General features: G+C 43.1%; 1 protein-coding gene across 6 annotated transcripts; it reads right to left on the reverse strand.

The window, feature by feature from the left end:
- Positions 1-17717: 17717 nt before the first annotated feature.
- Positions 17718-53606, reverse strand: LOC112252250 (kelch-like protein 25). 6 transcript variants are annotated; one of them, XR_002953821.2, is made up of 4 exons: positions 53297-53604; positions 47418-49272; positions 24428-24526; positions 17718-19191 (listed from the first exon to the last, which is right to left on the reverse strand). XR_002953821.2 is itself a non-coding variant. In XM_024423324.2 (3 exons), exon 2 carries the CDS (start codon positions 49223-49225, stop codon positions 47456-47458), a length of 1770 nt encoding a protein of 589 aa, XP_024279092.1. In that variant the 5' UTR covers positions 49226-49272; positions 53297-53603; the 3' UTR covers positions 17718-19191; positions 47418-47455. The 6 variants fall into 6 exon arrangements, 5 of the variants coding, with proteins under 5 accessions (XP_024279092.1, XP_024279095.1, XP_024279097.1 ...); XM_024423324.2 differs by lacking the exon at positions 24428-24526 and having other exon boundaries at positions 53297-53603; XM_024423327.2 differs by lacking the exon at positions 17718-19191 and having other exon boundaries at positions 24064-24526; positions 53301-53606.
- Positions 53607-72089: the final 18483 nt, after the last annotated feature.

A 72089-nucleotide genomic window follows, 5' to 3' on the forward strand; every position in this document is an offset into this window, starting at 1 on the left:
GGAATGTGATGAAAGAAATAAAATCTGAAATAAATCATTCTCAACTGTTATTCTGACATTTCACATTCTTAAAATATTGGTGATCCTGAATTGGCATGTAAACTTCCGACTTCGACTGTATAATTTAATATGGTCAATGTAATTTATTAAACATACTGTTGACACGTAGGCTATGGTGTAATGGAATGTTTTGCCTCGTGTGGTAGGCTTTGTGGGTTTTGAGACTCTTACGTAGGAGTCATAACCGGCCTTAAAATAACGCAATATGTCACAACAGGTCTAAATATGTGTCATGACAATGTTATGACCATATTACAGTTAATGACAAGTTATGTCAGCGGTTATGACATATTATGATGTGTTGTGACACTGAGTGTCAAGTAAAGTGTTACCATTCATTCTACTATTACAACTTTCAAGAGTGGGACCAAAATTACAGCTTGGACAGCTTCAGGCGAGTACTATCGCAGACATTCCGGTGGTTACCCCTCTAAACACTGGGTTTATACCCTGTCCCACCCCCTCCTCAGGACAGTTATAATACCTAGTCACAGTGTCATACGACTGTTATACAAACACACAGCTACTAGGACTGGACAGACTGACGCCCTGAGCCCATCTCCCCCTCGGCCCCAGCAGTTGGCTCGGTCTGGCCATATAACCTACTGCTGGAGGGAGAGGGATGGAGAGGAGGAGGGAGGGAGCAGCAGCTGTATTTACCCTGAACACCGCAGTAGACAATGTGACAGGGTGGTTACGTGAGCCATAGTAATGTGTTCCACTGAATTACAGTCAGGGGAAACCAGGGAGAGAGGAGAGGTCACTCAGAGAAGAAGGGGAGAGGAGACTAAAGAATAACAGCAGTATGGCTGCTCTGATGCCTGAGGTTTCAGGATACTGTTCTCCAGCTATTATGGCAAATAGATTACTGTGCACCAACAGTGACCTCTTGACGATTATTGTCACAACACCTGAACACCATACTTTATACATTACTTTATTATTGACCTTATAATTTGCTAGTGTCCTTTGCACTGTGTCCTTTGCAGTGACATGCTATATATGACACATTTACCGTAAAGAGCTTACATTATGCTATGATGTATTATGACAGCATTCCTACAGTATTCTTGAAAGGCACCGTGCCCTTTAATCATCTGTATAGCGTAGTGATTCAGCATATAGCAGGGTTGGGTTCTAAAGTGCAGAGTGATCTGATAAAGGACAGGAATGCCAGGTAAGGTCCATTAGGGTGGATGTGTAATGCTGCATATCCTGTCTTTGACACACTGGCTCTGCTCTACTCTACTCTGGCACCAAGGCTGGCTGCTGTTGATTTCCAGAGGTAGAACAACTCCTCTCAGAGATTGAGAGAGAGGCAGCAGCTTCTCTCCTCTTTTCCTCTCGTCTCCTCTCTTCACTGCTCCGTACCCCAGAGATCTCCCTCCAACAGGCCGGGTATCCCACCTCTTCAAAGGCTGTTAATTGCATTAAAAATGCGTTAAAAATGTGTGGGATGACTCATCTGTCCAGGGGACCACACCTCTCTTGTCTCCTGTCATGTCCTGACCAGGCCTGTCCATCGGGCCCCTGGGAGCCGCGGTGCTCTGGCTGGTGCATGGCCATGTTCACTGCAGACTGTACTACACCTACCTTGACTAACAAGAGGCCATGTCCTGTCACACAACTGTTAGCAGGAGGGGAGGGATGGGAGACCTTTGAGATTCCATCCACATTAGAGTATACAGTCCACAGAGTCCTGAAATCTGGAAGTGGAATCCCTGCATAGCGCACAGAGCACTGTAAGTATAGTGCTCTTCCAGTGACATATTTACCATATTTGGGGAGTCTATAGAGCAAGACTACAAAATAGAAAGGAAGAATACTGCCCAATGGGCACACCACACCATTTAAACTTGGATAATTGGGTATTACATTTTATATATATCTATATATATATATATACAAAAGCATTTGAACACCCCTTCAAATAAGTGGATTCGGCTTATTTCAACCACACCCGTTGCTGACAGGTGTATAAAATCGAGCACACAGGCATGCAATCTCCAAAAACAAACATTGGCATTAGAATTGCCTTACTGAAGAGCTCAGTGACTTTCAACGTGGCACCATCATAGGATGTCACCTTTCCAACAAGTCAGTTTGTCAAATTTCTGCCCTGCTAGAGCTACCCCGGTCAACTGTAAGTGCTGTTATTGTGAAGTGGAAACATCTAGGAGCAACAACAGCTCAGCCGTGTAGTGGTAGGCCACACAAGCTCACAGAACGGGACTGAGTGCTGAAGCTCATAGCACGTAAAAAATTGACAACAAACAAAGTGTCCTACTTTGAAAGGCAGTGCAGCAAAGAGTGACTAAACCCTGTGCTCAGATTCATTCTTCTGTGTGCTGTAGACGTGTGAACACTGTTCTCCCCTGGCATGCTGTTCCTCTACTCAGCTGCAGGAGATGTGTACTTGAAGATAATCTCTCAAGGATTAGCAAAAATGAAAGAGTTTTATATTGTACTTTGTTGTGTGTGAGTGTGCGTGCATGGGATTGTGCGCATGCGAGTGTGTGCATGCATGCATGTGTGTGAGAGAGAGCGTGTATATGCATTTTTGTGAGAGAGAGCATGTGTAAGACAGTGTGAGCTTGTGCGGCTGTGGCATCCAGCACAAGCTTTGTTGTTTCAGCACTGCTCTGGGAGGTCGCCTCTGATTTTACAGCTTCATTTCACGCATAGTTCCTTCCCACACTTGGCACGTTTACTGCCAGACAGACAGACAGATGACATTACCCCAGAGTAATGCACAGACAGAGATTCTGGGCTGTCGAGCCCTGGAGCTGCCGGGTATAGGTAAGCCCAGACTCCTGTTATGTAAATTTGACAATCTTAAGGAGCCATGCTTCCCATTGAACCTGGGTGGAGCGTGTCACAGCATGTTTCTGTGGAAATGCTATGTTCGCTCCTACATTCCCCTCTCTCAAGCTGTCATTACACAGTAGGCTATACAGTAAGTAATGTTGAGAATTTTCTCAGCAGGTTTACATAAAATGATTCACTTAACCGTAACAAATTATGAAAGAAAATATAAAATATGAAATGATCCACTGAACATGTAGCTATGTAACTATACTGTTATATGGGATTAGATTAGGAGAGAGCATAGAAATACATCACTTTTTGAAGATCACAGTAGTATCTGAGATAAGTAAAGTTCAGGCAAGGGAGACGCTGACGACTCGCCAGTTTCTCATTAACTCATTTGGATATGACCACTGACTAAGGTAAGTTCCAACAGAATCCCTCCCATGTAAACAGTCCTGGTGTGTCCTGAGGTCAGGTTGCCTGTATTGTAGTGGTGTAGAGGGGGAGGGTCCTGTAGAAAGGAGTGAGCTCAGTCCCAGCAGCAGCAGCAGCAGCGATCAGGTCTTATTTATTACACTGGCCTCTGAGTTATAGTGGAGCAATAGCTGAATAAGGAAGTGCTGCCACCATCAATCTGTGTATTTGTGTAAACACAGAGACTCCGTGTACAGCTTCTGCTTCTGCAACTAGAGCACTGTCTATGAATTTGAAGGGGTTCTATTTCAAGTCTGTATGTAGGCAGCAGCCTCTCTTTGTTAGTGATGGCTGTTAACAGTCTGATGACCTTGAGATAGAAGCTGTTTTTGGTTCCCAGCTTCGATGCACCTGTACTGACTTCACCTTCTGGATGGTAGCGGTGTGAACAGACAGTGGCTTGGTTGGTTGTTGTCCTTGATGATCTTTTTGGCCTTCCTGTGACATTGGGTGCTGTAGGTGTCCTATAGTTTGGCCCCGGTGATGCGAGAGCCCTGCGGTTGTGGGCGCTGCAGTTGCCATACCGGGAGGTAATATAGCCCGACAAGATGCTCTCAATTGTGCATCTGTAAAAGTTTGTCAGGGTTTTAGGTGACAAGACACATTTCTTCAGTCTCCTGAGGTTGAAGAGGTGCTGTTGCGCCTTTTTCACCACACTGTCTGTGTGAGGTGAACCATTTCAGTTTGTCCGAGATGTGCCAAGGAACTTATAACTTTCCACCTTCTTCACTGCTGTCCAGTCAATGTGGATAGGGGAGTGCTCCCTCTGCTGTTTTCTGAAGTCCACGATCATCTCCTTTGATTTGTTGATGTTAAGTCAGAGGTTGTTTTATTGACACCACATTCCGAGAACCCTCACCTCCTCCCTGTAGGCTGTCTTGTCGTTGTTGGTACTCACGTCAGCCATGGAGAAGGAGAGGGAGGAAACACAGCCCTTAGTAGCGGGCCATGTTGGTGGTACTGTATTATCCTCAAAGCGGGCAAAGAAGATGTTTAGTTTATCTGGAAGTAAGACGTCAGTGTCTGTGACATGGCTGGTTTTCCCTTTGTAATCCGTGATTGCATGTAGACCCTGCCACATACGTCTTGTGTCTGAGCCGTTGAATTGCGACTCCACTTTGTCCCTATACCGACATTTCGCCCTGTTTGATTGCCCTGTGGACGGAAAAACTACACTTTTTGTATTCAGCCATATTCTCAGTCATCTTTCCATGGTTAAATGAGATGGTTTGCGCTTTCAGTTTTACGCGAATGCTGCCATCTATCCTGTCACGTCCTGACCTTAGTTCCTTTTTTATGTCTCTATTTTAGTTTGGTCAGGGAGTGAGTTGGGGTGGGCATTCTATGTTTTTGTTCTATGTGTTATAGTTCTATGTGTTTGGCCTGGTATGGTCCCAATCAGAGGCAGCTGTCAATCGTTGTCTCTGATTGAGAACCATACTTAGGCAGCCTGTTTTTCCACTATGGTTTGTGGGTAGTTGTTTTCTGTGTCTGTGTTTTCACCATACAGAACTGTTTCGATTTTTGTTTCACGTTTGCTATTTTGTGTTCAGTTGTAATACATTTAACATTGACACGTACCACAATGCATATTGGTCTGATCCTTCCTATTCCTGTTCCTCAGATGAAGAAGATTGTTACAGAACTACCCACCAAAAAAGGACCAAGCAGCGTGGTAACAAGGAGCAGAGGGTTCTGGACTCCTGGACTTGGGAGGAGATACTAGACGGTAAGGGACCCTGGGCACAGGCTGGGGAATATCGCCGCCCTAAGGAAGAACTGGAGGCAGCGAAAACTGAGCAGCAGCGATATGAGGTAAGACAGCGCAACAGGCACGAGAGGCAGCCCCCCAATTTTTTGGGGGGAGGGACACGGGGAGATTGGCGGAGTCAGGCAATAGACCTGAGCCAACTCCCCATGCTTACCAGGAGAGGCGTAGTACTGGTCAGGCACCGTATTATGCGGTAAAGCGCACGATGTCGCCAGTGCGCGCTCATAGCCCGGAGCGCTATAGGCCAGCCCCCCGCAAGTGCCATGCGAGAGTGGGCATCCAGCCAGGGCGTTTTGTGCCAGCTCAGCATGTTTGGTGTCCGGTACGCCGTTTCGGCCCAGGGTATCCTGCGCCGGCGCTGCGTGCTGTGTCTCCGGGGCACTGGGAGGGTGCCGTTCACCCTATGCCTCTGCTCCACCCGTGCCGGGCGAATGTGGACATTGAGAGGTGCGAGTGGTATGCACCAGATTTCCAGTGCTCCCCCACAGCCCGGTTCAACCTGTACCTGCACTCTGGTGGGTCCGGGCTAAAGTGGTCATCCAGCATGGAGGAGTGGCGCCAAGGCTGCGCACCAGAGCTCCAGTGCTCCCCCACAGCCCAGTCCATCCGGTGCCGCCTCCACGCACCAGGCCTCCTGTAGGTCTCCCCAGCCTGGTGGGTCCTGTGGCAGCCCCACGCACCAGGCTGTCTCTCCATCTCCTCCCTCCAGGTTCTCCCGCCTGTCTAGCGCGTCCGGAGTCTCCCTCCTGTCCGGAGTCTCCCTCCTGTCCGGAGTCTCCCTCCTGTCAGGAGTCTCAGTCCTGTCAGGAGCTCAGCCCTCAGTCAGGAGTCGCCCTCCTGTCAGGAGCCGCCCTGTCAGGAGCCGCTCCTGTCCGGAGTCGCCCGCAGTCAGAGCCGCCCGTCAGTCAGGAGCCGCCCGCAGTCAGAGCCGCCCGTCAGTCAGGAGCCGCCAGAGCCGCCCGTCAGTCAGGAGCCGCCAGAGCCGCCCATCAGTCAGGAGCCGCCCGTCAGTCCGGAGCTGCCAGAGCCGCCCGTCAGTCAGGAGCCGCCCGTCAGTCCAGAGCTGCCAGAGCCGCCCGTCAGTCCAGAGCCGCCAGAGCGCCGTCAGTCAGGAGCCGCCCGTCAGTCCGGAGCCGCCCGTCAGTCAGGAGCCGCCCGTCAGTCCGGAGCTGCCAGAGCCGCCCGTCAGTCAGGAGCCGCCCGTCAGTCAGGTGCTGCCAGAGCCGCCCGTCAGGCATCAGTCAGGAGCTGCCAGAGCCGCCCTTCACTCCTGCGCTGCCAGAGCCGCCCTTGACTCCTGCGCTGCCAGAGCCGCCCTTCACTCCTGCGCTGCCAGAGTCGCCTGCCTATTCGGGGCCCGATGTAAGAGTCCCCAGTCCCCAGTTTTGTTCTATATGTTATAGTTCTATGTGTTTGGCCTGGTATGGTTCCCAATCAGAGGCAGCTGTCAATCGTTGTCTCTGATTGAGAACAATACTTAGGCAGCCTGTTTTCCCACTATGGTTTGTGGGTAGTTGTTGTCTGTGTTTTCACCATGCAGAACTGTTTCGGTTTTCGTTGTTTCACGTTTATTTTGTGTTCAGTTGTAATACATTTAACATGGACACGTACCACGTTGCATATTGGTCTGATCATTCCTGTTCCTCAGATGAAGAAGATCGTTACATATCCACGGTTTCTGGTTAGGGTAGGTTTTAATAGTCACTAAGGGTAGGCACATTTTGGAGTGGCCTTTTACTGTTCCCAGCATAAGGTGCATCTGTCTAATGATCATGCTGTTTAATCAGATTCCTGATATGCCACACCTGTCAGGTGGATTAATTATCGTGGCAAAGGAGAAATTCTCACTAACATTTGAGAGAAATCAGCTTTTTGTGTGTTTGGAACATTTCTGGGATCTTTTATTTCAGCTCATGAAACATGGGACCAACATTTTACATTTGTTGTTCAGTATATATATATAGATTGTAAACATTAGTGGGGCATACTGGGCCGAGTATCAAACCTTGGGGAACCCCTTAATGTAACTAAAGGAACTCAGATTTGACCCCATCTACCTTGATGGCCTGAGTTCTGTCATTGAGATAATTATGAAACCATCGGCAAGCATCAGTACCCAACCCTATTGAGGATAGCTTATTCAACAGAAAAACATGGACTACAGTATCAAAAGATTTTAACAAGCTACAAAATTGGCAGCACAATTCTTTCTATCATCTAAGGCATTTGCAATTTAATTTGCAACAAAAATAATAAAACCTCCCGAGCCAGCTAAGGCATCCCTGGTTTCTTCGGCAGTGGCACACGGACCCGACTTCACCAACCAAAACAAAAAACAACAAAAAACTCCCTGATGCTTCCAATATTGGTGTCAGCATTCTGTGAGGACAGACACTGGGAGAGGGGAAGCAAGTACAGGGACTGAATATTTTATAAATAACAGACATGAAACAAAATACGGGCACCTGGACAAGGGAAACATAACAACATTAATGCTGACATGGGGATCAAATTGAGGAATAGACAGATATAAAGGAGGCAATCAGCAAAGTGATGGAGTCCAGGTGAGTTCAATGAAGTGCTGATGTGCGTAATGATGTATGACAGGTGTGCGTAATGATGGGCAGCCTGGCGAGAGGGGGAGCGGGAACAGGCGTGACAGATACGGCATTTCTACCCTATTTGCAGCTCAAATTGTCATTGATTTGCCCAGGATTGTTCAGGTTTTGGTCACTAGATGCCCCCGTTGTGCTTTTTTGACCCTTTTGTTTTTCCCTTGTTCTAGTTATTAGTTGCCCCCGTGCCTCATTTCCCTTGAATGTATTAAAACCCTTAGTGTTCCTTAGTTCTTTGCTCTGTGTGTAACGGTTCTCTTTTGGTGAAGGAGAGTCGGACCAAAATGCGGCGTGTAGATTGCGATCCATGTTTAATCAACAAACGTAAAACACGAATCAATACAAAAACTACAAAAAAACAACAAACGTGGAAACGTAATGAAAACCGAAACAGCCCTATCTGGTGAAAACACAGAGACAGGAACAATCACCCACAAACACACAGTGAAACCCAGGCTACCTAAATATGGTTCCCAATCAGAGACAATGACTAACACCTGCCTCTGATTGAGAACCATATCAGGCCAGACATAGAAATAGACAAACTAGACATGAAACATAGAATGCTCACACCCTGACCAACCAAAACATAGAAATATACAAAGTAAACTATGGTCAGGGTGTGACACTGTGTTTGTATGTTAGCACCCAGCCATGCTGTGAACTTTTGTTTCTCTAGTTGGATTTTCTTGAGGTACTCTGGTTTTGTTCTTGTTTATTTTTGATTATTCTATTGAGGTTTGTTTTTTTCGCTGCTGTTCTTACCACTTTGTGGATTTTCCTTGTGTCTTGGAGGATATTATTTTTTTCTCTTGGAATTACTTTTGACGTTGTGGATTTATATTTTTGCCTGAAGATTTTTTTCTTTATTAAATCACCGTCTCTAGTACTGCTGTGTGTGCCTCATCTTCTGGGTTCTGCCGACTATTTGTGGCTCAGTTTCTAAGTGACTGTTTCTCACATCGGAGACCTGAGTTCGTAACCAGGTCCTGACACAAATCCATAATAAAATGTAAATCCTCAAACGGTATTGATGTGGGATCTAAAAGCGTGATGGACAACAAACTGAGGGGTGTTGCTTATGGGAAAAAAACGTTTTCCGCCTTATACAAGCTGGTTGGCATCTCCTCCTCAAACAACAACATCCCTGCTCAGTTATGTTGGGAACAGGACTTGGGTGTATCTCTCACTGCAGTACAGTGGGATGCAACATGGAAAAGCACAAAATCGAGGTTGGTACACTAATGCATCTGTTATGGAAATGTCCAGCCGTCAAAAGACTTTGGACTGAGGTAGGTGATATGTTGAATTTTGAATGTACAGTATGTAGGGTGGACAATATCTAACCTAGAACCACGCAACATACAGTATCATTGCATTGGCCTTCCATTCAGTCAAAACAACAAATGGAAAAACCTAAGCCTGTAACAAATAGGAACATCCATTAAGTCATCCAGAAGCATCCTACTAATTCAATTTCCCAGGGAAGGGGGAGACCCTTTCGTGGAGGGATCCCTGCAGAACACTGGCCAGTCGTTTATGGAGAAACGACATGGCGGCAACACACCCATCAGGTCAGAGTGGCGTCCAGCTACTGGAGTAGAAGAGAAAGTAGGTGGATGTGGATGTTTTATTTTGTTATATTTAACTTTTATTTACCTAGGCAAGTCAGGTGATGTGGATTCCCCAGTAGCTTCTGTAAGTTCACTACTTGTTTGCTAAGAGTAGCCACTTCACCTCTGTAGTCCTCTGCAAGCAAACAGTCGCTACATTGAAAGTGGTCCGGGGGGACCACGTTATCTGGGAATAAAACAAAATATCACAGCTCCTTCAGCATTGTTAGCGACCTCCATTTCAAACCTTAGGCTAACTGTGCTTCTGAGTCTCTTCTTGACAGGAATTTACAAAAAAACAACAACATGCATGTTAATCTCTCATGACTCAAAGTGGAGGAGAGATTGACTGCATCACTACTTGTCTTTGTCAGAGGTATTGATGCATTGAAAGTACCAAACTGTCTGTTTCAATCAGTTAAAACACAGCACAGACACCCATACATACCCCACTGAAACAAGACATGCTACCAGTGGTCTCTTCACAGTCCCCAAGTCCAGAACAGAGGCTAAGAAACGCACCATACTATATATAGCAATGACTACATGGAACTCTCTCCCACCTCAGGTAACTCAAGCTAGCAATACAATCTGATTTAAAAAAAAAAACAGATAAATCAACAACTCACAGCACAATGTGAAAGCGAGAGAGAGAGACACATACACATTATTCTTATTAATGTAATAATGGAGCAATGTACATATGATGCACAATGTTTTGTATGATGTAATGTTTTATTTCTGACCCTGGGAAGAGTAGCTGCTGCCTTGGCAACAGCTAATGGGGATATTAATAAAATACTAAATGTTATTATATTTATAAAAGTTATTACATGAATTAACCAGTGTTACTACATACACCATTATTACAGGGACTAATTAATACATTCAGCTTAAATTGAATAAATTCAACTAGAGACCTGGCTCAGCTCACATGTTGTTAATTCTCATGGCTGCTGTACATGATTTATAATAGGGGAGGGCAACATGCAACAGGTGTGTCCTGGATGGAATATTTGATTTGTCTTTATGATGTTTGGTTCTGAATTCCAGCTCAAGCTTAAAGTCCATGGATTGTTGAAAGAGATTCAGTGTTGGGGAAGCTATTCTGAAAATATAGTTTTCCAAGCTACCAATTACTTCACACTGGAAGAATTAAGCTACACTAAAGCTACCCTTCAGAAAAATATAGTTTATTAACTAAAGATACATTGAAAAAGTAGTTATCTACATCCAAACTACTTTGTGAAAAATGATCATATGCAAATCTAAAATGTCATATAATACAAATAGCAAAAACAGATCGCTCTCGAGTCCCTTGTTAACAGGATGTGTTGTTGAGTCTATTAAACACAAACCTGTTTCAAGTGAAAAGGAGGCAGGTATTATGCTAACAAAGAAAGGAAATTCTTGCCTACAATTTTAGAAGAAAAACAAAAAACCTAAAAGTGTTCTTTGGCTGTCCCCATAGGAGAACCGTGAAGAACCCTTTCGGAACCCTTTTTTCTAAGAATGTAGACCCATCTTTACTTTTTGCAAAAAAGTAATTTATTAGTAATCCAGTGGTTTTCTACACCGCTACATGTCAAAATAGTAATTAACTACTGAAAACACTAAGTATATTTGAATTTAGTTCAACTACCACCAAGTTACTGCAAAATGGAGTATAGTTACTAGTGGAGCTAAATGTACAGTAGCTCACTACTCCCTATCACTAGAAAGACTACACAATGGTATTTCCAAGTGGCTTTACAACCTTACACAGCTTGCTTCTCTCTCACCCCCCCTTAATTTTACCTCTTATACTTTCCCCAGAATTTGTGAGCCATTGTGAATGTGGTAGCTTGTAAATTTACAACACTATCTATGTTGTAGCCTACTGTTCAGTGTAGGGTTTGTTGTAATTGTAGTTTTGTCCTCAACTGTTCCTGTTTGTATGCTCTATCCCAGTGGTGCAGTCAGGCCAGTCCTAGTCTGCTGCTCTCTGCTCCACAATGACAACACCACCCACCCCTTACACACAATATTGCTGCAGCCAATCCTCAGCTTGACGTTTAACCTCTCAACTCCCAGGAGTCTGTGTATCCAAGGCACTCACTGAGAGAAGGTCAATAGACTTTCTGCAGAACATGTCTGCATACTAAGCAGTGAGTGCAGCAGACCACTGTCAATCCCATCGCTGGGGAGTGAGATTCGCTGTTCAAAGTGTTTATTTAGTTTTACACAGACTTATAGGGCTAATGGAATTTATTGATTTCACATGTCTCTCTTAATCAGTGGTAAATAAAATAAGAGATTGTGGAGTATCTGACAAGCCCTGATCTATGTTTGGCATTAGAGGGAGGAGTGAGTGTGTGAAAGGCTCTCGGTCTTCTTAATGTACACTGACCAAAAATATAAACGCAACATGGAACAAAGATTTTACTGAGTTACATTTCATCTAAGGAAATCAGTCAATTGAAGTAAATAAATAAAGCCCTAATCTATAGATTTCGCAGGCCTGGGAATACAAATACAGTTGGTCATAGATACCTTTAAAAAAGAAAAGTTTGCATCATGCAGTGCATCTCTTTCGCATAGAGTTGATCAGGCTGTTGATTGTGGAATGTTGTCCAATTCCTCTTCAATGATTGTTCGAAGTTGCTGGATATTGACGGAAACTGTGAAATGCTGTCGTACATGTTGATACAGAGCAACCCAAACGTGCTCAATGGGTGACATTTCTGGTGAGTACGCAGACCATGAAGGAACTCTGACATTTTCCGCTTCCAGGAATTGTGTACAGTGCCTTGCGAAAGTATTCGGCCCCCTTGAACTTTGCGACCTTTTGCCACATTTCAGGCTTCAAACATAAAGATATAAAACTGTATTTTTTTGTGAAGAATCAACAACAAGTGGGACACAATCATGAAGTGGAACGACATTTATTGGATATTTCAAACTTTTTTAACAAATCAAAAACTGAAAAATTGGGCGTGCAAAATTATTCAGCCCCTTTACTTTCAGTGCAGCAAACTCTCTCCAGAAGTTCAGTGAGGATCTCTGAATGATCCAATGTTGACCTAAATGACTAATGATGATAAATACAATCCACCTGTGTGTAATCAAGTCTCCGTATAAATGCACCTGCACTTCCATCTATTTTGTGAAGTGCACCAGCCCCTCCTGCAGCAAAGCACCCCCACAACATGATGCTGCCACCCCATTGCTGGATGGATGGTGTTCTTCGACTTGCAAGCCTTTCCCCCTTTCCTCCAAACATAACGATGGTCCTTATCGCCAAATAGTTCTATTTTTGTTTCATCAGACCAGAGGACATTTCTCCAAAAAGTACGATCTTTGTCTCCATGTGCAGTTGCGAACTGTGGTCTGGCTTTTTAATGGTGGTTTTGGAGCAGTGGCTTCTTCCTTGCTGAGTGGCCTTTCAAGTTATGTTGACATATGACTCGTTTTACTGTGGATATAGATACTTTTGTACCTGTTTCCTCCAGCATCTTCACAAGGTCCTTTGCTGTTGTTCTGGGATTGATTTGCACTTTTCGCACTAAAGTACATTCATCTCTAGGAGACAGAATGAGTCTCCTTCCTGAGCGGTATGACGGCTGCATGGTCCCACGGTGTTTATACTTGCGTACTATTGTTTGTACAGATGAACGTTGTACCTTCAGATGTTTGGAAACTGCTCCCAAGGATGAACCAGACCTGTGGAGGTCTAAAATTTCTTCTGAGGTCTTGGCTGATTTATTTTTATTTTCCCATGATGTCAAGCAAAGAGGGACTGTGTTTGAAGGTAGGCCTTGAAATACATCCACAGGTACACCTCCAATTGACTCAAATGATGTCAATTAGCCTATCAGAAGCTTCTAAAACCAAGACATCAGTTTCTGGAATTTTCCAAGCTGTTTATTAAAGGCATAGTCAACTTAGTGTATGTAATCTTCTGACCCACTGGAATTGTGATACAGTGAATTATAAGTGAAATAATCTGTCTGTAAACAATTGTTGGAGAAATGACTTGTGCCGTGTACAAAGTACATGTCCTAACCGACCTGCCAAAACCATAGTTTGTTAACAAGAAATTTGTGGAGTGATTGAAAAACAAATTTTGATGACTCCAACCTAAGTGTATGTATACTTCCGACTTCAACTGTACCAATGAATTGGGCATTACAGGCTGGTTTAATCAGACTAGGTGACACCCAGAGTTCTAAAGCTAGGATTGTTCATGTTCAAGTCTTATGAACAGAATCATTTCAGAAGAGATTTACTAGCTCAAACGAAGTTCTCTTATGCCAATTATCTAAAATGGATTCATGGTAACACTAAAGGACAGGATTGACATGAATGAATGTACCCAGATAATTGCACCTTGAGGGATAATACATATTTATTGTTAGCAGTAGCTCAACTCAAATCAAAGTGTATTGGTCAAATACACATGGTTAGTGGATGTTAATGTGAGTGTAGCGAAATGTTTGTGCTTCTAGTTCCGACAGTGCAATGATATCTAACAAGTAATCTAACAATTCCCCAACAACTACCTAATACACACAAATCTAAAGAGATGAATATGTACATATAAATATATGGATGAGCGATGGCCGAGTGGCATAGGAAAGGTGCAATAGATGGTATAATGGTATACTGTATGTACAGTAGATGTTATACATTATGTACATATGATATGAGCAATGTAAGAAAGGCAAACATTATGAAAGTGGCATTATTTAAAGAGGCATTAGTTAAAGTCACTAGTGATCAATTCATTAAAGTGGCCAGTGGTTGGGTCTCAATGTAGGCAGCAGCCTCTGAGTTAGTGATGGCTGTTTAGCAGTCTGATGGCCTTGAGATAGAAGCTGTTTTTCAGTTTCTCGGTCCCAGCTTTGATGCACTTGTACTGACCTCGCCTTCTGGATGGTAGAGGTGTGAACAGGCAGTGGCTCGTGTGGTGGTTGTCCTTTTTGGCCTTCCTGTGACATCGGGTGCTGTAGGTGTCATGGAGGGCAGGTAGTGTGCAGTCTGCACCACCCTCTAGAGAGCCTTGCGGTTGAGGGCGGTGCAGTTTCCGTACCAGGCTGTGATACAGCCCGACAGGATGCTCTTGATTGTGCATCTGTAAAAGTTTGTCAGGGTTTTGGGTGACAAGCCAAATTTCTTCAGCTTCCTGAGGTTGAAGAGGAACTGTTGCGCCTTCTTCACCACACTGTCTGTGTGTGTGGACCATTGAAGTTTGTCTGTGATGTGTACGCCGAGGAATTTAAAACTTTTGTCCTTCTCCACTGCTGTCTCTTCGATGTGGATAGGGGAGTGCTCCCTCTACTGTTTCCTGAAGTTCACAAGCATCTCTTTTATTTTGTTGACATTGACTGAGAGGTTGTTTTCCTGACACCAAACACAGAGTGCCCTCACCTCCTCCCTGTAGGCTGTTTCTTGTTGTTGGTAATCAAGCCCACTGCTGTTGTGTTGTCTGCAAACTTGATGATTGACTTAGAGTCGTGCATAGACACGCAGTCGTGAGTGAACAGGGAGTACAGGAGGGGGCTAAGCACACACCCTTGTAGGGCCCCAGTGTTGAGGGTCAGTGAAGTGGAGATGTTGTTTCCTACCTTCACCACCTGGGGGCGGCCCATCAAAGTCCAGGCCCCATTTGCACAAGGCGTGTTGAGAGGATACTATGGTCTTGAACGCTGAGCTGTAGTCAATGAACAGCAGTCTTACATTGGTTGTCCAGATGGGATAGGGCAGTGTGATGGCGATTGCTTTGTCTGTGGACCTGTTGGGGCAGTAATGAAACTGAAGTGGGTCTAGGGTGGCCGATAAGGTGGAGGTGATATGATCCTTGACTAGTCTCTCAAAGCACTTCTTGATGACAGAAGTGAGTGCTACGGGGCAGTAGTCATTTAGTTCAGTTATCTTTGGCTTCTTGGGTACAGGAACAATGGTGGCCATCTTGAAGCATGTGGGGACAGCAGACTGGGATAGGGAGAGATTGAATATGTCCGTAAACATACCAGCCAACAGGACGCGGTAAGGGATGCCGTCTGGGCCGGCAGCCTTGTGAGGGTTAACACGTTTAAATGTCTTACTCGCGTTGGCCATGGAGAAGGAGAGCCCACAGTCCTTGATAGCCAGTTGGTCTGCGCATGCTCTGAGGACGTGGCTAGGGATGCCGTCTAGTCCAGCAATCTTGCAAGGGTTAACACGTTTAAATGTTTTACTCACATCGGCCACGTAGAAGGGGGTGCAGTCCTTGTTAGCGGTCTGCGACAATGGCACTGTATTATCCTCAAAGCGGGCAAAGAGGGTGTTTAGTTTGTCTGGAAGTGTGTCATCGGTGTCCGTGACGTGGCTGGTTTTATTTTTGTAGTGATTTCCTGTAGGCCCTGCCATATACCTCTGGCTGTATTATCGGTGGGGATGTACTGTAGCATGTAGTCATTGAGCAAATGCAATGCCAAAGCATAAGTATTCTGTTAGAAAACATGAAAGGACACTGAAACAAGGCATTTTGTGTTCCCTTCTCTGAACAGTGAGAAAGGTTGTTGATATTTATTTATTCAAAACAGTAGGCATTCATTGCATTTTGAAATCCTGTGAAGTTTAGCAAGACTTAAGTGTTGCTTGAGGGTTTTCTGAACTGGGAAGAGAGGGGTGGATATGCTAAAATATACATAAGTGAAGATCCAGGATTGCTCAATTATGAAGCAGCTTATGAAAACACCTGTAACAACTCTGATGCTGCATTTCAATTAGAGAGCAACCTCCCTGTGAATGCTAACATGCTATTAGGGCCATACACAGACCATTTCATGTAGCAGTTTGGAAGTACGCAGCCTGAAAGTAGTTGGGTATAGTACTTTATTATTTGGTAACACCTGTAGTCAGGAGTACATTTGTGTGGGGGTTACAAGGGACATCCTGGTGCAGAGTGCCACCATCTCAGGATGGAAAACAGCATATAGTGGGAATTGATTACATGGAAAATCAACGAGTTTTATGAACAGTGCCATCCCAATCTAACATGCAGGACAAGCCCACATCCTTGTACACATAAAATAATATATGAAAAAGGAATGTGATATTTGCAGTCTCTTGTAAAACCCTAAGGAAATTAAAGTATGTGTTGGAGGGAGGGTGATCTTGGATGATATTGGATATCAGCGATGATGAAGGGCAGCAGGTGGTCTGTCCAGACGGCTGAGAGGCAGGTGGGATCGTCTCCTGGCAGAAGACTCACCTTCCACCTGCCCAGAGGACTTGCTATGCTGCCTGGCGATGCCAGCCTGTGCCCTTCATTGGCTGCCTTTGGAACTCCTCCTAAAGCTTCTGGGCTGACAGCCACACAGGCAGATTAGAGGTGAGGGTAAATGTGTCTGTAATGAGCTAAAAACAGAGTTGCAACAACCTTGTGGACATACTGTCACTCTGAGTGTCAGGTTGAGAGATTGGTGAGTACGTTGGTGTTATTATTTGGACGGGTATAAGGATGAGTGGACATCTAGATCGAATATTCCCACTTCCACTACTTAAAAAGTGGCCGGGGACAATACTTCTGTTTTTAAACTTTCCTTTCAGCTAAAAAAAAGAATCTGTTAAATCTACAGTTTGCATTTATTTTCCCTGAGGGGCCAGGACTGAGCTGGAAATATCTCTGTTGTGGTCCGCTTCCACACCTGTCACTCCCAGCCTAATGGGTCATGCTAATAGCTTCTCGCTGTAGCAGAGCAAACGTTACAGGATAAGACCCTTGTATCCTGGGAAAGAGAGGGTTGCAAGGCAAACCATTATAAATAGAACTCTAAATAATTGATTTAGGCAGACAACATATTCAGCAGAGCGAGGTTATTGTTACTGTTGCCTTCACTGGGCTAGCTTTAGGGTCTTTATATTGGTGCTCATGAAGGAGGGATTCTATATACAAGTGAAAATACAGAATGGGTCATTTGATGCAGCATACTGCAAGAGTAAGTGTTTTGAATCCTAAAGTAAAATAAAAAATATCGACCGAACTGTGCTTCCAAAAAACCTTGCATTAAATAATGAATCTTAGCTTTCAAGAGAACATATTTCTTGCATTGTTGTTGCTACAGCCTGTGAAGTGGACACCTCCTTCTACTACTTGGCTGACTTAGCTGTGCCTATTACCTCTTCTATTAACGTTCTCATCAGACTAACCACATCAGAAAAAGGATGAAATTCTGGAATAAATCCCCACTGCTCTTAATCTAACTCTAATTACGATCATAAGATGATTTTGTCTACTTCAAAGCCCTCTGGAATGTCTGCATTAGAGGTGTGACAAATCAGGACGGCAGGCTGAGGCACTCAATTAATCCCTGTCCCTGTACTTATGGAACCAACCAGTAGTCAATGTAAATTAAAAAGTAATTTATTCAAACACTTTAACAGAGTGAATTTATGACAAACCTTTCTACCAGTATTAGGCACAGAAATTCAGTTCACAAGGAGGCCTTATTACAGTCCTTGAAGGCACCCCCCACATGGAAAAGTAACTGTAGTTTAAAAGTGAGTCTTTATCATTAAAAAAAAAATCCCCCCCCTATGGGGCTTCTGAAGAAAAAGGTTGTAGCTTCTGGGCGGCTATCATTCCACAAATAAACTCCAGATATAAACCAAATTCACCCCTGGAAAAATCCCAATATCAAAGCTTAGTACCCTCATTGACATATTATCAAATGTATAGTGCCAAGGTTGTATAACTAAAACACACATCAACCACAATGTACCCAGTGGGTACAGATGCAATTTCAACATCTAGTTTTGATTTTAAATTTGGTTGAGTTGTCAACAAATGTGAATTCAACTTGAAATCAACAAGAAATGTCACCATGTCCATTGGATTTAGGTTAAAAGGTGGGTGAAAAAAAAGACAATTCCCCTACGTTGATTACTTTTTGCTAATCCAAATCAGTTTTCCATGTTTCCAATGTAATCACATTTAATTTGGGGGTTGAAATGACATGGAAACAATCTTGATTAAACCAGTGAGTAATGGGTATCGTTTCATACCTTCAAGAAATGCTTCAATGATAAGAGGTCAACAATAGCAAATTGTGCTGTGGTGTTGACAGGAGTCCCAGGCTGAATTGTTTCATAGATACAAAGTAAATACAGTACAACTGCTTATACTTTAACATGTACTTCCCCTGAAAGTTAGATGATACGTGTTGTGTTTCTTTGATATACAGTATCTCATTGTTTTAAAGAGTTGACCTGCAATGTAGTGTAGGGCTGCTTGTTGGATCTGAGTGTCTGCTGAGGCTCATTAACAGTGTGTGCTGAGAGCCTACAGCAAAGCGCTAACAAACAGCACCACATTTTATGATGGAAGGGATAGTGTTCCTGCTTACTGTAGTTAATTAATTGAAATTTACAAAAAACAATCACCCCTTAAGACCACATCGCCTGGGTTCAAAGCTGGAATGATCTAATAGGGGATCCCTCAAATAATAAGACATTTAAAAATGGCCTCAGTTTGAAATACTGAGCAATAATACCCAAATCGGTTGTCTGTCTATAAAGGGTCTGTTTCTCTCCATGGTCATGAATAAGACTGTTAGGAAGCATGGTATGGATGTCTCCTTGTGATGTGAGGGAGAAGATCCAGCAAATGGCATCCCTCTTGGAGGACCTTGTGTTCTGCCGTTGGACCCCTCAGATAATCTGGAACAGTCTTTACCTCCGATGGGGTGTTTGGCGTAACAGCTATAGCTGGGCGACCCTGGCGGAACCAAACCCTTCACTCGCTTGACACATCTCGTTGGTCTACAGGCAGGCAAGCCCCAGCAAGCCTCTGCTAGTCACTATGGCCGGAAACATGTGACATCTGTGAACAGAGAGGCGGATGGATACACAGTGAAACCAAAGTCTCATGTCTCAGAGGCAAAACACTGAAATAGACAAAACGGCGCCAATGAGGAATACAGACTCAACACAACTTATTGGTTTATTCAGATCCCCATTAGAAGCAGCAGCTATTCTTCCACAGATACACTGATAGACAAGAACGGTCACACAAATGTAAAATACAACGATATACAAACAATACAACTAAATACAACTAAATAATGTGTAGACTGTTAGTGTGTGCATAATTTCAGTCCCTATTGTGCCATGAGATGTTTTATACATTTTTAATGGTCATTGTGCTTGAGTAATTGGAGATGGAAGGGAGTTCCATGCGATCATGGCTCTGTATAGTAAATACTGTGTGTTGGCATGAATTCGTTTTGGACTTGGACTGTGAAGAGACCCCTGGTGGCATTTATTGTGGGGTCTATATGGGTGTCTGAGCTGTATGTTATTTGATTATGCAGACAATCTGGAATTTTCATCACAGTAATATTTCTCATAAAACTAGGAGAAGCAGTTCATCTCTCGTCAACCCTCAGGGCTCCTGAGTGGCGCAGCGGTCTAAGGCACTGCATCTCAGTGAAAGCGATGTCATTACAGTCCCTGGTTTGAATCCAGACTGAATCACATCTGGCCGTGATAGGGAGTCCCATAGGGCGGGGCACAATTGACCCAGCGTCGTCCAGGTTTGGCCATGGTACGCCGTGATTGTAAATAAGATACATGTAAATAAGAATTTGTTCTTAACTGACTTGCCTAGTTAAATAAAGGTCAAATAAAGCAGGAATGTCTGGCATGCATATTGTTAATGTTAGTTCTGTATGTGCAATTAAACCCCCTGTAGGTTTAAGTCCTTAGATCACAATATCTACTAAGCTAACGTATGGAATTGTTATAAGTTGTTCATAAAATGATTCATTTAGCCATTTGATTTAGAATTTTTTAGGACCTATGTAGGTATCAAAAAAACATTTAATATTGAATATAGCCTTAAAAAAACCTGTAATATCCTATGCTTCACGGAATTGTGGCTGAATGACGACATGGATATTCAGCTAGAAGGATACACTCTGCACCGGCAGGATAGAACAGCACACTCCGGTAAGACGAGGGAGGGGGGCGGTCTGTGCATATTTGTAAACAACAGCTGGTGCACGAAATCTAAGGAAGTCTCTAGATTTTGCTCGCCAGAAGTTGAGTATATTGTGATAAACTGCAGGCCACACTACTTGCCTAGAGAGTTCTCCGCTATACTTTTCGTGACTGTTTATTTACCACCACAGACAGATGCTGGCACTAAGACCGCACTCAGTCAGCTGTATAAGGAAATAAGCAAACAGGAAACCACTCACCCAGAGGCGGCGCTCCTAGTGGCCGCAGACTTTTAATGCAGGGAAACTTAAATCAGTTCTACCAAATCTCTATCAACATGTTAAATGTGCAACCAGAGGGAAAAAATTATAGATCACCTGTACTCCACACACAGAGACGCGTACAAAGCTCTCCCTCGCCCTCCAGTTGGTAAATCCGACCACAACTTTATCCTCCTGATTCCCGCTTACAAGCAAAAATGAAAGCAGGATGCATCAGTGACTCGGTCTATAAAAAAATGGTCAGATGAAGCAGATGCTAAACTACAGGACTGCTTTGCTATCACAGACTAGAACATGTTCCGGGATTCTTCCAATGACATTGAGGAATACACCACATCAGTCACTGGCTTTATCAATAAGTGCATTGAGAACATTGTCCCCACAGTGACTGTACGTACATACCCCAACCAGAAGCCATGGATAACAGGCAACATTCGCACTGAGCTAAAGGGTAGAGCTGCCGCTTTCAAGGTGCGGGACTCTAACCCGGAAGCTTACAAGAAATCCCGCTATGCCCTGCGACAAACCATCAAACAGGCAAAGCGTCAATACAGGGCTAAGATTGAATCATACTTCACCGGCTCTGACGCACGTCGGATGTGGCAGGGCTTGAAAACTATTACAGACTACAAAGGGAAGCACAGCCGCGAGCTGCCCAGTGACACGAGCCTACCAGACGAGCTAAATCACTTCTATGCTTGCTTCGAGGCACGCAACGCTGAGGCATGCATGAGAGCATCAGCTGTTCAGGACGACTGTGTGATCACACTCTCCGTAGCCAATGTGAGAAAGACCTTTAAACAGGTCAACATACACAAGGCTGCGGGGCATGACGGATTACCAGGACATGTGCTCCGGGCATGTGCTGACCAACTGGCAGGTTTCTTCACTGACATTTTCAACATGTCCCTGATTGAGTCTGTAACATGCTTCAAGCAGACCACCATAGTCCCTATGCCCAAGAACACAAAGGCAACCTGCCTAAATGACTACAGACCCATAGCACTCACCTCCGTAGCCATGAAGTGCTTTGAAATGATGGTAATGGCTCACATCAACACCATTATCCTAGCTCAGCGTTCAACACCATAGTACCCTCAAAGCTCATCACTAAGCTAAGGATCCTGGGACTAAACACCTCCCTCTGCAACTGGATACTGAACTTCCTGACAGGCCACCCCCAGGTGGTGAGGGTAGGTAGCAACACATCTGCCACGCTGATCCTCAACACTGGAGCTCCCCAGGGGTGCGTACTCAGTCCCCTCCTGTACTCCCTGTTCACCCATGACTGCATGGACAGGCACGACTCCAACACCATCATTAAGTTTGCTGACGACACAACAGTGGTAGGCCTGATCACCGACAACGACGAGACAGCCTATAGGGAGGAGGTCAGAGACCTGGCCGGGTGGTGCCAGAATAACAACCTATCCCTCAATGTAACCAAGACTAAGGAGATGATTGTGGACTACAGGAAAAGGAGCACAGAGCACATCCCCATTCTAATCGACAGGGCTGTAGTGGAGCAGGTTGAGAGATTCAAATTCCTTGGTGTCCACATCAACAACAAACTAGATTGGTCCAAACACACCAACACAGTCGTGAAGAGGGCACGACAAAGCCTATTCCCCTCAGGAAACTAAAAAGATTTGTCATGGGTCCTGAGATCCTCAAAAGGTTCTACAGCTGCAACATCGAGAGCATCACTGCCTGGTACGGTAATTGCTCGGCCTGCGAGCGCAAGGCACTTCAGAGGGTAGTGCGTACTGCCCAGTACATCACTGGGGCAAAGCTGCCTGCCATCCAGGACCTCTACACCAGGCGGTGTCAGAGGAAGGCCCTAAAAAGCCACAGACTGTTCTCTCTACTACCGCATGGCAAGCGGTACCGGAGTGCCAAATCTAGGACAAAAAGGCTTCTCAACAGTTTTTAACCCAAGCCATAAGACTCCTGAACAGGTAACCAATGGTTACCCGGACTATTTGCATTGTGTGTGTCCCCCCAACCCCTCTTTTACTCTGCTACTACTCTCTGTTAATCTTATATGCATAGTCACTTTAACTATACATTCATGTACATACTACCTCAATTGGCCTGACCAACCATTGCTCTAACTGGGCTATCTACATTGTGTCCCACCACCCGCCAACCCCTTTTTACGCTTCTGCTACTCTGTGTTCATCATATATGCAGAGTCACTTTAACAATACCTACATGTACATTCTACCTCAAGCCTGACTAACAGGTCTGTATTTAGCCTTGCTACTCTTTTTTCAAATGTCTTTCTACTGTTGTTTTATTTCTTTACTTACCCACACACACCTTTTTTTGGCACCATTGGTTAGAGCCTGTAAGTAAGCATTTCACTGTAATGTTTACACCTGTTGTATTCGGCGCACGTGACAAATAAACTTTGATTTGATTTACTGCTAGAGCCCATAGAAACGCATTGAATAATTCATAAATAGCAAAACACAGTCAAATAAATAAATAATACGGAACAAGATTTTGAAGTGTCTGTCCTATATCCGAGAGATATAATAAAACTCAGGTTTGGTCACATTATTTTTGGCTCATTTTACCCCATATGCACTTTTTGCAATTTTTACAGCCAGGTCCTGGGTTACCTTCAGATGAATCCCCTGAAGCTTGTGTACGTCGTAGAGCAGATCAACCAACATCTGCATGCATCTTTTGCCTGCTTACCTCGGTTTATTTAAATTTAAAAAATAAAAAACCTTGCCGATGACAAGCATACCCATAACATGATGAAGCCACCACCACGCTTGGAAATATGAAAAGTTGTACTCAGTGATTTTACCCAAACATAAGGTTTTGTATTCAGAACATAAAATTAATTTCTTTGCCACATGTTTTGCATTTTTACTTTAGTGCCCTATTGCAAACAAGATGCATGTTTTGGAATATTTTTATTCTGTACAGGCTTCCTTTTCACGCTGTCATTTCGGTTAGTTTAGAAATTACAATGTTGTTAATCCATTCTCCATTTTGTCATATCCCAGCCAATTTTACTCTAACTGTTTCCTTCCTCTTCGGTAACTGAGTTAGGAAGGACACCTGCATCTTTGTAGTGACTGGGTGTATTGATCCACCATCCAAAGTGTAATTCATAACTTCATGCTCAAAAGGGATATTCAATGTCTGCATTAATTTTTAGCTGCCCTTTGTGAGGCATTGGAAGACCTCCCTGGTCTTTTGTGTTTGATACTCACTGCTCGACTGAGGAACCCTACAGATAATTGTATGTGTGGGGTACATACAGTTGAAGTCGGAAGTTTACATACACTTAGGTTGGAGTCATTAAAACTCGTTTTTCAACAACTCCACAAATTTCTTGTTAACAAACTAGAGTTTTGGCAAGTCTGTTCGGACATCTACTTCGTGCATGACACAAGTAATTTTACCAACAATTGTTAACAGACAGATTATTTCACTTACAATTCACTGTATCACAATTCCAGTGGGTCAGACGTTTACATGCACTAAGTTGACTGTGCCTTTAAATAGCTTGGAGTTTACAGGTTTTTGTTCCAGCCCTTTACCAACACCTCATTCAACTAATTGTGGTCTAAATGTAAGACTTTCACACAGTGCAATCCCCCAGAAGTCACATCTGTATTTTAGAATGAGCGTCATAAATTACAATGACCTGAACAATCTGCATGACAAACAATAACCTGGATGAATCTATTTCTATATCAAATAAAAGTTTATTGGTCACGTCACAGATTAGCAGATGTTATAGCTGTGCAGCGAAATGCTTATGCTTCTAGCTCCAGCAGTGCAGTAAGTATCTAACATTCTGATGTTGCACACCCCTGAAACAAATCCTGGGATATGGTGATTGTCCTGGTGGCTGGGGGGTTCTCAAGTTCTTTACATCTGCCCAGGTGTCAGGGTGGGATATCCTTCAACCTGGAACAAGCACAGATAAGAGGGGAGATATTAACCTGGCCTGACTGAAACATGGCTTAAGCCTGATGAATATACTGTGTTAAATGAGGCCTCACCTCCTGGTTACAGTAGTGACCATATCCCCCACACATCCCGCAAAGGCAGAGGTGTTGCTAACATTTACGATAGTAAATTTCAATTTACAAAAAAACCTGAAATGTTCGTCTTTTGTGCTTCTAGTCATGAAATCTATGCAGCCTACTCAATCACTTTTTATAGCTACTGTTTACACGCCTCCTGGGCCATATACAGCGTTCCTCACTGAATTCCTATCGGACCTTGTAGTCATAACAGATAATATTCTAATCTTTGGTGACTTTAATATTCACATGGAAAAGTCCACAGACCCACTCCAAAAGGCTTTCGGAGCCTTTATCATCGACTCAGTGGGTTTTGTCCAACATGTCTCTGGACCCACTCACTGTCACAGTCATACGCTGGACCTAGTTTTGTCCCATGGAATAAATGTTGTGGATCTTAATGTTTTTCCTCATAATCCTGGACTATCGGACCACTATTTTATTACGTTTGCAATTGCAACAAATAATCTGCTCAGACCCCAGCCAAGGAACATCAAAAGTCGTGCTATAAATTCACAGACAACACAAAGATTCCTTGATGTCCTTCCAGATTCCCTCTGTCTACCCAAGGACGCCAGAGGACAAAAATCAGTTAACCACCTAACTGAGGAACTCAATTTAACCTTGCGCAATACCCTAGATGCAGTTGCACCCCTAAAAACTAAAAACATTTCTCATAAGAAACTAGCTCCCTGGTACACAGAAAATACCCGAGCTCTGAAGCAAGCTTCCAGAAAATTGGAACGGAAATGGCGCCACACCAAACTGGAAGTCTTCCGACTAGCTTGGAAAGACAGTACCGTGCAGTACCGTAGAGCCCTTACTGCTGCTCGATCATCCTATTTTTCTAACTTAATTGAGGAAAATAAGAACAATCCAAAATTCCTTTTTGATACTGCCGCAAAGCTAACTAAAAGCAGCATTCCCCAAGAGAGGATGACTTTCACTTTAGCAGTGATAAATTCATAAACTTCTTTGAGGAAAAGATTATGATTATTAGAAAGCAAATTACGGACTCTTTAAATCTGCGTATTCCTTCAAAGCTCAGTTGTCCTGAGTCTGCACAACTCTCCCAGGACCTAGGATCAAGAGAGACGCTCAAGTGTTTTAGTACTATATCTCTTGACACAATGATGAAAATAATCATGGCCTCTAAACCTTCAAGCTGCATACTGGACCCTATTCCAACTAAACTACTGAAAGAGCTGCTTCCTGTGCTTGGCCCTCCTATGTTGAACATAATAAACGGCTCTCTATCCACCGGATGTGTACCAAACTCACTAAAAGTGGCAGTAATAAAGCCTCTCTTGAAAAAGCCAAACCTTGACCCAGAAAATATAAAAAACTATAGGGCTATATCGAATCTTCCATTCCTCTCAAATTTTAGAAAAGGCTGTTGCGCAGCAACTTACTGCCTTCCTGAAGACAAACAATGTATACGAAATGCTTCAGTCTGGTTTTAGACCCCATCATAGCACTGAGACGGCACTTGTGAAGGTGGTAAATTACATTTTAATGGCATCGGACCGAGGCTCTGCATCTGTCCTCGTGCTCCTAGACCTTAGTGCTGCTTTTGATACCATCGATCACCACATTCTTTTGGAGAGATTGGAAACCCAAATTGGTCCCACGGACAAGTTCTGGCCTGGTTTAGATCTTATCTGTCGGAAAGATATCAGTTTGTCTCTGTGAATGGTTTGTCCTCTGACAAATCAACTGTAAATTTCGGTGTTCCTCAAGGTTCCGTTTTGGGACCACTATTGTTTTCACTATATATTTTACCTCTTGGGGATGTCATTCGAAAACATAATGTTAACTTTCACTGCTATGCGGATGACACACAGCTGTACATTTCAATGAAACATGGTGAAGCCCCAAAATTGCCCTTGCTAGAAGCATGTGTTTCAGACATAAGGAAGTGGATGGCTGCAAACGTTCTACTTTTAAACTCAGACAAAACAGAGATGCTTGTTCTAGGTCCCAAGAAACAAAGAGATCTTCTGTTGAATCTGACAATTAATCTTAATGGTTGTACAGTCGTCTCAAATAAAACTGTGAAGGACCTCGGCGTTACTCTGGACCCTGATCTCTCTTTTGAAGAACATATCAAGACCATTTCAAGGACAGCTTTTTTCCATCTACGTAACATTGCAAAAATCAGAAACTTTCTGTCCAAAAATTATGCAGAAAAATTAATCCATGCTTTTGTCACTTCTAGGTTAGACTACTGCAATGCTCTACTTTCCGGCTACCCGGATAAAGCACTAAATAAAATTCAGTTAGTACTAAATATGGCTGCTCGAATTCTGATTAGAACCAAAAAATTTGATCATATTACTCCAGTGCTAGCCTCTCTACACTGGCTTCCTGTCAAAGCAAGGGCTGACTTCAAGGTTTTACTGCTAACCTACAAAGCATTACATTGGCTTGCTCCTACCTATCTCTCTGATTTGGTCCTGCCGTACATACCTACACGTACGCTACGGTCACAAGACGCAGGCCTCCTAATTGTCCCTAGAATTTCTAAGCAAACAGCTGGAGGCAGGGCTTTCTCCTATAGAGCTCCATTTTTATGGAACGGTCTGCCTACCCATGTCAGAGACGCAAACTCGGTCTCAACCTTTAAGTCCTTACTGAAGACTTATCTCTTCAGTGGGTCATATGATTGAGTGTAGTCTGGCCCAGGAGTGGGAAGGTGAACGGAAAGGCTCTGGAGCAACGAACCGCCCTTGCTGTCTCTGCCTGGCCGGTTCCCCTCTTCCCACTGGGATTCTCTGCCTCTAACCCTATTACAGGGGCTGAGTCACTGGCTTACTGGGGCTCTCTCTTGCCGTCCCTGGAAGGGGTGCGTCACCTGAGTGGGTTGATTCACTGATGTGGTCATCCTGTCTGGGATGGCGCCCCCCCTTGGGTTGTGCCATGGCGGAGTTCTTTGTGGGCTATACTCAGCCTTGTCTCAGGATGGTAAGTTGGTGGTTGAAGATATCCCTCTAGTGGTGTGGGGGCTGTGCTTTGGCAAAGTGGGTGGGTTTATATCCTTCCTGTTTGGCCCTGTCTGGGGGTGTCCTCGGATGGGGCCACAGTGTCTCCTGACCCCTCCTGTCTCAGCCTCCAGTATTTATGCTGCAGTAGTTAATGTGTCGGGGGGCTAGGGTCAGTTTGTTATATCTGGAGTACCTCTCCTGTCCTATTTGGTGTCCTGTGTGAATCTAAGTGTGCGTTCTCTAACCATGCCCCTCGGAGGACCTGAGCCCTAGGACCATGCCCCAGGACTACCTGACATGATGACTCCTTGCTGTCCCCAGTCCACCTGGCCGTGCTGCTGCTCCAGTTTCAACTGTTCTGCCTTATTATTATACGACCATGCTGGTCATTTATGAACATTTGAACATCTTGGCCATGTTCTGTTATAATCTCCACCCGGCACAGCCAGAAGAGGACTGGCCACCCCTCATAGCCTGGTTCCTCTCTAGGTTTCTTCCTAGCTACCGTGCTTCTACACCTGCATTGCTTCTACATTGCTTGCTGTTTGGGGTTTTAGGCTGGGTTTCTGTACAGCACTTTGTGACATCAGCTGATGTAAGAAGGGCTATATAAATAAATTGGATTAAATTTGATTGATTAGTTAGTTTAGTTGTTCATCGTAGCTTTCACGTCTGACATGTACGAGATTCTTTTTAACGCGTAAATTCAGATGGCGACACTTGCTTCGCCCTCATGTTGGTGCTAGCAAGCAGGCTAGGTATAAGCCAATCCAGTAGGATCTGGAAATTATATTGAGCTTCGATTGGTTAATAGCAAAAGGAAGTATTTGCATAAATTTCAGCTTTCCCCCAACTATGGCCCCGCCCTGTTTATGTCCCTCTCCCATTTTCGCCGCTCGCGTCGTCCAACAGTTCCATCGCCCACTTCGCTTCAGTCATTAAAAATGGGCTCCTGTTATTTCATCGTCCCCAACGCGGATCTTGTGTTAGCTAGCTTGACAACAGGCTGATAAACACCAGTGACTCAACATTGGAAATAATATGAAATAATTTTAACATTAACATAATTTGGTGAATAAATGTTTTACAGTTGGAAGTGTTATTACTTATCCTTTTGGATTTCTCTCTCCAACGAGGGGACTTATGTCCGCCAGCAAGCAGGAGGATGAATACAAACTCGACAACCCAACCTTCATCAAATATACAAGCCCTTATTAAGATAGAAGGGGTGAGGGTAGTCACTAGTTACCACAGCCACAAAGTATGAGTTTCAGCTGAACCCAACCTAGTTCTACAATATATTTACCTTTTCAATGCACTCACTGTTCCAAAATGTGACTGACCAGTTCAAATCAGTCTTATGTAGCAACATTTGAAATTGAATAAAAGTAGAGACTCAGAGATACAAAATGGTATAGCATACACTGCAATTAGGAACAATGGGCAAGTAATTCTGCTTTGAAAGTTGATCAACTTGTAAACTCACTTTTAAGAAAAGGACCAATTGGGAGTTCTCGCTTGTCTACACCCATTCAGCATTGTTCACACCCTCTTAAACCAGCCCCACCCATCTCTTTAAGGATTCACATGAGGTCATGTGTTAAAACAGTGAGTAGTGTAGTAAAGACTAAGACTAAAAAGGTAATAGTAGCCTACAATAAGGAACAAATCCAGGTAAACAGTGTGCAGATAAATATTATAGACACAGAACAAATTCATGTGAAGGGACGGTTCACTCATCTTTGAATGAAGGGAAAGGAATGATCGTAGACACACCCTCTTCAACATGGATACTGCAAACAGACGAAATTCATGTCTTATCTTAAGTTGACACGGGGAAGAAAAAAAGTGACATTTTAGATTTTTTAAATGATTTTGATCAATGTTGAGCTCACCCGTGATGTGATTCATTGTAAATAGTAATTGCCATTAGCCAATTCATATTATGGTTTGTCAGCCGAAAGTTACCCAAATATGACCGTTGTGTTAAGTAAATCTTTCCTCAGATAACGCTAAGAATAATGTAGCATACATTTTCCGGTTTGGATGATTGTGTTATGCGGACACAGCTTCTGAGGATGTCTGAACATTGCATGCATCCCAAAATAAACTGGTCACATTTAGGACATTACGTTTCGAAACAATGTTCTAAATAAGCGTTCTAATCACACAAGTTTGAGAGTATGCTGCAGGGACCACTGTATAATGAACACACCCGTGTTAATGACATTGCTAACCTTAAATGAAGCCCAAAAAGCAAATTTTTTATGAATGTTTACGATAGCCAATTCTGACTGTGGCAACCAGGGGAGAGAGAGCTGAATGTTGCGAGGCTTTCTGGCAAATGTAGGAAACTGCAAAGGCAGAGGAAGCTTGGAGAGGATTGCACAATCTTGGAGGGTAAAGGAAAATGCTGTTTTATAAAATAAACAGTAAGATATTAAGTGATTTAGCGGGTGTATTTTCACTACAGTACATGTAACGATGCTTGTAATGTATTCAATAAAATAAAAATATTTTCCTATAAATATCAGCAATCAAACAATTTCAGAGCACACCGGTGTACTGGCTATCCAGATATCTAGGAGAAGGATAAATCTACAGAAAGTATGGAGGGCTGTTATTTTCATGTCATTCAAATCTGTTCGCACACAAGAATAAAGCCATAAGGTTTCCCTCACGTTGGCATATTTATTGGAAAACAGCAGCATGATACGGATCTGACTTTTCTGCTGCAATTCTAATTACCGCAACGCGTCCAGCTCTGTCTGAATGTATGTTGTAATGTTGTAATTTAAAACAGAGTAAAATTTAAATATCCTGAAAAAAATAAATGGATGTTATAATAGATGTTTTTAAATGATAAATTATTAACCGAATATTCATGTATAAAAATGAAAAAATGGTGGAAAAAGTGTCCATGACTGATGTTCTCATCCTACGCAACATTTGGACTGTTTACACAGAGAATTTTAAATAACGTTTGATTTTGAATGAAGCAACAAATCTGCCAGTACCTTCAAGATGGCTACCAGGTAAGCAGATCTTTATATTTCTCCAGTTAAAAGTTAAACAATCTCGTCAGACTGCGTACACGACAGTATTGATTATCATTACCGATACAGGTAGTTTCCCACATTTAGAAAAACGTTACGTTTTTAAATCTATGAAAATATAATTAATTAATGTCTAATTATGTACATTGAGTGATAAAAATGTGCTTAGTCATCATGTCTTCTCCATTGTTAGCAAAACATGCTAAGGTTCCTTATCCTCCGCAACACCATTCTCACTTACCACTGCAATTTAAGGCTAGTTGTGGTAGAGAGAACTTCTGTTTCGGTAATGAGAATTGAATCATACAGACTATTTAATATATATATAATGAACTATTAAATTTAAATATTATTTACAAACTGTTGATATTTTTCTTTATGTCCTGTTTAATTGCAGACAATCAGCAAGTGACAAAAAGAAAGCTTTACTGTAGGCTGACAAAAGCTGAGAAAGCTTACACCAACCCAGAACTGCAGGAAGAGTACAGAAAGAAGACCAAATCAAATCAAATCAAATTTTATTTGTCACATACACATGGTTAGCAGATGTTAATGCGAGTGTAGCGAAATGCTTGTGCTTCTAGTTCCGACAATGCAGTAATAACCAACAAGTAATCTAACTAACATTTCCAAAACTACAGTCTTATACACAGTGTAAGGGGATAAAGAATATGTACATAAGGATATATGAATGAGTGATGGTACAGAGCAGCATAGGCAAGATACAGTAGATGGTATCGAGTACAGTATATACATATGAGATGAGTATGTAAACAAAGTGGCATAGTTAAAGTGGCTAGTGATACATGTATTACATAAGGATGCAGTCGATGATATAGAGTACAGTATATACGTATGCATATGAGATGAATAATGTAGGGTAAGTAACATTATATAAGGTAGCATTGTTTAAGTGGCTAGTGATATATTTACATCATTTCCCATCAATTCCCATTATTAAAGTGGCTGGAGTTGAGTCAGTGTCAGTGTCAGTGTGTTGGCAGCAGCCACTCAATGTTAGTGGTGGCTGTTTAACAGTCTGATGGCCTTGAGACAGAAGCTGTTTTTCAGTCTCTCGGTCCCAGCTTTGATGCACCTGTACTGACCTCGCCTTCTGGATGATAGCGGGGTAAACAGGCAGTGGCTCGGGTGGTTGATGTCCTTGATGATCTTTATGGCCTTCCTGTAACGGGTGGTGTAGGTGTCCTGGAGGGCAGGTAGTTTGCCCCCGGTGATGCGTTGTGCAGACCTCACTACCCTCTGGAGAGCCTTACGGTTGTGGGCGGAGCAGTTGCCGTACCAGGCGGTGATACAGCCCGCCAGGATGCTCTCGATTGTGCATCTGTAGAAGTTTGTGAGTGCTTTTGGTGACAAGCCGAATTTCTTCAGCCTCCTGAGGTTGAAGAGGCGCTGCTGCGCCTTCTTCACGATGCTGTCTGTGTGAGTGGACCAATTCAGTTTGTCTGTGATGTGTATGCCGAGGAACTTAAAACTTGCTACCCTCTCCACTACTGTTCCATCGATGTGGATAGGGGGGTGTTCCCTCTGCTGTTTCCTGAAGTCCACAATCATCTCCTTAGTTTTGTTGACGTTGTGTGAGGTTATTTTCCTGACACCACACTCCGAGGGCCCTCGCCTCCTCCCTGTAGGCCGTCTCGTCGTTGTTGGTAATCAAGCCTACCACTGTTGTGTCGTCCGCAAACTTGATGATTGAGATTCAGTCGTGGGTGAACAGGGAGTACAGGAGAGGGCTCAGAACGCACCCTTGTGGGGCCCCAGTGTTGAGGATCAGCGGGGTGGAGATGTTGTTGCCTACCCTCACCACCTGGGGGCGGCCCGTCAGGAAGTCCAGTACCCAGTTGCACAGGGCGGGGTCGAGACCCAGGGTCTCGAGCTTGATGACGAGCTTGGATGGTACTATGGTGTTGAATGCCGAGCTGTAGTCGATGAACAGCATTCTCACATAGGTATTCCTCTTGTCCAGATGGGTTAGGGCAGTGTGCAGTGTGGTTGAGATTGCATCGTCTGTGGACCTATTTGGGCGGTAAGCAAATTGGAGTGGGTCTTAGGGTGTCAGGTAGGGTGGAGGTGATATGGTCCTTGACTAGTCTCTCAAAGCACTTCATGATGACGGAAGTGAGTGCTACGGGGCAGTAGTCTTTCAGCTCAGTTACCTTAGCTTTCTTGGGAACAGGAACAATGGTGGCCCTCTTGAAGCATGTGGGAACAGCAGACTGGTATAGGGATTGATTGAATATGTCCGTAAACACACCGGCCAGCTGGTCTGCGCATGCTCTGAGGGCGCGGCTGGGGTTGCCGTCTGGGCCTGCAGCCTTGCGAGGGTTAACACGTTTAAATGTCTTACTCACCTCGGCTGCAGTGAAGGAGAGTCCGCATGTTTTCGTTGCAGGCCGTGTCAGTGGCACTGTATTGTCCTCAAAGCGGGCAAAAAAGTTATTTAGTCTGCCTGGGAGCAAGACATCCTGGTCCGTGACTGGGCTGGATTTCTTCTTGTAGTCCGTGATTGACTGTAGACCCTGCCACATGCCTCTTGTGTCTGAGCCGTTGAATTGAGATTCTACTTTGTCTCTGTAGCCTTGCAGAGGGAATAGCTGCACTGTTTGTGTTCGGTCATGTTACCAGTCACCTTGCCCTGATTAAAAGCAGTGGTTCGCGCTTTCAGTTTCACGCGAATGTTGCCATCAATCCACGGTTTCTGGTTAGGGAATGTTTTAATCGTTGCTATGGGAATGACATCTTCAACGCACGTTCTAATGAACTCGCACACCGAATCAGCGTATTCGTCAATATTGTTATCTGACGCAATACGAAACATATCCCAGTCCACGTGATGGAAGCAGTCTTGGAGTCAGCTTGGTCGGACCAGCGTTGGACAGACCTCAGCGTGGGAGCCTCTTGTTTTAGTTTCTGTCTGTAGGCAGGGATCAACAAAATGGAGTCGTGGTCAGCTTTTCCGAAAGGAGGGCGGGGCAGGGCCTTATATGCGTCGCGGAAGTTAGAGTAACAATGATCCAAGGTTTTTCCACCCCTGGTTGCGCAATCGATATGCTGATAAAATTTAGGGAGTCTTGTTTTCAAATTAGCCTTGTTAAAATCCCCAGCTACAATGAATGCAGCCTCCGGATAAATGGATTCCAGTTTGCAAAGAGTCAAATAAAGTTCGTTCAGAGCCATCGATGTGTCTGCTTGGGGGGATATATACGGCTGTGATTATAATCGAAGAGAATTCTCTTGGTAGATAATGCGGTCTACATTTGATTGTGAGGAATTCTAAATCAGGTGAACAGAAGGATTTGAGTTCCTGTATGTTTCTTTCATCACACCATGTCTCGTTAGCCATAAGGCATACGCCCCCGCCCCTCTTCTTACCAGAAAGATGTTTGTTTCTGTCGGCGCGATGTGTGGAGAAACCCGCTGGCTGCACCGCCTCGGATAGAGTCTCTCCAGTGAGCCATGTTTCCGTGAAGCGGTTAGGGGTTGGAGAAGTTACAGCAAGAGTAATTAGCATATAGGTCTACAGGAAGCCTATGCCCTCACAGTGTCTATAAGAAGTCAATACCCTACAGTGTTTAGAACAGGCTGACCACCTGATATGAGAGTGCAGCAAGGAGCAAAGGTAAGTTGCTAGCTAGAATTAAACTTATAAAAAACAATCTTAACATAATCACTAGTTAAACTAGTAATATCATCAACCATCTTTAGTTAACTAGCTTGTCCTGTGTTGCAAATAATCAATGTGGTGCCTGTTAATTTTATCATCGAATCACAGCCTACTTCCATCTTCACCAAACAGGTGATGATTTAACAAAAGCGCATTCGTGAAAAAAGTGCAATCATTGCACCAATGTACCTAACCATAAATGCCTTTCTTAAAATCAATACACAAGTATATATTTTTAAACCTGCAATATTTGTAAAAGACTCATGTTAGCAGGCAATATTAACTAGGGAAATTGTGTCACTTCTCTTGTGTTCAGTGTAAGCAGAGTCAGGGTATATGCAGCAGTTTGGGCTGCCTGGCTCGTTGAACTGTCTGAAGACCATTTCTTCCTAAAAAAAGACCATAACTAATTTATCAGAATTGTACATAATTATGACATAACATTGAAGGTTGTGCAATGTAACAGCAATATTTAGACTTCTGGATGCCACCCGGTCGATAAAATACAGAACGTATCCGTATTTCACTGCAAAAATAAAAGTTTTGTTTTCTAGATGAGTTTCCGGATTTGACCATATTAATGACCTAAGGCTCGTATGTGTGTTTATTATATTATAATTAAGTCTATGATTTGATATAGCAGTCTGAGCGGTGGTAGGCAGCAGCAGGCTCGTAAGCATTCATTCAAACAGCACTTTCCTGCGTTTCCCAGCATCTATTCGCAATGCTTGAAGCGCAGCTCTGATTATGACTTCAAGCCTATCAACTCCCGAGATTAGGCTGGCAATACTATAGTGCCTATAAGAATATCCAGTAGTCAAAGGTATATGAAATACAAAATGGTATATAGAAATAGTCCTATAATAACTACAACCTAAAACTTAACTGGAAATATTGAAGACTCATGTTAAAAAGGAACCATCAGCTTTCATATGTTCTCATGTTCTGAGCAAGGAACTTAAACGTTTGCTGGCACATTGTACATTTACTTTCTTCTCCAACATTGTTTTTGCCTTATTTAAACCAAATTGAACATGGTTTATTATTCATTTGAGACTAAGTTGATTTTATTAATGTATTAAAATAAGTGTTCATTCAGTATTGTTGTAATTGTCATGAAAAGAGAAAAAAATAAAGTTATACTTATAAAACGGCCGATTAATCGGAACCGGCTTTTTTTTGGTCCTCCAATAATTCGGTATCGGCGTTGAAAAATCATAATTGGTCGACCTCTAGTGACAATAACAAGCTATTTAGAAATGCATAGTCTTTCATTGTATGTAGCAATGTCACAGAATTTAATACAATTTTAGACAAAGCCTTTTAATTAAAATAGGCATTTATGTACTCAAATTAGTCTCGCAAGTAAATCAAATACTAACGTCCGTTTGGGTATGCGAATAACTGCCCATCCCTACTTAAACAGCGTCGAACAAGAGACTACGATGAGTTTAGCTTTTTCTGTTGATGAAATAGGTTAAAGCACTTTAGAGGATAATATTTATGAATAATCCTGCAGATTTAACCTTCAAAGTTAGTAGACTGTCAGACGCTGGACTGCATTCCTTTACATTCTAAATTAGTAAAAGGCGGAGGACAGGCAATTACCTTTTAACTTGTTCTGTATCAGCCTACTATTGTGTAAGGCTCTCAGACAATATGGAACATGCCCTGGAAGTTGGTACCAATAAGGTTTGCTTAACAAGTCTCAATGCTTTGTATTCTTAACATCTCTGCACATCCTGCTTTCACACCCCACACAGTGTGGAAGAAAGGCAATTTTCTTTAAAGAAGAAACAATAGCGGATTTGGCATTTCACTGGTTCATGGTAATTGTATGATGAAGGATCTCAGCCTCCTATTACAGTGTAATGGCTCATGATATCCTTATCTGGACACCGGTCTAGACTGGAGCAGAATGAACATAGCTCTGCTGCATAATGCGATAAGTTTTGAAATTTCAGGGCGGGTAGGGATAGCAACGAGCCAGTGGATTTCAGGAAAGGGAAGTTCAGTGCAATGCCATGTCAGCCTGTTCAGACTACTGCCAATATACACTGCTCAAAAAAATAAAGGGAACACTAAAATAACACATCCTAGATCTGAATGAATTAAATATTCTTATTAAATACTTTTTTCTTTACATAGTTGAATGTGATGACAACAAAATCACACAAAAATCAAATTTATCAACCCATGGAGGTCTCGATTTGGAGTCACTCAAAATTAAAGTGGAAAACTTTACACTCCTGGCTGATCCAACTTTGATGCAATGTCCTTAAAACAAGTCAAAATGAGGCTCAGTAGTGTGTGTGGCCTCCACTTGCCTGTATGACCTCCCTACAACGCCTGGGCATGCTCCTGATGAGGTGGCGGATGGTCTCCTGAGGGATCTCCTCCCAGACCTGGACTAAAGCATCCGCCAACTCCTGGACAGTCTGTGGTGCAACGTGGCGTTGGTGGATGGAGCGAGACATGATGTCCCAGGTGTGCTCAATTGGATTCAGGTTTGGGGAACGGGCAGGCCAGTCCATAGCATCAATGCTTTCCTCTTACAGGAACTGCTGACACACTCCAGACACATGAGATCTAGCATTGTCTTGCATTAGAAGGAACCCAGGGCCAACCGCACCAGCATATGGTCTCACAAGGGGTCTGAGGATCTCATCTCGGTACCTAATGGCAGCCAGGCTACCTCTGGCGAGCACATGGAGGGCTGTGCGGCCCCCAAAGAAATGCCACCCCATACCATGACTGACCCACCGCCAAACCGGTCATGCTGGAGGATGTTGCAGGCAGCAGAATGTTCTCCACAGCGTCTCCAGACTCTGTCACGTGCTCAGTATGAACCTGCTTTCATCTGTGAAGAGCACAGGGCTGTAAGCACAACCAACCTGTGGACGTCGGGCCCTCATGGAGTCTGTTTCTGACCGTTTGAGCAGACACATGCACATTTGTGGCCTGCTGGAGGTCATTTTGCAGGGCTCTGGCAGTGCTCCTCCTGCTTCTCCTTGCACAAAGGCGGAGGTAGCGGTCCTGCTGCTGGGTTGTTGCCCTCCTACGGCCTCCTCCACGTCTCCTGATGTATTGGCCTGTCTCCTGGTAGCGCCTCCATGCTCTGGACACTACGCTGACAGACACAGCAAACCTTCTTGCCACAGCTCGCATTGATGTGTCATCCTGGATGAGCTGCACTACCTGAGCCACTTGTGTGGGTTGTAGACTCCGTCTCATGCTACCACTAGAGTGAAAGCACCGCCAGCATTCAAAAGTGCCCAAAACATCAGCCAGGAAGCATAGTAACTGAGAAGTGGTCTGTGGTCACCACCTGCAGAACCACTCCTTTATTGGGGGTGTCTTGCTAATTGCCTATAATTTCCACCTGTTGTCTAGTCCATTTGCACAACAGCATGTGAAATTTATTGTCAATCAGTGTTGCTTCCTAAGTGGACAGTTTGATTTCACAGAAGTGTGATTGACTTGGAGTTACATTGTGTTGTTTAAGTGTTCCCTTTATTTTTTTGAGCAGTGTACTTAGGGCAGGCTGAACAAGCAAAGCCCCCTATTCTGGGGAGAGGAAGCTGTGTTTAATGTATGTAGATTTGTGAGGGAGAGTCTAGTGCTCTCTATGTTCCCTGTGTCTAGCTACCAGCTGCATGGCGTTACAGTTGGAGCACCAGTACATTGGGCCAAAACACCATGTTTCCTGCGACAGTAACATGTGCCACAGGGAGATAAGATTAATATCCACAAAATCTGATGTAGTGCCTCTGCAACAGCCACACAAATTAGCTGGTTTAGCTGATCTAGGCACAGTCACAATGCAGCTACCCAATACAATCCCTCTGGACTGGAGGTAAGAGAAGCAGTAACATAAGTGTACCATGCTTTCAAACACAATGTCACGTGGTGGGACTGGGACACACATGGAGCTGCAATTTTGCTTTAAAAGCAGCAATATGCAAATTTTTGGGCATCCCGACCAAATTCACATAGAAGTGTTATAGATCTTTAATTCTCATTGAAAGCAACATAAGCACAATATCTATTGCCATTTCTATGCTTCCCGTTAAATCTAGTTTGAGTCTTAATCTGGCTTAAAAAACTGAAAGTAAAAACAGCTGGAAAATATATTTCACAGCAGTTTACATGGTGCATATCAAATGTCACATACACATGGTTGGCAGATGATAATGCGAGTGTAGCGAAATGCTTGTGCTTCTAGTTCCGACAATGCAGTAATAACCAACGAGTAATCTAACCTAACAATTTCACAACAACTATCTTATACACACACACGTGTAAGGGATGAAGAATATGTACATCAAAATACATGAATGAGTGATGGTACAGAACGGCATAGGCAAGATGCAGTAGATGGTATCGAGTACATTATATACATATGAGTAATGTAGGGTATGTAAACATATTAAGTGGCACTGTTTAAAGTGGCTAGTGATACATTTTTTACATCAATTTCTCCATTATTAAAGTGGCTGGAGTTGAGTCTGAGTGGCTGCTGCCAACATACTATGTTAGTGGTGGCTGTTTAACAGTCTGATGGCCTTGTACCTATGTTGGGCATAAATATGTCGAAATGAATTATTCTGTCATGGTTAAGAACAAATTGTCATCCAACCCGGTTCGTGGAGAACTACCTTCCTGTTGGTTTTTGGTCCAACCACAGTAACTAACCAGGTTCAGCTTATCAACCAGCTAATTATTAGAATCAGGTGTGCTAGAGTCGGGTTGGAGTGAAAACCTACAGGAACGCAGCTCTCCAGGAACAGGGCTGGAGAGCCCTGCTCTACACGATGCTTGCTTTTTTAATCAAACTGAAATTAGGTGAACTATTAGAATTTTAGCAACCAGGAAATGGCAGAGAAATTTCTGCATAGTGCATCTAACTAGCAAAGCTCCACCAGTGCCATGTAAAGTTTTGGTCCCATGTTTCTTGAACTGAAATAATAACTGAAACTGAAATAACTGAAATAATAACTGAAATCATTTATTCTGATATTGCCCCTACGTAGCATGTTCCTGGTCACAGGTTCAGGACTGGTAAAATAAAACCACAGGCCTACTCAGATGTGCCGGTAATTAATGCCCATGCAGCGTTCAAGGTAGAATTGTTTATCAATTTAGAAAATTCCAAGGAATGGGCATAAACTAAACTGTATGTCTATATCGAAAAGAGATTTGTTTGTAACCCTCAACTTACCAAATTAAGCCCAGTTTCGAATTATCACTGAGAATAACTGCTTGAGACATGAGATGTCGACGCACTATTCTGTTATGTTTTTTTTTTTACTATAAAATAGGAGTCTTGACCATAGGAGTCCAGGAAACAAGTGTTTTGTCTGCCAAATTAAAAAGGGCCACACTGCTGAGGTTACTACCTTTTTGAAGATTGTGTGCCACGACATACCCAGTTGATATTACGGTTTCAATAATTTAATCATAAAAAAATGGCATACACAAACGTGTTTCTTTTTCTTCACCCTTCTTGGACTCGAACAGTCAAAAGGTCAAATGCCTATCCCGATCAGACAGGAAATCTACAGAGATGAGATGAAATAATGAAGTCATGAAACAAATCTAATATAGACATGGAGGAATTTTGGTAAAGTAATGTGAATTAATTATGGTTAAGTGATAAGCGGTCCCTACCATCATGGGACTATTAATTGTTTTATTCTGCGTTACACTATTCAGCCCACATAAGAGCACATGTAACTTTTTAAATGTATCTTTGAAACCAAAGTGTTAGAAAATATAGAACAGAAACTGAACCAATCTCAAAAAGCATTAACAGTAAAACTAAAGCAGAGGAAATGGCCATGTGTTTAACGTTGCCCATTTAGTACAGCCATTTAGTATTCTCTACAGTGTGGCTGCTTGCGGTGGAAAGTTCTGGTGAAAGAACAGGCAGACTGTAGCCTGAGGTGTGTAGCAAGCCTGGCAGGCTCCCTCCGAGGACCATTTAGTGTAGTGGAGCTCAGATGTCTGACTGGGTGCTGGGCATCTGTCCTACATCTCTGCAACTTCGTCAAATTGCCCAGGGTATCGGTGGTAAACTCAGATTGGTTCATTAAAGAAAGACACCATTACTGTATATCTGTTCAGAATTATGGTCAACCATCATTATATAGTTGCCTCTGGGTCTGAGGTTCATAAAAACATACTTTAAAATATAATAGCATTGGGTGGGAGCAGAAGACCTTTGATTCATACAGTATTATTTTTATAATTTAACCAAGCAAGTCAGTTAATGACAAATTCTTATTTACAATGACGGCCTATACCGGCCAAACCCAGACGACGCTGGGCCAATTGTGCGCCGCCCTATGGGACTCACCGCCGGTTGTGATACAACCTGGATTCGAACCAGGATGTCTGTAGCGACACCTCAAGCACTAAGATGCAGTGCCTTAGACTGCTGAAGCCACTCGGGAGTACTGTAAATAGGTTACTTTAGTTTGCTGAGAGTGAAAGCGATAACGATGTTATAGTATCCCCTTATTTTCTGCTCGGGCGTAATTCAATTAAATCTGAACTCACTGTGGAGCATAACCACTGAGCTGGAAAACCCCCATCTCCAAGCCAAGCAAGACAGACACCTCTTCATAGCTTTAACACTATTTTTTCCACTTCCTCCCACAACCAACCACTATCACGCTATACAGGAAGGAGTCAGCTGTAAGCCACACTCAGGCCAATAAAAACCATAAGCTCAAGGCCCTGTGGGTGACTTTCACAAACAAATGTCAGGAATGAGAAGAGGATACAGGCCTTTGTACAGTCACCATGTTGAACTGAGGAGAATCCACCCCTAGGACACAGCGATGCCAAGAGAGGTATCATCCCTGTGCCAAGAGAGCATTCTAATAGGTCTACACCTCCCTATGGACATTCATTAGATTCAAAACGACGAAGCGCTTTGGGAGGGCAAAGCCTGTGAGACCAACATGGTAGAAACACTATGTAAAATGTATCTTGCGTACTGATTTGCTTCATTTGTACAGCTAGGGTGAATGCGTCGGTGTGGAGAGTAATTTATAGAACTCTTCACAGTAGAGGTCGACCGATTATGATCTTAACACTGATGCAGATTATTGGAGGACCAAAAAAGCCGATTAAATCGGACGATTTTTTAAATATATTTGTAATAATGACAATTACAACAATACTGAATGAACACTTATTTTAACGTAATATAATACATCAATAAAAATCTATTTAGCCTCAAATAAATAATGACACATGTTCAATTTGGTTTAAATAATGCAAAAACAAAGTGTTGGAGAAGTGCAATATGTACCATGATAAAAAGCTAACGTTTAAGTTCCTTGCTCAGAACATGAGAACATATGAAATTTGTGGTTCCTTTTAACATGAGACTTCAATATTCCAAGGTAAGAGGTTTTAGGTTGTAGTTAATATAGTATTTATAGGACTATTTCTCTATACCATTTGTATTTCATATACCTTTGACTATTGGATGTTCTTATAGGCGCTATAGTATTGCCAGTGTAACAGTATAGCTTCCGTCCCTCTCCTCGCCCCTACCTGGGCTCGAACCAGGAACACATCGACAACAGGCACACTCGTGGAGCGATGGGTAAGCTGCTTCAAAAGCCGCGGCTTTTTTAAGTACTCCAAGTCTCAGAGCGAGTGACGTTTGAAACGCTATTAGCGCACACCCAGCTAACTAGCTAGCCATTTCACATCGGTTACACCAGCCATTAGGCTGATAGGCTTGAAGTCATAAACAGCGCTGTGCTTGCGAAGAGCTGCTGGCAAGACACACAAAAGTGCCGTTTGAACGAATGCTTACGAGCCTGCTGCTGCCCACCATCGCTCAGTCGGACTGCTCAAATCATAGACTTAATTATAACATAATAACACACAGAAATACGAGCCATTGGTCATTAATATGGTCGAATCCGGAAACTATCATTTCGAAAACAAAACGTTTATTATTTCAGTGAAATACGGAACCGTTCCGTATTTTATATAACGGGTGGCATCCAAGTCTAAATATTCTTTTTACATTGCACAACCTTCAATCTATGTCATAATAACGTAAAATTCTGGCAAATTAGTTCGCAATGAGCCAGGCTGCCCAAACTGTTGCATATACCCTGACTCTGCGTGCAATGAACGCAAGAGAAATGACACAATTTCCCCTGGTTAATATTGCCTGCTAACCTGGATTTCTTTTAGCTAAATATGCAGGTTCACAAATATATACTTCTGTGTATTGATTTAAAAGGCATTGTTGTTTATGGTTAGGAACAGTCGTCCAACGATTGTGCTTTTTTCCCGCAAATGTGCTTTTGTTTAATCATCCCCCAGCGTCGCATCGATTATATGCAAAGCAGGACAAGCTAGATAGTTGTGTAGTTATAACTAGTGATTGATTGATTGTTTTTTTTTACAAGATAAGTTTAATGCTAGCTAGCAACTTACCTTGGCTTCTACTGCATTCTCGTAACAGGCAGGCTCCTCGTGGAGTGCAATGAGAGGCAGGTGGTTAGAGCGTTGGACGAGTTAACTGTAAGGTTGCAAGATTGGAACCCCTGAGCTGTCATTCTGCCCCTGAACAAGGCAGTTAACCCATCGTTCCTAGGCCGTCATTGAAATAAGAATGTGTTCTTAACTGACTTGCCTAGTTATTTTATTTTTTTAAAGGGCAAAAATACCGATTTCTGATTGTTATGAAAACTTGAAATCGGCCCTAATTAAATCGGCCATTCCGATTAATCGGTCGACCTCTACTTCAGACACACAGGCAGGCCAAATTGAGCACATCAGTACTCCAGATACACTGTATGGAAAATGTTTCTACAATGTTGGTATTGAAAAGGGATCACCTAGGGGTCATGATACAGGCTATACCAAATGTTTGATATATTATAATAATCGATTATGCTTATGTTGTATTAATAGAAGGGGAGGGGTTATAAGAACCCACCCTCCTTACATTTATAGGGTCCTAGACTACAGATTAACAATATATATTCATTATAGAGGTTTAGTATTGTTCCACATGTGTTTTCTAGGCTCTCTGCCTCTTACGAAATGTTCTGAGAAATGTGTGAATGAAGACAGAACTCTGCAGGGGAGTGTAAGAGATTAGTCAAACATTCCACTATAAAATCAACTTGGACATTTACTGCTAAGCTTTTATATAGCTATATAAACAAGAGTTTGTGTTGAATAGGCATGGTTTTGGTCTCAGGAGTAGAAGATAATGACGTATGCAGTGACATCACTAGGGCTGGACTACGGGTTTAATAAAATAACTTCGGACCTTTTACATTTTGCAGAACTTACTCAGAAACATGCACGGTGTTCCTGTTGTCAACTTGTCTGCAATTGCATTAAAGGTTTTAATGATTTAATTAAAGATAGTCATTATGCTAATTTCACTAATGATTGACAAGGAAACAAACCAACAGTATTAAAGGCTTAATATTATGGACCAATGATTCAAATTTCCTAAATTATATTTCATAGAATCATTCCTCATATTGGATTGGATTAATAATCATGCCTATTCGACCACACAAAACCATCCAGTGTAACCCTAGTCCTCACAGGCTGGCTTCTAAAATAAAAAAATAAAAAGTCCTCATTAAAATGTGAGCGCTTCAAGCCCTGACATCTGATTAAGTGTAAGAGGGTACCAAAATGTCTGACAAGAGGCTCCAGTCGAATCTAAAATGTTTAGGATACGCACTTCTGGCATAAAAGGTGCCTACTGAGTACTGACATGCTTTTCTGTTCACTGGTTTGGTCCAACACTATGGCTCAACCATATTGCTGGGGAGTCGAGACTGTCTTAAAGTTCAGGGGCAGTACCAGAGAGATACTTGAATAGCAGGTGGAGTGTAGCTTGATGCGGGCAGGTAGTCTACTCTCCCCTTTAACCTGCTGTAGTTGTAAAAATAAATATTTAAAAAATAAAGTAAATAACTGAAACAGGATTCACAGGCCTGCTCAGACCAAAGCATGTGAGTGTCACCTCACCTCTGACCTCACCTCTGACTCCTTTACAGGGGAAGTTGGTTGCAGTCATTCAACAAATTGTGTTTAGGGAGAAATGGATGTGTGGAGAGGGTGAGGATGTAACAGCAGCTGTAACTTCAAATCAAAATCAAAATTTTATTTGTCACATACACATGGTTAGCAGATGTTAATGCGAGTGTAGCAAAACGCTCGCGCTTCTAGTTCCGACCATGTAGTAATATCTAACATAACAATTTCACAACAACCAGAGTCACCCAGCTAGTCGCCCAGGCAGCCCAGCCGCCACATTCATCAGTCAGGGAGAGAGGAAGGGCAGCCACCCTGGGGATCCAGCCTCTCTAGCCTGGCCCCCAGGGGCTAATTATGAAGCTGGGCCATCTGCTCCTTTGAAATGGAGCCCTGTGATGTTTGCTGTAAGATGAGTGTTAATGATTACACACAGGAGACTAAACCTCAGCTCACAGCACAGGGGTAATGTGAACTAAGTTAGTTGCTTCTGTTCTCACCAGCCTGGTAGATGACTGGACACTGACTTGAGCCTCCCTGTCCCCTGTAGCAACATCATCCATTAAGACTACAGGGGTTATTGGGTTTGAAGGTCTTTTCAGCAATACTCCAATCCCACTATAGTAGCTCAGCATCAGCAAACACACTCACCTACCTTTCAGATAAGAACCATAGCATTGGGTTAAATAACATTGCACAATTCAGGCACATGCATAACTGTAAATAACTGCGATGGTCTCATTTATTCATGATAAAAACAGGACATGTAAGTTTAGGAAACAACTACAGGGCTGTACTTTAGACTATACTTAATGGGGTTAAGGTACATTTGGGATCTACGGGCTTTCACAACTGAACAGCACCCACCCCCATTAGAGTATCTCTTGGTTGCTCTCTGGTCATGCCATGTAAAACCGATTGAGCCCCAGCATGTTCTCCAATAGGCTACTAGCCAATTGACTGGAAAACCTCTAATGCAGCTCACAAATAAATGTCTGAGTGGCTTACTGCTCTGCTGATCCTCACAGAGGCACAGCGATTTCCCCCTGATAAACCTTCTAGCCTTTACTGCTACTATAGTACTAGCTAACACTCCCAAAAGCCATCATCCAGGTACTGCAGAGTTTGTACTTTTCCAAATCATTGCTAAGAATAATGAGAATGACTGCAGGTTGTACTCGTCATTGTTTTCAGTCTGGTTGTATTGGTGGGTTAACTGCCTTGTTCAGGAGCAGAACGAAAGATTTTTACCTTGTCAGCTCGGGTGATCCAGTCTTGCAACCTTACAGTTAACTAGTCCAACACAATAACAACTTGCCTCTCGTTGCACAACAGGAGACTGCCTGTTACGCGAATGCAGTAAGCCAAGGTAAGTTGCTAGCTAGCATTAAACTTATCTTATAAAAAACAATCAATCATAATCACTAGTTAACTACACATGGTTGATGATATTACCTAGCGTGTCCTGTGTTGCATATAATCTGACTGAGCATACAAGCATCTGACTGAGCGGTGGTAGGCAGAAGCAGGCGCGTACACATTCATTCAAACAGCACTTCCGTGTGTTTTGCGAGCAGCTCTTCGCTGTGCGTCAAGCATTGCGTTGTTTATGACTTCAAGCCTATCAACTCCCGAGATTAGGCTGGTGTAACCGAAGTGAAATGGCTAGCTAGTTAGCGGCGCTAACTAGAGGGACGGAAGCTATACTGTTACACTGGTAATACTAAAGTGCCTATAAGAACATCCAATAGTCAAAGGTTAATGAAATACAAATGGTATTGAGGGAAATAGTCCTATAAATCCTACAACCTAAAACTTGTTACCTGGGAATATTGAAGACTCATGTTAAAGGAACCATCAGCTTTCATATGTTCTCATGTTCTGAGCAAGGAACTGAAAAGTTAGCACATATTGCACTTTTACTTTCTTCTCCAACACTTGGTTTTTGCATTATTTAAACCAAATTGAACATGTTTCATTATTTACTTGAGGCTACATTAATTTTATTGATTATATTAATTAAAAGTGTTCAGTATTTTTGTAATTGTCATATATATATATATATATATATATATATATATATATATATATATAATATTTTTTAATTTATTTTTTAATTTATTTTTTAAATCGACCGATTAAGTCGGTATCAGCCTTTTTGGTCCTCCAATAATCGGTATCGGCGTTGAAAAATTATAAATCGGTCAACCTCTACTTTAAAAAGCAGAACTTAGACAAGCTTAGCAGTCTGGCGTTCACTTATCCTGAGATCAGTCTGCCGAGTGTGTACATATCAACAGCTAGCAGACTTGAGTCGCTTTCACTTGAAAGCCTTTAAAAATCAGAATTTGGGGAAATATAGTACACATCTTATGGAAAGTGCTCCATGAATATGTTCAAAGGATTACAATGTATACATTTAACTATAACTAATTGAATTCTACCCTGTTTTATTATATCTGATGAATAATGTTAGTTCATAAGAAAGAAGTTGTTTGGCATGGACAAGGGGTAATTGGAAATGATAACCATTGTGGAAGAAGGAATGTATGTGTCTAAAGTAAGCAAAGAGAATCCTTAACCTGTTTGAACCGACCCAGCTATAACCATGTGGAGATAAAATAAGACAGCAAGAGCGAGAGTTCTCCGTATCTGAGGGGTGACTGGAACTGTCAAGTGGTAATATACTGTGGTGAGACTTCAGGAGATAATCCAGATATAGTGTGTAATGTATGTGCGCTAGTGGGTTGGAATGGACTTCAGAAGCAGCTTTGTCCTTGTCGGAGAGAAGGAGGGGCATTCAAGACGCTATGACAAAATGTGAGATATTTAAACCAATGTACATGGTATTATGACCAGTGCTCTCGAGAATAAACGCTATTGGCCAATTTCGGTTGACTGGGCTCTGTCCATTTTATGCAAATAAGGATCTTACAAATTCTTAGAAAAGGACAGAGTATTTTAAATTGGTTAATGAACACATAAGAACCAAATTCATCTAACACTTACCCAGTTCTGGAGACCACGCCTTGTTCATGTCAAGGTTGCTAGGCAGGTAGATGTTTCCAGGTGCTTACAAACGCAGTGGGAATTAGTGAGTAAGGCACTGTGGTTATACTGTTCCAGCTATCAGACGTGGGGTCATAACAGTCTAGCGTCTTGCAGCGCTGCGTCCCAAAGTAGCCTCCCACCACGTACAGTTTGTTCCCAGAGGCCACCGCATGGCAGCTCATTCTTTTAGAAGTCATGTCCCCAACACGAGACCACTGGTTGGTCTCACAGTCAAAGCGGTAGGCGGAAGCGGCGGTGAACTCAGTGTCTCCGCCCATTATGAAGATCTGGCTGCCCAGAACAGCAGCGGCTGTGTATCTCCATGGTTGCGGACATTCTGCTGCGATGGCCCAGCGGTTCTCTAGAGGGTCGTAGCACTGCACCTTTGAGGCCTTGTCTCTGTGTATGGTGGTACCACCAAACACAAACAGCTTTAGCTTGGCGCTGACCACAGCTGCATTGCTAACACCATCTCTGAGCGGCGCCATCATGGTCCATTTGTTGGTGAGTGGGTCATACCGCTCTACCTGTTTGAGGGAGACTGAGGGGGAGGCTGGGAAGATGCCTGCTATGGCAGTGTGGCCACCCACCACATACAGCCAGTTCTCCAGTTCAGCTGAACCATGGCCAAACCGTGCTATCAACATGGGAGCTCCTTTAGACCACTCCTCGTGGACCGTGTCATAGATCCAAACATCCTTGGACACCCCGTTCTCAGAACCCCTCCCCCCAGTCACGTAGACCTTACAACCAATTGCACAGGCGCTGAACTCTTTCCTGGGACTGGGCAAGACCGACTTGGGAATGATCTCCTTGGCTTTGTGGTCCACCTGGTAGATCTTATCACACATGAAGGTCTGTCCTCCCAAGATGAGCAACGTGTGGCCTGCCTTGCGAGGCCGGGCACATGGGCTGGTGACCACCACATCGTTTTGCAGGATCTTCTTCTTGCACTGCATGGCCTCCTCCACTATCTGCCGGCTCCTTTTGTCTGACATCACCAGCTCCTCGCAGGCCACCGCCTCAATCAGACACTCAGAGGGCAGCAGGGCCAGGCGGATTCCACCCAGCAGCTCAGGGAGGTAGTCTCTGCGGCCTTCCAGGTCGTAGCGCACCCAGCGCATCACAGCATTGAACACGATATGCTCGTCCTCGATCTCCAGCTCGTCGCTGAGGATCAGGTTCAGCAGCTTGTCTTTGTTGAGGCCGTAGAAGTCCTCTGTGTCCCGCAACGCCTCAAAGTGCACCAGGCACATCCTCCAGGAGAGCTCATACAGCTGTTTGCATTGGTGGGCATCAGACAGTAGCATCATACCCAGGCAGTTGGACAAGTGCAGGTTCTTCTCCAGGAACTCCGCAGCAGCGTCTCTGATGTCGTGGAACTGCAGCATGTCTCCCGCCTCCAGCAACGACTCCGCGTTCTCCTCGTTGATGATGACACGTGACGAGTAGGCAAAGTCCAGCAGCAGCTCCAACACCTCTGGATGCACACTGTCTCTGAAGTTCACCTCGTTGTCCAGGCTCTCACGGAGCCCGCCGCTGAACATCGCCTCAAAGTAGCGGCTGCATGCGGCCAGTACCGCCCGATGGCAGGGGAAGGAGCGGTCCCCCGCCCACAGCGTCACGTCAGTGAACATGCACTGCTTGCGGAGGGTGTTGAGGTGGGTGAGCACGCTGTCTGGATGCGAGGGCTTATGGAACAGTGAGATGTTCATGGAGCCCGTGCTGGTCCGGGACTTACGGTTTTCATGGACACTGACTGACATGGTTTCAGAGACCTCCAGGGAGTCGCTTGTCCTAATTTCTCCAACTACTGAAAAACAAAAACAGAAAATGAGATGCAAAACAAACTGGTGGATATTTTTCCCAACATACAATTTTCTTCTAAAGTTGAGCTCAAATGGGGATTTATTGTTAAATCAAATAAACTTAAGATTCTTTACATCTACTCATTGGCCCAAAGTTAATGGCAGACTTAAAATATAATTTGAAAAAAAGTATTATTTATCCAACTGATCATAGACAACCAAATGGGGGAAATGTATTCAATTACTAGGCAACATCTAGATCATGTGATAACGTGCTGCTTATTTGAATGCCATTCCTACATTGGAATAATGCCTATTACAACACCTCTAAGCCTAATTGCAGAAAATGGATCATCCTAAGGTGGATATGCCTATTGAATCAAACAAGTTAGGCCTATGATTTGGGTTAGGCTATTTAAAGTGCTTTTTTTTTTTAATTCTTCAAAGACACTCATGTAAATGAACCGTGCTTAGTAGGTACAACATTATGATATCACTTGATGTCTGAAATTATTCAGCAGTCTCAGCATTTTTTATTAATAGAGCTCACACACACACACACAGCAGAGAAGGCCCACAGAGTAATGCGGCCAGAATGCGCCCCTCAGCTAAATTGCACATTCAAGCCACTTAATGAATCTCCTGAGTAAAGCATAGCCTAATTGTTAAGAGTTTGTGGGAAAGCCTTTCAAAATCAACCTTTCAAAGTAACCAAATCCTATTTATTAAATTGTAGTAGATACAGTTCCTAGCCTATGTTATGTCTTATCGATGGCCTACATGCATATTAAATCATTAAGCAGACTCACTGGCACGTTTCATAGCATATCAGCAAATCTACAGTTGAGCAGGTTTATTAAAAATGGTCAGTCAACACAGGGCATCCCTTTTTAAAACGGTCTCTCCCACTTGTTATCAAAGTCCACAAAACACTAACAGTAATTAATATAAACCAATTCAGAGCTTTCAAACCATTATATACCACAGAGCATTCAATTAGTGAAGTCATTCCAATCTCAGACAAGCAGACATTGCACTCAATATTCATTAGAATGCTTTTCTTTCTCAACAGAGGGGGAAATATCGTGGGGTGCACACTGCTGCTCAATCACTGTTAGTACTTCTACCGCATAGCAACACTCCAATCCCAAAAGGATCAAGTCTTCTTTTAACTACATGGCATGGAAACAGACGAGTATATAAAAGCCCTGTTTCAGCAACTTAATTTTAATAGTAGCAGCCCAAGTATGTGTGTGCTGACATGCAGTTTGGGGTCCAAAGCAGACAGGTTTGGGTTCAGTTGTTGCAGGTTGGAGGGCACAGACAGGCATACACACATCAGCAGGGCATTTAAAAATGTCAATGTCAGGTTGACAGGGAACACAATGCAGCAGGTCAGTCACAAAAAAGATGGGGCACACAGCAAACCATGAAATTTAGTAAATGCAAAGCAGTGCGATTGTCCTGTACCAATTACACCAGCAAATACCGCTGATCCAGGCACAGACTGAAGAGGGTTGGGGGGGGGCAGCATCAGATCCCAAAAAAAGCTCCCTCTAGAGGCCGGTCTGATTAGGGCTGGGTGATATTTCATGTAGTCAGGAAAAATGCTATGCAGCTTGTGAGCTGGAACATTACTTAGGCTGGGGAACCACAAAATGGCCAAAGGAGTTCTGATGGTGGTTTATGTTACTCAAATAAAATAAAACATTTATTGGTTGGGCTAACAGTTTTGAAGATGTTATCACAGGTGCAGCAAAACGCTTGGGTTTCTAGGTCCTATAGTGCAGTAATGAAGCAATACAATAAACACAATTTCAACTTTAAAAATTAAGACATCAGAACCAGCAATATCAGAGTCCGCAATATAAATATGTGAATGGTGTGTGTGTGTGTGTGTGTGTGTATATAGACAGTATGACTAGAAAAGGTGTGTACAGCAGTAGTCATATAGGATGAGCAATGACTAGAATACAGTAAATAAATAAAGTGGGTAAAACAGTAGGTAAACATTTAAGTGAGCAGTGTTGACTATGTACATAGGACAGCAGTCCAAGGTGCAGGATAGAGTACCGAGTGGTAGCCGGTTAGTGACAGTGTCTAAGGTTCAGGCCAAGGTACTGGATGGAGGCCAGCTAATGAGGACTGTTTAGCAGTCCGATGGCCTGGAGATAGAACCTGTTAATCAGATATTACTGCCAATAATAACTGCCAGTCATGCCCAGCATGATCAGGACGATGGTGAATCATTCTCTGTGAGACTAAATACCAAACTTCCAGGACATTCACACATGAATGGGGCCTCTTAATTTGATTGCCAATAGGCAACATAGAAAAAAAAGGTCCCTATTTTCTCATCTTGTTTCTTCCCTCCGTAAACATCTCAGCCCTTCTGACTAAAAGCCTTTCCAGGATCTTTTCACATGGTGTTTGTATTCCAGTGCTACTCCTTTTTATTAGACACAGGGAGGATGGAGGATAACCGGGGGTTCAGGAGTCTGAAGCAGGGAACTTCTCTGCATTTGTGATGCTGAATGGATCACCAGCTGGTTTGCAGTCCTAATAACCAAGAGCTTCTATCAATCCGTAGGGACTCTACATGGCCCATTGGGAAATGGCTGGTGTCTGTGCAACTGAGGGCATGTGGGTTCAAACCCTCACGCTACTTTGACAAGCCAGTGAGTGAGTCTAATGAAAAAGTGTTTGAAAGAACAGCTCCAGGGAGTCAGGGACCTTCAAGCCAGGAGCTTTCAAAGATGAAAATTCTTCTCTTAGTAGAAGAGTTAATCCTTTATGGCTGAGAAACAATTGTTTTGGAGGCCACTTTGCCATCCTGTTCCAGATGGACCAGAGAGAAAAGCCAAAGAGTTACATTTTGGACTGAATCTGCCATCTAAAGTGGGATGAATTTATTAATGTGTCTGGTCTGGTGTGACTTGGAAAATGAAGATTTTAATTGTAAAAGTTGTAATTGTAAATGAACTTATTTTCCACAACTAAGTCTAATAAAGCTATTTTGTTTTACTGCCTAACTTTAAAATTAATTCAGTCACCAAGGTCCCAGTTTACTCCTAGCCTATTATGCTATAGCCCTGGAATTATGCATTTTGCTTTCAACGTCTCAGTAGGGTGCCAAATAACATTTATTTATGAATGGAAATCAACCCTGTTTAGTGTGTTATGATTATTATTAAACAGAGACATCAAAATACACCCCTATGAGCTAGCCAGCAAGACATAAATAACTACGCTGATCAATCATATTGAAATCTTGGGTGGTGGGCGGCTGGCTACTTTCAAACAAATAACTTAAATAATTATCACGTTAACGAAGTATCACCTAGGCTACAACAGCTGATGAGTGAATCAATTTAAATTGTAAAACTCCTATAAAAGTACAAAGTTGAATCAAGACATCAAAAGGTGGCGTGGTTAGATAGCTTCGATTTCCTTCAGACAATTGAACACAAGCCACATGTGGAATCATGTCATGACATCAAAGCTGGCATTCCAATAAACGTTGCATTGTAGGCTAGCTAATGAAGTCCGATTATAACGATAACGAAATTAATTTAAAGGCTCACATTGTTAAGGCAAGCTAACCTGACAGTCTTAGCCCCCCAAAATATCTTCAGAATGATCTTGTCAGGCCTTGCACGTTAACGCTAGCTAGCTAATTATCGATGGTTTCGCCAAAGGACTAGATAACGAGTTAACCAGTTAGCAAACTAGCTAACGTTACATTGTTTTTTTCCCTCATATTTCTAGAGTACCACCCATTTGTATCAAAGAGACCTGTTTAACCCTATGTTCTGTCAAGCTAACTAGCTAGTTATATATATATATATATATGAAAATAAGTTTAACTAATTTACCTAGCCAGCCAGTTAACCAACTAGCAAACAAACTTTAGCTGAAGTAACGACGTCCACCTAGTTACTCCTTCTGTCAAGACTTCAGATGACAAGCTAGCCAACATCCAGATAAACACTTGCAAAGTAGCCTAATAACAATTGACTGCATACTCACATACATATGGTTGTTAAACGGGAATCCAAGAAGTGTATAGTTTCTGGTTGATTGATTAAACCATGATTTTACTCTTAAGTAGTTGAGGTCCTTTCACGCAACTTTGTCTGCAACTGGGTTCGGTCTGAGGTGGGAAATCAGGAAAAAAAAATGCATATCCAGTGGTATGTTTCTTTACCCAATTCCGGCAACCTATTTTATGCAATTCAGCACAACAACCAATAAAAGTAGATCTTTGGGTGCGATTTTGACAACTAATAGACCAATCGGATTAAACGACAGAATGGGATCCGCCCTCTTCCTCTTGGTGGTAACAGCAAAACAATAGCATGCCCACTGACAATTAATGAATTACAGTACATAGATAATTTGTAAGGGAAAGTGGATATCTAGTCAGTTGCACAATGAATGTGTCTAATGCATTTAACCCAATCCCTCTTGCCTCAACCTCTTTCAAGTCTCTCCACAAAGATGAGGGCACTCCCTCTCTCCCTAGCAATGATATTACTCTAAAGACAAGTCTTGTAAAATGTTCCAGAAAAACTCAACAATGAAAATGAACATGAAGTTCAACCATTGAACAAGGAAAAATACATGTTACTCATTCGGTTCATGTTTTGCACTACATTGACTTTAAAAATAAAAAAAACTTGGTGTGGCTTCATGTCTATAATTTTGCCTTTGTCTAGTGTAGAGTTCCCTCTAGTGGAAGTAGGCCTACAACTGTACACCACTGCAGATACTGTGGCATATAGTGTAGAGTAAATACAACTTATCTGTTCACAGAAACGCCATCTCCAAGGGAATGAATAAGGCACTTCAGAAGGAGGTAAGCAAGCAAGGTGCATTATGCAGTCCAATACTCCAATATAGAGTATAGAACTGCAATGATATCCCTTGAATGCCAGAGCGCAGCAAAGAAACATCTCTAATACTGGTACTTGCTAATTAGGGACACTTGAGATCAAGTAGTCAATGTAAGCTGTTGTTTTGAAGGTAACATGTTTTCAACACAAACAAACTTTGTATAAAATATGTTTAATTTCGACCTTTGAAACAAGGTCAGATCTTCAATGTTATATCCACTATCAGAAAAAAAGAGAATAAGATGAGCAGCACCTCCTACTGGATAGTTAATCTATCTGCAGCTATCCATTTGGTGTCCCATCCAGGGTTTTAACTAAGGCCAGCTCTGCTTAGCTTTGATATTTGTCACTGACTACTACCTATGTGCTATCGTGAGAATGATTACTGAGAGATCCCTTAATAAATAAATAGATTTACTGCTATCGAAGTCATTTCAAAGGGTAGGTTTAACAGAGCAAATTAAATGTAACTTTACTTCATAAGTTATATAACATGAATTATAAACTGGATTGTTTGAGCTCTGAATGCTGATTGGCTGAAAACTGTGTTATAGGGGACCGTATACCACGGGTATAACAAAACACTTATTTTACATTGGTAACCACTTTATAAAAGCAATAAGGCACCTCGGGAGTTTGTGGTATATGGCCACTATACCACGGCTAGGGTCTGTTTCCAGGCACTCTGAGTTGTGCATAAGAACAGCCCTTAGCCGTGGGAAATTGGCCATATACCCCCCCTTGTGCCTTATAGTTTAGTGATACAAGGTCTATATATATATATATTTTGCGAAGTCATTAACAGCTATTGTTTCAATTAAATCCAAACTTCAACTAAAAATAGACAATACATATAGGCCTAGGGTTTCAAGATTTGGTTGATTTGAAATGTAATATTTACGTTAATAATGAATATGTTGGATTTATGTTGCCATCTCAACCAAAAATCTAAGTTAAAGAATAGGATTAACTTTATTTAAAGTGCCTTTAAGGTTTGATTTCATTTGGTTGTGTTATTGTTTTTTGTCTTCCCAGTCAAGTCCTGTACTGCACCATGTAGTCAATCACATTATTACACATCAATGATTTTACTCCTTGCTTGAACTAAGTCATTCTTAGCTCTTTTGTTTAACTGTGTAGTGTGTTGTGTTATTGTTTTTTGTCTTCCCAGTCAAGTCCTGTCCTGCACTCAAGTCAAGCCTCTGAACACCTCAACTCATTCCTCATACCCTCATTCAATCACTGCTGTGATCCCTTCCTAAAACGGTGTAAGTAGCCCTCTCATTCCCATTCTAGTCATCAGCCTCCACTGATCCATGGCCACATGTTGAGGTTACTGTGACTATACATGTCTTCTTATGTAATCATAGAAGCCTGCTTGTTCAAGATAGCAGGTTACAGGTCTGTGGAGATTTTTTTGTAATTGCTATAAATATCTGTGCAGTATCTCAAACAGTATTGATCACTTGCCCTATGTACTTTGAATGTAATCTCAACTGGAATCCATCCAGGTCATTTGGTTGTGCTATTAAATCAAGCACATTACGTTGTTCTATCCATACAAAATGTCTGACATTGCATTCCCATTTGAACTTTGCTTTTAAATGGTTGAAAGCGCGGTGACAACTAAACCAAAAATCAGACATTGTTTTTCATTGGGAATTTGGTTGTGTTTTTAGATAGTTGAATGCATAGTGATAGCACATTGGTAATTCAACAAACTTCTGGCTGTCTTTTTGAGTGGGTGAATAAAGGTTGAAATCTCATTAATAAACGTCTCAACGAAGTATTACCCAAATTTCCATGTTGAAATGATGTGGTGTGTCCAGTGGGACACAACAAAGCCCTTTTCAAACCTCAATGGTTGGTCATTATAGCATGAAGAAACATAGAAGGGGGAGGGCGATGACTGAGGATACATATGAGGACATGGAGACACCAACCTTTCCCCTTGGACCCCTATCTCTTCATTGTTGGCAGACTGGATGGAACTGCTAATGGGAGCTGAGGAACTGTAACAGAGTTAAGAACATAACTGCATTACTCCACAGCTAGCTTGAAGTGCCGCTGATGCAGCCAAGCACAAGTTACTTTTTGTTTACATGTTGTCAAGGAGGGCGGTCACATGTGTTGCAAAGCAGAAGTACAGTGGTTCGAGCCCAGTATGGGGCAGTGGGACAGTGGAGTAAGCTAAGCTGTTAGCAGCACACTGACCCCCGCAACACAACCATGCTTGATATGTGCTGTAATATCAGACCGAGGTGTGCTCCCAAATAGTACAGTAAGTTGTTGGTCTTTATATGGCCCCAGCAGTCTTCTAAGAGCCATACTGGTTCAGGTTAGGTTCAGGGTGCTGAGTGGGGTGTTTCTCACAGCTGATAGTAAAGTAGAACATTTCAGGTAATTGAGCTTGTTGTGGTTTGGCAGCAGTCCTTTATTTAGATGTCTGATACCTATCAGTGAAACGGAATGATGTGTTGAGAACAGCCTGTGATCTGGCACCAGATGGATTATCAAAATACATCTATGGAAGTAGGCAAGATTTGAACAGCTGGGAGGGGTATTTGCACCGTTGATTGCCATATTATACAGCCGATTTGGCCACAATGGTACTTTTTTTCAGAAAACAATGTTTGTTGCATAATGGTTTCATGGCGTGGCTCATAGTTTGTGAGCAGATTCTCATATTTGTGATTGACAATGGTGTTCTGGTTTTCCATGAGAATTCTGTACATGGAGGCAGAAAAAAATGCCAGTGCATCCCGAATGAAGGCAGCAAACAATGTACCAGGCCAGCTGTGGTTTATAACCTGATAGCAATATTTGTTGGACTACCAAGAAATGTATTGGTGAATTATATTAATCATGCATTGAATTGCATCCATCTATTCTGCAAACATTGCCTTAGTGTACGTCATGCAACATTGAGTCAAATATGACCTATTTTTAAAACCTTGTATGAAGTTGGTTTTGTAGCATGACCTGGATATTTTATATTTTTTACTGATATTATGATTGTCTGATATTATGATATGTCAAGTAGTTAAAACGCTGTCAGTTCCACTTTAAACTTTAGGTCACCGGTTACTTTGTGTGCTAAACATGACATGCTTTTTGCACATTTTTTATTTAACCAGGTAGGCCAGATGAGAACAAGTTCTCATTTACAACTGCGACCTGGCCAAGATAAAGCAAAGCGACAAAAACAACACAGAGTTACACATGAACAAACGTAGAGTCAATAACACAAAAGAAAAATCTATGTATAGTGTGTGCAAATGTAGAAGAATAGGGAAGAAAGACAATAAAGAGGCCATAGAGGCGAAATAATTACAATTTAGCATTAACACTGGAGTGATAGATGTGCAGATGATGATGTGCAAGTAGAGAGACTGAGGTGCAAAAGAGCAAAACGATAAATAACAATATGGGGATGAGGTAGTTGGGTGTGCTATTTACAGATTGGCTGTGTACAGGTACAGTGATCGGTAAGCAGCTCTGACAGTTTATGCTTAAAGTTAGAGAGGGAGATATAAGTCTCCAGGTTCAGTGATTTTTGCAATTCATTCCAGTCATTGGCAGCAGAGAACAGGAAGGAAATGTGGCCAAAGGAGGTGTTGGCTTTGGGGATGACCAGTGACATATATCTGCTGGAGCATGTGCTACGGGTGGGTTTTGCTATGGTGACCAGTGAGCTGAGATAAGGTGGGTCTTTACCTAGCAAATACTTATAGATGACCTGGATCCAGTGGGTTTGGCGACAAATTTATAGCGAGGGCCAGCCAAGGAGAGCATACAGGTCACAGTGGTGGGTAGTACATGGGGTTTTGGTGACAAAATGGATGGCACTGTGATAGACTACATCCAGTTTGCTGAGTAGATTGTTGGAGGCTATTTTGTAAATTACATCGCCGAAGTCAAGGATCAGTAGGATAGTCAGTTTTACGAGGGTATGTTTGGCAGCATGACTGAATGAGGCTTTGTTGCAAAATAGGAAGCCGATTCTAGATTTAATTTTGGATTGGAGATGCTTAATGTGAGTCTGGAAGGAGAGTTTACAGTCTAACCAGACACCTAGGTATTTGTAGTTGTCCACATACTCTAAGTCAGAACCATCCAGAGTAGTGATGCTAGTCGGGCAGATGCGGGCAGCAATCGGTTGAAGAGCCTGCATTTAGTTTTACCAGCATTTAAAAGCAGTTGGAGGCCACAGAAGGAGTGTTGTATGGCATTGAAGCTTATTTTGAGGTTTGTTAACACAGTGTCCAAAGAAGGGCCAGATGTATACAGAGTTGTGTCGTCTGCGTAGAGGTGGATCAGAGAATCACCAGCAGCAAGAGAGACATTGATATATACAGAGAAAAGAGTCGGCCCGCGAATTTAACCCTTTGGCACCCCCATAGAGACTGCCAGAGGTCCGGACAACAGGCCCTCCGATTTGACACACTGAACTCTATCTGAGAAGTAGTTGGTGAACCAGGCAAGGCAGTCATTTGAGAAACCAAGGCTGTTGAGTCTGCCGATAAGAATGCAGATGATTGACAGATTTGAAAGCCTTGGCCAGGTCGATGGAGACGGCTGCACAGTACTGTCTTTTATCGATGGTGGTTATGATATCATTTAGGACCTTGAGCGTGGCTGAGGTGCACCCATGACCAGCTATGAAACCGGATTGCACAGCGGAGAACTGTGGGATTCGAAATGGTCGGTGATCTGTTTGTTAACTTGGCTCTCGAAAACTTTAGAAAGGCAGGGCAGAATGGATATAGGTCTGTAATAGTTTGGGTCTAGAGTGTCTCCCCCTTTGAAGAGGGGGATGACCGCGGCAGCTTTCCAATCTTTTGGAATCTCGGATGATACGAAAGAGAGGTTGAACAGACTGGTAATAGGGGTTGCAACAATGGTGGTGAATAAGTGTAGAAAGAGAGGGCCCTGATTGTCTAGCCCAGCTGATTTGTATGGGTCCAGGTTTTGCAGGTTTTTCAGGACATCTTGTTTGGGTGAAGGAGAAGCTGGGGAGGCTTGGGCAAGTAGCTGCGGGGAGTATGGAGAGTTTGGCCAGGGTTGGGGTAGCCAGGAGGAAAGCATGGCCAGCCGTAGAGAAATGCTTATTGAAATTCTCGATTTCTGTGGATTTAATCGGTGGTGACAGTGTTTCCTAGCCTCAGTGCAGTGGGAAGCTGGGAGGAGGTGCCCTTATTCTCCATGGAATTTAGTGACCAAGGGCAATTTCTGTTCTTAGTTCTACATTTTTTGAAAGGGGCATGCTTATTTAAGATGGTGAGGAAATTACTTTTAAAGAACGACCAAGCATCCTTTACTGACGGGATGAGATCAATATCCTTCCAGGATACCCGGGCCAGGTCGATTAGAAAGGCCTGCTTGCAGAAGTGTTTTAGGGAGCGTTTGACAGTGATGAGGGGTGGTCGTTTGACCGCGGACCCATAGTGGATGCAGATCGCTGAGATCCTAATTGAAAACAGCAGAGGTGTATTTGGAGGGAAAGTTGGTCAGGATACTGTCTTTGAGGGTGCTCATGTTTACGGATTTAGGGTTGTACCTGGTGGGTTCCTTGATTATTTGTTTGAGATTGAGGGTATCTAGCTTAGATTGTAGGACTGCCGGGGTTTTAAGCATATCCCAGTTTAGTCCACCTAACAGAATTAACTCTGAAGATAGATGGGGGGCAATCAATTCCCATATGGTGTCCAGGGCACAGCTGGGAGCTGAAGGGGGTCTATAACAGGCGGAAACTTGTTTCTGGAGGGAAATTAAATTAGATGCTTGAACTGTTTGGGCATAGACCTGGAAAGTATGACAGAACTTTGCAGGCTTCCTCCCCCTTTGGCAGTTCTATCTTGATGGAAAATGTTGTAGTTGGGGATGGAAATCTCAGAATTTTTGGTAGCCTTCCTATGCCAGGATTCAGACATGACAAGGACCTCAGGGTTGGCGGGGTGTGCTAAAGCTATGAGTAAAACAAACTTAGTGAGGAGGCTTCTGATGTTAACATGCATGAAACCAAGGCTTTTACGGTTACAGAAGTCAACAAATGAGAGCGCCTGGGGACACACATGGCCTGGGTTAACCTCTACATCACCCGAGGAACAGAGGAGGAGTAGGATGAGGGTACGGCTAAAGGCTATCAAAACTGGTTGTCTAGTGCGTTGGGGACAGAGAATAAAAGGAGTAGATTTCTGGGCGTGGTAGGATAGATTCACGGCATAATGTACAGGCAGGGGTATGGTAGGGTGCTGGTACAGTGGAGGTAAACCTAGGCATTGAGTGACGATAAGAGGTTGCATCTCTGGACGCACTAGTTGTGCTGGGTGAAGTCACCGCATGTGTGGGAGATGGGACAAAAGAGGTATCTGAGGCATGTTGAGTGGGACTAGGGGCTCCACAGTAAACGCAGTATACTGTAGCTAAGAAAGGAATTCTAAGCGTATGTTGTGTAGTAAGCTGTTAGTAGCCCATGTGCCTCACCCTAATAATTTGGTCCCGTTTCCCAACCTAATTTTGCTTACTGTTCTGACTTGGTGGTGCACATGTAGCCTATAACCTGTTTAAGAGAAGTGTAATCATCGAATATTGTAAGAGCTTTCATTGTCTGCTTATAAGCCCCTTTTTTATCCTATGGTTCTGACTTGGTGTACAGGTAGAATACTGTAAGAACGGCCCATGTTCTGAATTCTGTTGGTGTACATTTAAAAAGTGCTGAACAAATAGTTATTTTGACTACGTCCATCTTAGCTTGCTCATTGTCTTTATCGAAATTACGGATTGCCTCTTATCCGCTAGGAGTCTCCTTATGCCATAGTTTCTACATCTCAATTGTCATTAGAAACCTCATTTGTTTAAGCAAGTTATCCATATCAGCTATGTTTTTTTAAAGGCAGTAAATAAGGCTGAATTAACTGTTTTGCTGCCAGACAAGGCTCAGCTGATAGTCAGGTGTAGCAGTGGTAAGATGTTTGGACTATGCTGTTGGGACAGCTTTATGTAGGCCCTAACAGTGTGTGGGCACCGTTTGTCACCATTATAGTGCAATTAATGTATTGTTTAGTATTGTGTAGTGGGTTTGCTGCCATGCATCTGAATAGTTTATTTTTTGGTTTGGCCCCACCAAGATATACATGCTAAAATTCTATCTGAGAATAGGCATTGGTATGAAGCTGAAAAAGGAAATTAACATGAGCAACATTATATTGCCCTGGCTGTGTATTTCGGGTCGTTATCATGCTGGAAGACCCAGCCACAACCCATCTTCAATGCTCTTACTGAGGGAAGGAGGTTGTTGGCCAAGATCTTGCGATACATGGCCCCATCCATCCTCCCCTCAATACGGTGCAGTCATCCTGTCCCCTTTGCAGAAAAGCATCCCCAAAGAATGATGTTTCCACCTCCATGCTTCACGGTTGGGATGGTGTTCTTGGGGTTGTACTCATCCTTCTTCTTCCTCCAAACACGGCGAGTGGAGTTTAGACCAAAAAGCTCTAATTTTGTCTCATCAGATCACATGACCTTCTCCCATTCCTCCTCTGGATCATCCAGATGGTCATTGGCAAACTTTAGACGGGCCTGGACATGCGCTGGCTTGAGCAGGGGGACCTTGCGTGCGCTGCAGGATTTTAATCCATGACGGCGTGGTGTGTTACTAATGGTTTTCTTTGAGACTGTGATCCCAGCTCTCTTCAGGTCATTGACCAGGTCCTGCGATGTAGTTCTGGGCTGATCCCTCACCTTCCTCATGATCATTGATGCCCCACGAGGTGAGATCTTGCATGGAGCCCCAGACCGAGGGTGATTGACCTTCATCTTGAACTTCTTCCATTTTCTAATAATTGCGCCAACAGTTGTTGCCTTCTCACCAAGCTGCTTGTCTATTATCCTGTAGCCCATCCCAGCCTTGTGCAGGTCTACAATTTTAGCCCTGATGTCCTTACACAGCTCTCTGGTCTTGGCCATTGTGGAGAGGTTGGAGTCTGTTTGATTGAGTGTGTGGACAGGTGTCTTTTATACAGGTAACGAGTTCAAACAGGTGCAGTTAATACAGATAATATGAGTGGAGAACAGGAGGGCTTCTTAAGGTCTGTGAGAGCCGTAATTCTTACTGGTTGGTAGGTGATCAAATTCTTATGTCATGCAATAAAATGCAAATTAATTACTTAAAAATCATACAATGTGATTTTCTGGATTTTTGTTTTAGATTCTGTCTCTCACAGTTGAAGTGTACCTATGATAAAAATTACAGGCCTCTCTCATATTTTTAAGTGGGAGAACTTGCATAATTGGTGGCTGACTAAATACTTTTTTGCCCCACTGTACATGCTTTGTATGTAGGAAAACCTGCAAAATCGGCAGTGTATCAAAAACTTGTTCTCCCCACTGTATCTCTGTCAAATTGTGACTTTTAAAGGTTTTTGTAAAAGGAATTGCAAAATGTTGATATTGTACTGGGAATGTTGTGTAATACATCATTCATTTTGAGTGCCATTACAGATTTTATTTTGTAGTTCCTTTTCAAGTGTATAAAAATAACTGGTGTTTCTTTCACTCTCTTAAAACCATTATGCTCTTGATCTGACAAAGGCACCCTTTGCCAGATCTGAGTAAAGCTGTTCTAATTCTTTTTGTAAAGATTTAAATACGGACTCTTCTTCTTGGAATAGATTATCTTTCTTTAGAAAACTGTCAAGCTTTCTCCTCAAATCTTGTTCTCTTAGGTTCTTCAGCTCTTTGGCACGGTTAATGGCTACAACTCTAACATTATTTTTGAAGAATTCCCATCTCCTTCCATGACCCAAGTCTTTTCTTGCAAAAATATATTTGGCTATCGTTTTGATGTTGCCAATGAAAATAGGATCTTTGTGTGTTGTTTCATTTCCAATATCCTTGAATACCTTTTAGATTTTTTAGTAGCTGTAACGGTTTTCTGTGGACGAAGGATCGGACCAAAGCGCAGCATGGTAGAGTTCAAAATGTTTAATAAAGACCATAAACGTGAACACTACAAAATACCAAAACAACAAATGTGAAAAACCAAAACAGTCCTATCTGGTGCATAGACACAAAGACAGAAGACAGGAAACAACCACCCACAAAACCCAACACAAAACAGGCTACCTAAATATGGTTCCCAATCAGAGACAATGACTAACACCTGCCTCTGATTGAGAACCATATCAGGCCAAACATAGAAATAGACAAACTAGACATACAACATAGAATGCCCACTCAGATCACACCCTGACCAAACAAAACATATAAACATACAAAGCAAACTATGGTCAGGGCGTGACAGTAGCTTGTAAATTCAAAGATATCAAATGATGATCAGAAAAGGGAGCCAACTGATGATCTACATCTATAACAAATTGTAACAAAAAGGGGTAAATTATGTAAAATAGATTTATTCCTTTCCGTGACATAGTTTTGTTGGTCCTGGTATAACCCTTTGCATCCATTTTGAAGTAATACCAGGCATCAACAGAGAAATCCCTGCGCAATATTGTTATGATATTGCTATTTGGAGAGTTTTGATTCAGTCTAGGAGGAAAACGATCAGCAGAGTCATCAGGTGTTTCGTTAAAATCCAAGTATTTGTTGTGTAAATCCTGTAATTTTATGGTAAATTGTGCAAAAAGATCTTATTTGGAGCATGTGTATTATGTCCATACACATTACAGATGATGAAAATAGCATTATCAAGTTACTATGACCGAGTGGCTCAGTGGTCTAAGACATCTCAGTGCAAGAGGTGTCACTACAGACATGAGACAAGACAGTCTGTGTTAGTGGTAATGAATCCAGTTCAGTGATGCCTAGAAAGCCGGTAAAGTAGACCTCCAGAACTGGTGCACGGAATGAGCAGTGGTACCGGGGGAATGCGTGACAGTACCCCCACCGACGGTAAAAAATACCTGGTCACGAAGCGTCCAGGATGTCCACCGCAGAAACCCAGCATGGCTTCTCTGTGCCATACCCCTCCCAGTCGATGATGTACTGGAGACACCCCACCCGACGCCTCGAATCCAAAACTTCATCGACCGAGTACGCCAGACCTCCCTCAATATCCAGAGGAGGTGAGGCGTCACTGCGGCCAGCCTCAGCGACGGGACCAGGGACCACTGGCCTGAGGAAAGACACATGAAAAGTCGGGTTAATGCGGTAATCAGCAGGGAATTGCAAACGGTACGTTACCTCATTAACCCCTGTCAGGACTTTAAAACAGCCACAAAAACCTCGCGCTCAGCTTCCAGCAGGGCAGGCGGGGGGGCAGGTTCCGGGTGGAAAGCCAGACCTGGTTGCCTGGAAAGAAAACGGCGCTTTACTGCAGTGGCGGTTGGCCTGTTCCTTGTGCCGACTCACAGCCCGCTGGAGACGAGTGTGCGCAGCAGTATACTCCGCGCTCCGAAACCACTCCTCCACTGCAGGGACCTCAGTCTGGCTCAGATGCCAAGGTGCCAGGGCCAGCTGATACCCCAACATGCACTAGAAAGGAGTGAGGTTAGTGGAGGAGTGGCGGAAGGGAATTCTGCGCGTACTCAGACCAAGGTAGAAAATCCGCCCGCTACCCGGCCGGTCTTGACAGTAACACCTCAGGAACCTGTCCAGTTCCTGATTGACCCTCTCCACCTGCCCATTAGCTTGAGGATGGTACCCGGAGTTAAGACTGACCGTAACCCCCTGGCGTTCCATTCACGCCTTCCTTACGCGTGAGGTGACCTGAGGACCACGATCTGACACAATGTCCTCCGGGATCCCGTAGTGCCGGAAGACATGCGTAAAAAGAGCCTCCACGGCCGATGGGAGCCGAGGCAAATGAAGGAGGCGACAAGCTTTGGAAAACAGGTCCACAATGATGAGAACGGTGGTGTTCCCCTGGGAAGGGGGAAGGTCAGTGACAAAGTCCACCGTGAGGTGAGACCAGAGTCATTGTGGAGCCGGCTGGGGAAGGAGCTTTCCTAAGGAAGGTGTGTGGGTGTCTTTCACTGAGCACAGATAGAGCAGGAAGAGACTTCAATCCTGGTGTCCCTAGCCAAGGTGTGCCACCAGTACTTCTAAGACAGGCAGGTGATGGTACGGCTTATCCCAGGATGACACGACGCAGGCGCCGTGTATGCCCAGATAAGGAGGCAGTCCCACACACCTGTGTGCACATAGGCATGGTTCTCCGGGCACTGTGCAGGTTCGGGTTCCGTGAACAGGGCCTGCTGTATGTCGGCGTCCACATCCCACACCACTGGCGTGATGATACAGAACGGAGGGATGATGGGTGTCTCCTCTCCCTGCCTCTCCTCTGCATCATAGAAGCGAGACAGGGCATCAGGCCTTCACATTCTTCGAGCCTGGCATATAGGAATGCGTGAATTGGAACCTGGTGAAGAGTAGAGCCCACCTTTAGCCTCTTTGCTGCCCTGATGTACTCCAGGGTGCGGTGGTCCGTCCACACCAGGAAATGGTGTTTGGACCCATCCAGCCAGTGCCTCCACGCCTTCAGAGCCTTCATGACAGCCAAGAGTTCCCGGTCCCCTATGCCATAGTTTCTCTGGGTGGGGCTCAGCTGCTTGGAGTAGAAGGCGCAGGGCCGTAGCTTTGGAGTGGTTCCAGTGCACTGGGACAGCACTGCCCCGACTCCTCCTTCGGATGCATCCACCTCAACGATGAAGGGGAGTGAGGGATCGGAATGTACCAGTACGAGAGTAGTGGTGAAGCGTGCCTTCAGTGTCTCTAAAGTTCTCTCCGCCTCCGCCGTCCAACAAAGGTGCTGGGGACCTCTTAGCAGGAAGGTAAGAGGTGCGGCCACTGTGCTGAAGCCCCGGTTGAACCTCTGGATATAGATGTCGAACCTAAGGAATTCGCTGGACTGCTTTCACGGAGTTGGAGACGGGCCATGACCTGACTGCGCAGATGTGTTGCTCCTCCATCTCCACTCCTTCCGTGGATATGAGGTAGCCCAAAAATAACATGGAAACACTGTAAAAACAAACATTTCTCTTGTTTGACAAAAAGATCATGCTCCAGCAGTTTTCCCAGCACAGACCTGACTGACGAGACATGCTGGGTGCGGTCAGCAGAATAGACCCAAATGTTGTCTACATAAACCACTATGCCCCGTCCCAGCATGTCCCGAAACAATTAGTTAATAATGGCCTGGAAAACTGAAGGAGCATAAGACAGGCCAAAAGGCATTAGGAGATACTCGTAATCGCGGAAAAGACCGTTTTCCATTTGTCGCCTAAACGAATGTGCACCAGATTGTAGGCGCTTCTCAATTCCATTTTCGTGAAATACTGCGCCCCGTGCATTTGTTTGATGATGGTTGGGATAAGGGGTAAAGGTTTGCTGAACTTGAAGAAGAGGAGAGTGAAGGGCTCGTAGGACTGGACCTTGAGTCCACCCGTTTCCCAGACTGGCATCACGAGGACTGTCTCTCCAGACTCGGCAGCGCCATTGACAGTGTGCTGGCAACCATCCTGCATTTGGAGAGGAATGTGCAGTCCCTCCAGTCTCCAGCACAGGTTCCTCTCCAAATGCAAATGGTTGCCAGCATGCTGTCCATGGTGTTGTTGAGTCTGGAGAGACAGTCCTCGTGATGCCAGCTCTGCCTTTCCCGCTGTCTCCATTTTGCGGATCGGTTATTCTGTCACATTGTATAAGAATCGGAGACAGTTGCAGCAATACGTAATAGGGGGTTTTATTACTCCACCCAAAATACAACATTTCATGAAAAAGGCGCAGGGACGACACCCAAAAACAAACAAGTACATAAAATACACAGGGATGTAACCCAAACAAAAGAATGAGGTCTAAGCCTCTAACAATTACACGGGACGAGACCTGTAATAACACTACACGGAACGAGACCCGAAATAACAAGTGCACAATACACGTAGCACGAAAGCCCAAACAACAAAGCACAGGTACTCACAAGACCAACGGACATGGGAACAATAACCGACAAGGACAATGTGGAACAGAGGGCACATATATAACATACTAATCAGGGGGAATGGGAACCAGGTGTGCGTAATGAGACAAGTGTCATGTTCCTTTGTTTTTGTCTTTGTTTTAGTATGGTCAGGGCGTGAGTTGGGGTGGGCAGTCTGTTTGTTTTTCTATGTTGGGTTTTGAGTTCCACCTAGTATGGTTCTCAATCAGAGGCAGCTGTCAATTGTTGTCCCTGATTGAGAATCATACTTAGGTAGCCCTGGGTTTCACTTTTGGTTTGTGGGTGTTTGTTTTCCGTGTGAGTGTTTGGTCCACATGGTACTGTTTCAGGTTTCATTCTTTCACTTTATTGTTTTGTATTTTAGTGTTCAGTTCGTTTCATTAAATATTACATCATGAACACTTACCACGCTGCGCTTTGGTCCGATCCTTCTTCCACCTCTGAATGCCGTTACCACAAGACAGTCCGGGGTTGGTGGTAATGAAGCCAGTTCAGTGACGCCTAGAAAGACGGTGAGCTGGTGCACGGAAATCCGTGACATCAACATATTGCTCACTGAGATTTTTCATTATTGGCTCATGCTGTATGTTTTTTGGGAAACATTGATCAAGTGACACATGGATTAAATGCATACGCACTTAGTAATAGATAAAATAGTACATGTGATGTCTATGTGAAAACAATGGCTAACACTAACTGATTCAGTTCATCTAAATATTGCAACTAATATTACGACATCGATTTTAATATTTCTATTTAGCCTATTTGAAATCCTGAAGGAATCCTGAGTACTTAGAGTACAGATTTACATTTTTAAATTAAACATAAATTAGTTAAATTAACTCCTTTTCAAAATGGTATCCAATTATTTCAAGCGGTGTAACCAATCCCTACAAATAATATATATTTTTTTGTATGTCCCCGGGATGTCACGAAATGGTCGCCTGACATTGTGTCATGGTCCCCTCAAGGTTTTGTCTAGTTCCCGGTTGGTCCATGGTCTCCTGGAGGTTTTTTCTAGTTCCTGTTTTTTCCTGAGGACATTTTTCTTGGGACATTGTGTCATGGTCTCCTTGAGGTTTTTTCTAGTGTGTGGTTTGTCCCAGGGACGTCCCCGAGGAGGGTTTTAAGGACATTCTTGGCACGTTGTGTCATGGACTCTTGGAGGTTTTGTTTAGTTCACGGTTTGTCTCAGGAATACCCCAGAGGATGTTTTAAGGATGTTGTGTCATGGTCCCCTGGAGACTTTTGTTTGGGACCCGGATTGTCCAGCGGACGTCAAATCAAATCAAAGTTTATATGTCACGTGCGCCGAATACAACAGGTGAAGACCTTACAGTGAAATGCTTACTTACAGACTCTAACTAATCGTGCAAAAAAAAAAGGTGTGTGTGTGTGTGTGTGTGTGTGTGTGTGTGTGTGTGTGTGTGTAAATAAAGAAAAAATAGTAGAAAGACATTAGAAAAAGAGTAGCAAGGCTATATACAGACACCTGTTAGTCAGGCTTATTGAGGTAGTATGTACATGTAGGTATCATTAAAGTGACTAGCATATATGATGAACAGAGAGTAGCAGAAGCGTAAAAAGAGGGGTTGACGGATGATGGGACACAATGCAGATAGCCCAGTTAGCCAATGTGCGGGAGCAATGGTTGGTCGGGCCAATTTAGGTAGTATGTTTATGAATGTACAGTTAAATAGATTCGTTGTCGTTGTCTGTCTCGTCGTTCATCAGGCCTACCACTGTTGTGTTGTCAGCAAACTTAATAATGGTGTTGGAGAGACGGAATCTAAAACAAAAATCCAGAAAATCACATTGTGTGATTTTTAAGTAATTCATTTGCATTTTATTGCATGACATAAGAATTTGATCACCACCAACCAGTAAGAATTCCATCTCTCACAGACCTGTTAGTTTTTCTTGAAGAAGCCTTCCTGTTCTCCACTCATTACCTGTATTAACTGCACCTGTTTGAAACCTTTACCTGTATAAAACACACCTGTCCTCACACTCAATCAAACAGATCCAACCTTGGGGCGGCTGTCAGGAAGTCCAGGATCCAATTGCGGAGGTGTTTAGTCCCAGGTTCCTTAGCTTGTTGATGAGCTTTGAGGGTACTATGGTGTTGAACGCTGAGCTGTAGTCAATGAACAGCATTATCACATAGGTGTTCCTTTTGTCTAGGTGGGAAAGGGCAGTGTGGACTGCAATAGAGATTGCATCATCTGTGGATCGATTTGGGCGGTATGGAAATTGGAGTGGGTCTAAGGTTTCTGGGATAATGGTGTTGATGCGAGCCATTACCAGCCTTTCAAAGCACTTCATGGCTACGGACGTGAGTGCTACGGATCTGTAGTCATTTAGGCAGGTTGCCTTTGTGTTCTTGGGCACAGGGACTATGGTGGTTTGCTTGAAGCATGTTGGTATCACAGACTCAATCAGGGACATGTTGAAAATGTCAGTGAAGACATCTGCCAGTTGGTAAGCACATGCTCGGTGCACACGTCCTGGTAATCCATTTGGCCCCGCAGCCTTGTGTATGTTGACCTGTTTAAAGTTCTTACTTACGTCGGCTACGGAGAGCGTGATCACACAGTCGTCTGGAACAGCTGACGCTCTCATGCATGCCTCAGTGTTGCTTGCCTCGAAGCGAGCATAGAAATTATTTAGCTTGTCTGGTAGGCTCGTGTCACTGGGAAGCTTGTGGCTGTGCTTCCCTTTGTAGTCTGTAATAGTTTGCAAGCCCTGCCACATCTGACGAGCGTCGGAGCTGGTGTAGTTTGATTCAATCTTAGCCCTGTATTGACGCTTTGCCTGTTTGATGGTTCATCGCAGAGCATAGCGGGATTTCTTGTAAGCTTATCAAGAGGTTAGAGTTGTGGTCGGATTTACCAAATGGAGGGCGAGGGAGAGCTTTGTACGTGTCTCTGTGTTTGGAGTACAGGTGATCTAGATTTTTTTCCCCTCTGGTTGCACATTTAGCATGTTGATAGAGATTCGGTAGAACTGATTTAAGTTTGCATTAAAGTCTCCGGCCACTAGGAGCGCCGCCTCTGGGTGAGTGGTTTCCTGTTTGCTTATTTCCTTATACAGCTGACTGAGTGCGGTCTTAGTGCCAGCATCTGTCTGTGGTGGTAAATAAACATCCACGAAAAGTATAGCTGAGAACTCTCTATCTAGGCAAGTAGTGTGGTCTGCAGTTTATCACAATATACTCTACTTCAGGCGAGCAAAATCTGGAGACTTCCTTAGATTTCATACACCAGGTGTTGTTTACAAATATGCACAGACCGCCCCCCCCCCCTCGCCTTACCGTGGGCTGTTCTATCCTGCCGGTGCAGCGTGCATCCCGCTAGCTGAATATCCATGCCGTCATTCAGCCACGATTCCGTGAAGCATAGGATATTACAATTTTTGATGGCCCGTTGGTAGGATATTCGTGATCGTACCTAGTCTAGTTTATTGTCCAATGATTGCACGTTGGTGAGTAATATTGACTGTAATGGCAGCTTTCCTAGTTGCCTTTTGCGGGTCCGGACGAGGCATTCGGCTCTTCGTCCTCTGCATCTTTTCCTTTTGCGAATAATTGGGATGTCTGCCCTTTCCGTAAGACACGGTTTCAGAAATATTATGTACAAAATAATTTACAAATATCGCAAAAAAACCCACATAATAGCACAATTGCTTAGGAGACCATAAAACAGCGGCCATCTCCTCCGGCGCCATTTTAATGAACTTGATGATCTCATAATCATTTTACGCTTTGCACTTCAAAGTAAGTCTCAGCTCTGTTAAAATACACTAATATGCCCCACCAACATTAGACAATATTAATAAAAACCAAACTCAAACTGCTGAAATAAGTAAATGATGGATGTAGTTTTACTTATACAGGGTTGTTAATTTTAATCTATTCAAACAGACCCCATTTCAAAGGAAACAAGCACTCATTAAATGTATGTTTTTAAATAACATTACTAGAATGTACTCTAACGTTAGGAAAGTTTTCTTAACATTTTCGGAACAATTTTAGAACATGACTACCTCTCTTAGATATGTGGGACGGTAGTGTCCTACTTGGCCAAAAGCCAGAGAAAATGCAGAGTGCCAAATTCAAATCAAGCTTTCATGAAATCACACATGTAAGATACCAAATTAAAGCTACACGTGTTGTGAATCCAGCCAATATGTCAGGTGTCAAAAAGGCTTTTCGGCGAAAGCAAACGATGCTATTGTCTGATGATAGCACCATCGTAAACAAAGAGAGAAAACATATTTCAACCCTGCAGGCGTGACACAAAAAGCAGAAATAAAAATATAATTAATGCCTTACCTTGACGAGCTTCTTCTTTTGGCACTCCAATATGTCCCATAAACATCACAAATGGTCCTTTTGTTTGATTAATTGCGTCCGTATATATCCAAAATGTCCATTTATTTGGCGCGTTTGATCCAGAAAAACACCGGTTCCAACTTGTGCAACGTGACTACAAAATATCTCAAAAGTTACCTGTAAACTTTGCCAAAACATTTCAAACTACTTTTGTAATACAACTTAAACTTTTTTAAAGTAAATAATCGATAAAATTGAAGACGGGATGATCTGTGTTCAATTCAGGAAGAAAACAAACTGAAGCTTGCTTTCTGGTCATGCGTCTCTATCAAACAGTACACATGAAGTGACCCTCGTTCAAGATGGCCGTACTTCTTCATTACACAAAGGAATAACCTCAACCAGTTTCTAAAGACTGGTGACATCCAGTGGAAACGTAGGAACTGCAAGCAAGTCCATTAGAAATCAAGATTCCCAATGAAATCAGTGACCTCAAAAAAAAAAAAAAAAATCTGAATGGTTTGTCCTCTGGGTTTCGCCTGCTACATAAGTTCTGTTATACTCACAGACATGATTCAAACAGTTTTAGAAACTTCAGTGTTTTCTATCCAAATCTACTAATAATATGCATATCTTATC

This window comes from Oncorhynchus tshawytscha, linkage group LG06 (assembly GCF_018296145.1).
Source record: "Oncorhynchus tshawytscha isolate Ot180627B linkage group LG06, Otsh_v2.0, whole genome shotgun sequence".
NCBI classification, from domain to species: domain Eukaryota; kingdom Metazoa; phylum Chordata; class Actinopteri; order Salmoniformes; family Salmonidae; genus Oncorhynchus; species Oncorhynchus tshawytscha.

Coding starts and splice junctions, on each gene's coding strand:
- LOC112252250 (XM_024423324.2), bottom strand. CDS start 49,225: ATGTCAGTCAGTGTCCATGAAAACCGTAAGTCCCGGACCAGCACGGGC.